The 72,089-nt window shown below is 36.9% G+C and overlaps 4 protein-coding genes across 4 annotated transcripts; all 4 read right to left on the reverse strand.

Annotated features, from left to right (window-relative positions):
* Positions 1 to 42,779: 42,779 nt before the first annotated feature.
* LOC125824233 (uncharacterized) lies at positions 42,780 to 44,063 on the reverse strand. Its single transcript, XM_049503581.1, has 4 exons — positions 43,916 to 44,063; positions 43,226 to 43,765; positions 43,014 to 43,078; positions 42,780 to 42,908 (listed from the first exon to the last, which is right to left on the reverse strand). The coding sequence occupies exons 1-4, from the start codon at positions 44,061 to 44,063 to the stop codon at positions 42,780 to 42,782; spliced, it is 882 nt and encodes a 293-aa protein (XP_049359538.1).
* Positions 44,064 to 49,961: 5,898 nt separating this feature from the next.
* Positions 49,962 to 52,399, reverse strand: LOC125824234 (uncharacterized). The gene is made up of 7 exons (XM_049503582.1): positions 52,300 to 52,399; positions 51,472 to 51,716; positions 51,181 to 51,396; positions 50,989 to 51,081; positions 50,798 to 50,914; positions 50,307 to 50,696; positions 49,962 to 50,027 (listed from the first exon to the last, which is right to left on the reverse strand). Exons 1-7 carry the CDS (start codon positions 52,397 to 52,399, stop codon positions 49,962 to 49,964), a joined length of 1,227 nt encoding a protein of 408 aa, XP_049359539.1.
* A 326-nt stretch (positions 52,400 to 52,725) lies between these two features.
* On the reverse strand, positions 52,726 to 54,638 carry LOC125824236 (uncharacterized). Its single transcript, XM_049503583.1, has 4 exons — positions 54,085 to 54,638; positions 53,706 to 54,008; positions 53,545 to 53,632; positions 52,726 to 53,466 (listed from the first exon to the last, which is right to left on the reverse strand). Exons 1-4 carry the CDS (start codon positions 54,636 to 54,638, stop codon positions 52,726 to 52,728), a joined length of 1,686 nt encoding a protein of 561 aa, XP_049359540.1.
* A 156-nt stretch (positions 54,639 to 54,794) lies between these two features.
* Positions 54,795 to 56,312, reverse strand: LOC125824237 (uncharacterized). The gene has a single exon (XM_049503584.1). The coding sequence runs from the start codon at positions 56,310 to 56,312 to the stop codon at positions 54,795 to 54,797; it is 1,518 nt and encodes a 505-aa protein (XP_049359541.1).
* Between the last annotated feature and the right edge of the window lie 15,777 nt (positions 56,313 to 72,089).

Here is a 72,089-nt window from a genome sequence, read left to right on the forward strand (position 1 = left end):
TAGCCCTAAATCAGTCCAATTTGTGGACTCATCAACACCCCAACTTAAACTTTTGCTTGTCCTCAAGTGAACTTAAGTTCAGCAGTTCAAAAAGGATGTCTCAAACAGTGCTACACAAGACTCGATCATGAAGGTACACAACAAGGCTTAATTTACTCATACCAGGATCAAATGTGTATCCAAATATTCAAGTTGTGACACACCATTACCAAAGATTTTCACGCTCGCAATACTTGCTTCAAATGCAAGTTCAAGCTCAACAAAAGTATTCAAATTTCCTCACACAAAGGATGATTCCATACTCACACATAATGGTTTAATCATTTAAAGTTTCGAAATCAAATACAACGCCGAGTGGTTCGGCGAACTCGACCAGCTCACCAAACTACCCAACGTGCCTGTTTTCACCCTACTTTTCAATCCCAAACCTGCAGCCCCGAAAACAAAATTAAACTATGCACTAGTACAATTAAGATCAGACCCATGATACTCAACCATGCTATACACCACACACGCACAACCCCACAAAATTTAACTCGTTTCGACGTGCAACAAAAGAGATTTCAAAAATCAAGATAAAATGGGCAAGATTTACGAATTAAACTTGGAATTTAAACAATCTAAACCTATTAGAGAGGCCCAACACACATCAATACAATAAGCCCGATTGCATAAGAGTACAAATTTTTCAAAGTAGCCTCGAGATTTGCGAAACCAATATTTTATGCCGATCAAAGTTCTTTGAAATGGTAGGAGGCAATGTAATCCAAATTTGGGCACAAATTGATCAGCTAAAATACTTACAGAATGCGAAAGTATTTAAAGTACTAACTTGGTGCGAATTTGGAAGGGTGAAAAGTAAGGGAAAATGAGGAGTTTGAAATTGAAATCTCTGGCTCTCATAATAAACTGTCCATTTCCCGGCCAATCGGCGACGTTAGTCGGGATCACTTACTTACTCGGCGATGCGCTAATCGATCAATTCCCTCGCCGAGTTTTACAGGACATCTATTTAATTGGGGGTCCAAATGGCAGAAAAGATTGTTGTCGCCGACCGAATCAACATGGCGCCAATTTGCTCCTCAGCTCACCGAGTTTTACAGGCTCCAAACAAAACTTGTTTTGAATGAAACGGCGGAGGAAAAATGGAACGCCAACCTCTTCAGTGATTCACCGACGGGGTCTTTTTGTTCGCCAATCTCATTGTTTCTCAACACTGCTTACATTTCATCCTGCAAAATCAAAACTCTGTTATTTTAATCTTAGAGAAAACAATTAAAACCTTGGGTTGCCTCCCAAGAAGCGCCTTAGTTATAGTCATGGCACGACTTCTCCGCTCAGTAATGATTTGTGAGGAAGAGATGGGACATCACATGACCCATTTGAGTCTCCAATCGCTAGACATATATGAATTGGGAGGCAAATATCTCATTTAGTTGTATGACATACTCTTTTATCTCATTTAACATCTTGTCGTCACCTTCGACTTTACTGAGAATGAGTGAGAGTATCTCATCTATTTGTCCGTCCTCACTTTCATTGGGTTTCATACACTCGTGAGGTGGAACATACCGGTATTTTCTTTTATCCGATGCATCCAATTCCATAATCTTCTTGGTCACTGAATCTAATTGAGTAAAAAGCATGGCCATAGTATGGTCTTTCTTAGCCTCTTTGTTAGTTATTGCCATGTGATCAAGGAGTTGGGTGGCTACTGCAAATGGTAGTTGTGAGAACCCCCAGGAAATATTTGGTTTGCCATTCTTCTATTCTCCGGGCCAAGACTTTTGTAGAAGCAATCCAGCAGCACGCTTTCTGAGATTCCATGAGCTGGGCATTTCAGGAAGAGTGTCTTGAATCTCAAGCACAATTCATGGATGGACTCTCCCTCGACTTGTCTAAAACTCAGGATTTTATCCCTGAGAGACACCATCCTTAATAGAGAGAGATCTAGTAGTTCACCATTGCCACCAGACATAATCTGGATTCCTAACTAAAATAGCAACACCACGAAAAACAAAACTAAAAATTAAGTAAGTAAACTACGACTAACAAGAACAAAAATTTACTTGACTACAAATTTTCAAATAACACCACTCCCCGGCAGAGGCGCCATTTTGATGTTTAAAGACATAATCAACTGACAGTAGTTCGGTTCAAGTGCCACACAATCGCGTGTAGTGATATAACCCAGCCAAGGGTTAGGATCGTTCCCACAGGGTGTGGTTTTGAGAATTAATAGAAAAATAAAATCTAGTTCTAATTTGTCATAGCTAAAAACATTATCGAATAAATTAACAACTAAAAACAACAAAAATATACAAAAACGAGATAGAGAGACAGGATTCTTGGGATGTGTAGGAATACGGGATAGACTAAATTATCGGGTACATGTTTTTGATAGTAAATTGTAGAATATTTGTGACTAGGCTAGACTATAGTAGGGCAAATTCTCTCTCGAGCAACTTACCCCGAATTAACTCGGTTTCTCTCGAACATCGAGTTACCGCATTAAGCACAGCCTCCGCCTTAGCCCATTCACTCTCTCGAGCTGAATGTGTGGGAAAAGGACTAGGGTTCACTCTCTTGAGATGAACCCATGTCGACCCAATACCACCGGCTATCAGTTTAGTAGTCTTAGTTTACGACCTCTCTCTCGAGCAAGCCAAAAACACTAAGATGAAATCGTATTTGCAACTACAATCCCATTAAGTTCATACACAACTACTAAATGGAATCACATTTAAACAACAAATAAACCATCAACAAGCAAGACCCAACATATAATCTAACCCATATTCACAAAATCACACCCCAAGAATTGGGGTTTTAGCTAGACATGTAAAAGAGGTAAAAATCAATACCACTATCAGTTTCCATCAACTGGGTATGAAGAATTAAGTCTTAAAACACGTCAAGAATAAAGAATCTTAGAGACCCACGTCCAATTTCTTGGAGTTGAAACCCTTTGAATCTTCAAGGTCTTAGAACAAAGTCTCCAAAACCCTCTAAAACTAAGACTCTCTCAAAAACTGTAAAAATTTCTAATAATAATAGTGGTATGATGTTAAACTAGGAATTTAAACAAGTATTTATAGTGTTTGAAATTTGTGTTGCAGCGGATCACTCGACATAGTTAGTCGGGATCGCCGATACATTTGGCGATCCATTTTTTGGTCGATTTCATCGCCTTCTTGCTTTATACTTCAGCCTCTTCGCGATTTGAGTCGTTGGGCGATATGGTACTGCTTCACGGAACTACTGGGCGACATGCCGACTACTCCATTTCATCGTTAACTTGATCTTTCCCTTTAGACCTCAGCACACTTGAACAAAAGGCGATCTCTAGGCTGATCGACGACTCGCCAATTGGGCTCGGTGATCCTCAGGCCTTCATTTCTTTGTTCTTTTCAGCCGCTTTGTTCCTTCTTGCCAAGTAGTGTCCATGCTTTGCCTGAAACTCTAAATACCTGAAACTTAAGGGTTTTCATCAAATATTGAGACAAAATATGCATTTGAGGAAACTAATTCTATCAAAATATAGCCCTAAATGAGTCCAATTCGTGGACTCATCATCCACTTAGCCTAAAAATCCACCTTAACATTAAATTTATCCTTAGTTGTCCCCTTTGAGCCTTATCCTTTTTATTGGAAATCACATTACAATCGTTGAACCTTTTTGAAAAGTAACCGTATTTTGAATCCTTTCCCACCTTGAACTTGAGAATTGTGAAAGTTGAGGCTAAAAGCCTAAGTTGGGGGTGTTATGGGAAGATACTAGATGGATCCTTTCCACATGAATGATCGATATAAAAAAAGAGTTTGAGAATGGAGGAAAAGATTCAAAGAAAGAAAAATTTGTGAAAAAAGAAAGAAAGAGTTTGAATAAATAAGTCTTGAATCCTCCAAATGTTGAAAATGGTTACATGTGGGGCATCTAGAATGGAAGAAACGAAAAATAAGAAAATGATGTGAGATGTTCATTGATTTGAAAAATGAAGAAAAGTGGAAAAGTTGATTGAAAAGTTGTTGGATAGTGTTGAAGGATGGTGTATTCACTTGTACTTAAATGATAACCTACATTACAAGCTTAATAAAGTCCTTTGAGATTTCCAACCGAATGAAATTTAGTCAATGTTGTTTGAAAATATGGGGAAGCCTATGGTGTGGCCCTTGGCTACATAAGATGATTCATTTTGAATGTGAGCATTTGTATCGTTGTCCCTTAAAGTGTGAATACTTGCGTGTGTTTTTGTGGGACATTTCTTTCTTGTGAGGGCATCAATGCTAGAATGGATTGGTGAAGTTGATAGATAACAAAAATTGAGTCAAGATAAGTTGTTAGAGAATTAGTAATTGGGAGTCACTTCTTGATGATTCTTGTTGTCACTTGATCATTCTTCAAAATCATTGAGTTTTGAAATTGTGTTTGAACTTGAGGGAGTTTCTGGATTGAAAATAGCTTGTTTGCTTGCTAATTATTATTACCAACCAAATCCATAACCATGATCCTTAGTGAAATTGGAAGAGTGTTGAGCTTAACTTGAGTGTCTCATGTATTTTGGATTTTTGTTTACTTGAGGACAAGCAAAATATTAAGTTGGAGGCGTTGATGAGTGGTGAGTTTGCACTCATTTAGGACTCTTTTCTTATGATTTTGTGGCACTCAAAGTAGATAAAGAGTCTAAATATCCTTTGAATTGTGTTTATTTCTGGGAAGGAAAATAATTCACAAAAGCTAAAAAGAAGAAAAATCTGGCAGAAAACAAGTTCCAGATCTCGCAAACTACTCAACAGCTCACATAAACGACCAGGCGGCGTTCGCTTCTGCGAACTAGTCCAAAAAGGCAGAGGTTTCTTAAGCGAACTTATGTTTGCTTTAGCAAACCTCTTACTGCTTTTGCAAAGACTGCCTTTTCAGACAGGGACATAATGGGAAATTCTCAAGCATTGGACCCAAAATTCAGAAAATAGGGCTAGGGTGGAACAATATTCATCATCAAAGAATTATTAGAGAGAGAATATTGTAGAGAGAAAAACTCATCAAAAAGAAGATTTTACATTGTTCTTTATCTTGGGGTTGAGACATTGAAGGCACATTGCCTCACATTTCATTTGTGGATTTGGAGATTGTGTTCTATTTTTGTAAATCTCTTTTACTTTTTTTCATTTCCTTGTTCTTAATTTCTAGAAATGTGAGTGTAATTGATTGTTTCGAATTAGGGCTTTTGAGCTATAAATAGACAAAACTATTTGGGTATTTAATATATTGCTCCATTGCTTTTGTAATTCCTTGTTTCCATGTTTGATTTCATGAAATAGGTTCAATCTACTTTTGATGTTTGAATTTATGGGTTGAGAGTGCACGCTCAATCCTAGATTCCGATCTTCATGGGTTGCTTGAAAATAGAATCTGTGAAGTGAAGAATTAGATTGATAATTGAATTTTTGCTTTGAATCTTGAATTTGAGATCGAAAGGACAAAGTTTAGGGTTTTATTGTTAAGTGCAAGGCTTGCTCGAAAGAGAGGTCTAAGTTAAGGTATTGATTGTTTTGTTGAATTACATGATTGAGACCGAAAGGAGATGTCATGAAATAGTCCTTTGAGACTGAAAGGATATTAGGATTGACTTAAAATTACTTAGCCTCCTTATTAGTGATTGATTTTGAATTTAACTGCAATGGATCGTTGAGTGTTAATTGAATCTCAAATATTCTCAATTCCTATACATCCCTAGCTTGATATTGTATTTGCCCCTATTAGAAGCGTAGTTAAAAATATTGCTTTCTATTTGATACTATTGTGCTTTGTATGTTTAGATTAAAACTAGTATCAAGTTAGTCTTTATCTTTTCAATCGCCGACAAATTATTCTCTGTGGGATTCGAACCCGACCCTTAGTTGGGTATATTTATTGACGATGACCTTTATCCCTTTTAATTGGTTATAAAGAGGACATTTGAGTGTTATCAAAAGCTATTTATACTTTTAAAAAAAGTAGCATAAATTGTACATTGGGATTAACTTAGCGACGTTAGTAGGGCTTGCCGAATTACACGATGAGTCACCGACTACCACTTCTTCTCGCTTTTCATTCTTTAGTTCAAAACTTCAGGTGCTGAACAACAGTTCGCGAGCCAGATGGGCATTGCCATTCACAATCGGCTAGTCCGTAATTGGCGATTATCATCCATGCTAACCAAATTGTTGTTCATTTTTAGTAGAACTTTTAAAAAGTTTTGGCAAACTAGCAATGTTCACATACAAGATTGGTGAGTCGCTGATATGCTTTGGTATTTTAGCAAAACTCTCCAGCAACTTAGGTGACTTCAGATTACTTCGCCGGCTAAGTTTGCAAGTCGCTGTTCATTTTATCATCTCGCTGACCTACTTTTGGCTTTTGAGTAAATGTCTCAGTCACTTTTAGCGAGGACCAACTATTTTGGCGAGTCGCCAATTGCTCTTGGCGAGCTTCAGCTCCACCATTTCTTTGATTTTTATGTTTTTGGCTTCTTTTTGCACACATTTTTCATTTTCTTGTCCTTAAGACTTCATAGCTAGAAAGCAATACTTTCGCATGAGAAATTGACACAAAAGTGCATTGAGAACACTATTTGGTGAACTAAAAAGCCTTAAATGAGTCCAAAATCTCCGACTCATCAACACCCCAACTTATGCTTTTGTTTGTCCTCAAGTAAATCAAGAAATTAATTAGTTCAATAAAGGAGTCTACAAACAATGCTTTTTGAGAGCCAACATGCAAGTTCTATATATCGATCTAAGTACATGCTCACTCAAGAGGCAAAGTTGTGCTTCAACAAACATATTTAAGTGCCCTCACATCAAGAACGATTTCATGCTCTCACAAAGCACATCAATAATGAATTTTTAGGAATAAAAAATGAACTCTCACACTCTCAAAGAGAAATACATGCATGTTTCAACCCATATGTTTACCCATATTTTCCAACCATCGAATTACTTGGATTTTGCAAGATCTTGAAGGTCTTTCAAAGCTTGTAACAGGGTTGAGAGTAAATGTATGATCATTTTGGTTTAGTGACTTCACCTTCTTTAAGCATTTTTGTTTCTCAACTTCACCTTTTTTTCTTTTCTTTCCTCCTTTGGAACATAAGGACTTATCCTCATTATTTTTACAATACTCTTTTCTTGTTCAGCTCATTGGAATCCGATATATTCAACCAAGCAATGTAGATCCACTATAACAAATATGATATCTAACTACAAAATTATTAGATACGATATAAAATTTGTCACTAACTATTCACTTTTTGTGACAAAAACTACATTTCGTCTTTAAATGCATGAGCAAAATACTTTTAGTGACAAAACATACATTTCGTAGTAGTATTTTGTCGATTAAAGTTTCCCGCCGAAAAATAGTTTGGCACTGTAACGACCTATTCCGATCGTTATAGAAAAGCCAACGGGGAAAAAATTTGGGCTAGAAAACTTTTTTGTAGTAACTTGGAATTTCTCAACCTAGTCTAAATTTGAACGAAATTGGAGTTAGTAAGGTCTAGGGAAATCTGGTAACAATTGGGTGATCTAATTATGAATTTAATCACATGGGTAGATAGCTAAGACGTTTAGGAACTCGTACGACTTTATGGAATTAAATTTGGGTGAGTAGAACTCTCGAAACTGATCTTATCGTGAACGGGTATTTTTTTGAGTGTTATGGATTGAAGGTGTGTTGTGAAATGGGGGTTTGGAATTATTAAATTTGCTTCCTGGTTTCGTGCAAGCTGCTAAGTCGGGATTTTCCCACCAGGGCGGGGCTACTGTAGCGGGGTGGGGACCGCTATGGTGGGACAAACACAACTTAAGTCGAAAATAAACCCCAAAAATGTTTTATTCTTTACTTTTTGACTTTGAGAGCTAGGAGCCAACCCCAAGGGTTTTCTTGACAGTTTTCCACCATTCCTGAGACTAAAGGTAAGGTTTTCACTCCCCGAATCTATTTTTCAATCCGTAGAACGTAAGCTAGTGGGTAATTATCGATGTGGGAGGGTTTTGATATAGAAATTATGGTGGGGAAAGCCCTAATCTTGGTATGGGGATCATGGGTTTGATCTAGGGTTGATAAATTTGATTGTAATCTGGGTAATTGGTCATCATTTATTGATTCTCGTGTTATATTGATTGTTTGTAGACGAAGAACAAGAGGAAAAAAATCCAAAAAGGGAAGAATCAAGTTTCTTAGGGGATTCAAGCTTTGTTCGAGGTAGATGATGGTTGTGATTTCATGTTGTGTGATATATGTTTGTTCTTACTTCATTATGATACATGTATGTATGCGAATGTTGCATTATTGATCAGACTAATCGTAAATGAGGATAGTTGAATAATTGAATGCCATGAATCATGACTTGATTATATGATTATGAGAATGTACTTTGTGATTGTGTCTTGTTGAATGGATCGGGTGTTGCGTTCCGACACACTAATTGAGATCGGTTGCCATGTACCGGCATAAACATTGGAATGGGTGTCATGATCCAACATGCTAATTTGGAATGGGTACCATATACCGGTACACTAACAGTTTGGGTGTGGGTTCCATGAGAGAACCATTGACTTGACGTAACTATATATCTTGAGAATTATGAAATTGTATATGTTCGGTGTGTGCATGTTGTTTTTATGTTGTAATGGCTTATGTATGTTGCACTAAGTGGGATAGCCGCGTGATCCTACCAGTACACTGTGGTTGTATACTGATACTGCACTTGCTTTTTCTTTGTTGAGTATAGGTCATTTTCAGGCGGCTATTGACAGACCTCGCTTAGAAGATCACTGATTAATTGAATTCAAGGGTGAGCCAGTTCTTTTGGGCTACCATGAGTTCTCTTTTCGTCTATATCCACATTTCAGGCTTAGACTAGTACTTAGGAATTCTTATGTTTAATTGGGTTGTACCCATTTTCTTAGACTTGTTAAAGTTTAGATGTTTTGGTAAATTGACTTTCAGGTTATAGGTGTTATTCCGCATTTGTTTTGGTTGTTAGACTTTTGTTTCTAGTTTATGGGAACTCTTTAGTTATTTCATTAGCATTTAAACCTACTTCCGTAACTTTAAATGCCTTAGTTTTTGGTTGAGTTTATTAGTTTGGGTTGTAGTAATAGTTCTCCCACCGGAGGGTTAGTGTGGGTGCCAATCACGATGGTCTGGGTTGTGACAAAGTTGGTATCAGAGTCTAGGTTCGTTGATCTCGATGTACCAAAACGAGTCTAGTAGAGTCTTGTGGAATGATATGGTGACATCTGTACTTTTCTTCGAGAGGCTATAGGACTTTAGGAAATCTCTTTATTTTCTCTTGTCGCCTTCCGTGATATAACTTGATTCCAATTGGTATCTAGCCTCCTTCACTCTTTTGTCCGCAGATGGTTAACACTAGGTTCAACGACGTCAGGCCTGTAGTTCCCGTCAATGCTCCAGCTGAGGAATCTGCAGCAAGAGGTCGAGGTCGAGGCAGGGGCAGAGAAAGAGCTAGGGGTAGAGGCCGAGGAAGGGTGGCACCTACTAGGGATGGATCACCAGTTGAGAGTGCTCCCAGATATGAGGCTCTTCCTGCGCATCATGAAGAGGTAGAAGAAAATATAGAGGTTGAGAATGAGGAGAATATTCAACAAGAGGAAGAGGTGCAGGTTGAGACTACAAGTATTCCTCCCTTAGACCCAGTCTTAGCTCAACAGATTATGTCGTTCTTGAAAGGAGTGGTTGGTCCTGGAGTGTTTCCCTCTGTTTAGACCACTCAAGTTCCCACCAATCCCTCTATTGCTATCATTGTGCCCAAGGTGGGTGGAACTGTAGGTAATAATGCTTTCTTCCATCCTTTGTTGGGTCATGTTATGACTGGTAATGAGCAAGAGATGTTGACTAAGTTCTTGAAATTGAAACCACCCGTGTTCCATGGTTCTGAGAGTGAGGATGCCTATGAGTTCATTCTAGATTGTTATGAGAGGCTTCATAAGTTGGGAATTGTCCATTAGCATGGAGTATAGTTTGTGACTTTTCAGCTTCAAGGTGAGGCTAAGCAGTGGTGGAGAGCTTATGTGGAATGCAAATCTTCAGTTTTACCTACACTTACTTGGACCCAGTTTCATGCTCTGTTCTTAGAGAAGCATGTGCCTCGGACTCTGAGAGATCATAAGAAAAATGAGTTCATGGCTTTGGAGAAAAGTGATATGTCTGTGGTTGCTTATGAGGCCAAGTTTTATGCTTTGTCTAGATATGCTACGCAATTGGTGACTATTGAGGAAGAGAGGATCCGTCTATTTGTTAAGGGGCTAAATTCTGAGTTGCAGGTATTGTTCGTTCATATGACCTCAGCATGAAGAAGCTTCAATGAGGTAACAAATTTTTTGAAGAAAGTGGAGGGGGTGAGGCGAGACGGTCAAGCTAAGACATTGACTAAGAAAGCCAAGAATTCAGGAAACTTTCATGGTTCTTACCCCAGAGGTTCAGAAAGGCCGACTTTTGTAGCCCGACCAATTCAATCTGTTATGCCCGCTTCTACAGGTAATTACTCCGGAACTCTACCTCATAATTTGATTCAGGATCGCCAGGGAGCCGCACCTTTGGTATGCAGCAGGACATCTTTTGATCGTACTTTCTACAATTGTGGAGAACCTGGGCACATGAGGAGAGATTGTCCCCACCCTCGCATGATGGTTGAGGGCGTCCACAAAGTGGGTGAGGAGAACATCAGTGAGGCCGCGGAGGTAGGGGAAATGGTAACACAGGCAGAGGTGCAGTGCAACAAGGCAGGGAAGTCACTCGTCAAGATGACAGGGCTCAACGTTATACCTTTTTGGGCAACACTGAGGCGGAGGCGTCTGATGCAGTGATCAAAGGTACTATTCTTGTCAGTGACCAGATGGCTAATGTGTTATTTGATTCGGGTTCTACTTATTCTTATGTGTCCGTGCGATTTGCCTCAGAATTTGCTATGATTTGTGATATACTTGATGTCCTCATCCGTGTTTCTACCTAGTTGGAGTGTATGTCATAGTCACCCATGTCCTATTTTGTTTATGGGTTTTCAGACTTGAACTGATTTGGTGATTTTGGATATGACTGACTTTGATATAATCTTAGACATGACTTGGTTGCCCCCCTATTATGTGTGCTTAATTGTAATACTAAGTCTGTGACTCTAGCAATTCTAGGAAAGGAAAATTTAGAGTGGGAAGGGGTGTACAAGCCTAAGCAAGCTAAGATCATATCCGTCATTCAGGCTAGGAAACTGGTGGGGGAGGGTTGTTTGGCTTGTTTGGCTCATATTTAGGATGCTGAGGTTGAGTCTCCCTCTATTGAGTCTATTCTTGTGGAGTCAGAATTTAGAGAAGTGTTTCCTACTGATTTGTCTGGTATGCCTCCAGATAGAGATATAGATTTCTGCATTGATTTGGAACCTGATACCCGCCCCATTTATATCCCTCTATATCGCATAGCTTCAACATAATTAAGAGAGCTTAAGGCTCAAATCCAAAAACTTCTTGATAAAGGATTGATTCGTCATATGCTTCCCCGTAGGGTGCACTAGTATTTTTTGTTAAGAAAAAAGATGGATGTGTATATATTATCGGCAATTGAATAGGGTCACCATTCGAAACAAGTATCCACTGCCTCGAATATATGATCTTTTTGACCAATTGCAAGGTGCATCAGTTTTCTCTAAGATTGATCTAAGGTCCGGTTACCATCAGTTAATGATTAGGCCTGAGGATGTGCCCAAGATGACGTTTAGAACCCTCTATGGGCACTACGAGTTCCTAGTTATGTCATTTGGATTGACAAATGCGCCTGTAGATTTTATGAGTTTGATGAATGGTGTGTTCAAACCATTTCTGGATTCATTTGTCATAATCTTTATTGATGATATTTTGGTGTATTCGAAAAGTGAGGAAGAACATGCCAACCATCTTTGTATTGTTCTGGGTGTTCTTGGGGAACAAAAGTTGTATGTGAAATTTTCTTAATGTGAATTTTGGTTGACTTCTATTGCCTTTTTGGGGCATGTAGTTTCAAAAGAAGTGGTAATGGTAGATCCTCAAAAGATTGAAGCGATTAAGAATTGGGTTCAATTTAGCTCTGTGACTGAAGTTAGGAGTTTTGTGGGGCTCGCTAGCTACTATCGTCAATTTGTGAAAAACTTTACTTCTATTGCCACTCACTTGAAGAATTGACCAAAAAGGAGATACCATTTGAATGGACTGAAAAAATGTGAGGAGAGTTTTCAAAGGCTCAAGACTCTCTTGACCATATCACCTATTCTAGCACTATCAGTGGAAGGTAAAGATTTTATTGTTTATTGTGATGTTTCACATTCGGGTTTGGGTGATGTGTTAATGCATGATAAGAATGTCATAGTGGAAGCATCGCGGTAGTTTAAGGTACATGATAGGAATTACCAACACATGATTTAGAGTTGGCAACAATGGTGTTTACTCTTAAGATCTGGTGACATTACCTCTATGGCATCAAGTGTGAGGTATTTACTGATCATCATAGTCTACAACATGTGTTCATCTAAAAGTATCCGAATTTGAGACAGTGAAAATGGATGGAGTTACTTAAGGATTATGATGTGACCATCCAATATCATCCGGGTAAAGCTAATGTAGTGAAAGACGCACTAAGTCGAAAAGCGGTGAGTATGGGTAGTGTCACGACCCAAGCCTAGGGCCTAGACGTGACATGACGAATGAGGAACCCGAAGGAACCCCAAACAAGCCTCTCAAACTTGTCATCACACTTCATCGGTCGCGGAAGTACTTTCAACATTAATTAATGGGAAATAGGGACTAAGGGCAAACCATTTCAAAATGACATCATAGAACAAGAGTCAAACTCATTTACAAAATACTTGTCCAACGCACACCTCTACATACATAGATAGGACGGGGCCATGAAATACTACCGGCTCCCCTCATAGTCAAAATACAATTGCAAGCTAAAGTCTCAAAACATAGGAGTAGGAAACATAACATAGCCCTTGAATCATTGAGGACTCACCAACAACTCGGATAAGCACCGTACTAGCCACGTGAATGGAGAGAAGGATCAAGAGTAGCTGCGGTCCCTACATGGTGACATCATGTAGGCAAAATATGCGTTAGTACTTGGAATGTACTAAGTATGCGGGGTGAAACACAACAATAGACAAGGACACAATCGAAATACAAGAAATAGTTTCATAGGCATTATGAATAACAATATGAGGAGGCATGATCAAAGTCAAGTCAAAACATGTTTAAGTAAATCTATACTAATAGTAGATATCATATGTGTATGCATGATCCAACCAATCTATAACCCCAACTTAAGATGAGGGATGCCGTTCACACCCGGACACCCTGGTGGCAAGGTATAAACCCCTCACATGGTTGATGTTGGTCACACCCCAAGCATCCTAGGTGGTGAGATATAAACCTCTCACATGGTTGATGTTGGTCACACCCCAAGCATCCTAGGTGGTGAGATATAAACCTCTCACATGGTTGTCTGGTTCTTTTCCCCCGGACCGGGCATGGTCATGCAACACTTTATATAGGAAATTCCCATTAGGCTCTAATGCAATCTCACGTATGGAATGAACATATACACAAGCTTAGCTTGCCATCAACACATCTCTGGATTTCCATACATCTCATAACTCAAGCTTTAAAGCATAGATTCATTAATTCTCCATAGTTGGACATTTTGTCAAACACCTTGAAGGCATGTAATGGAATCAAAGAGCATGGAAAATAGGGTAGTAATTATGCAGCCAAACCAGTGAACAACCTACAACAACACATTTTTAACACCCACAATACCACATGAAAATCTCCACATCCATTCCAAATTTAGGTTCAAGTTCTAGAGTCACAACATGCTCAAAACAATCACTTTTCATGTTTAAAATTCAATGTGCAGGAAATTATTACAAGAACAAGACTAATTTATGAATCTTAACTTAAACCATGAATTAGTGAGTAGATTAGAGTCTAGGCACTATGGGTGGAGGGACCCATGAGTTCAACACCACATACCTTGAGTTTTTATGAAGGTCTTGAGAGTCTCTTCAATGGAAGCTTGGAACTTGGAGCAAGAGTCTCTTCAATCTTGAGGAAGGTTTTGGATTAGGGTTCTTGAGAGAACTTGAGAGAAAATGTGTCTAAGTATGGGAGAGGTGTTTTGGGAAATGTTTTAGAGATGGGAATTGAACTAATGGTATATAGGAAATAACATATGCCCTTTGGAAAAATGGTCCAACACTTATAAAAAAAAATGAGGCGGGTGAACAGTAAAAACGCTCACTGGAAATTGCCTTTCCTGCCGGACAGATTTTACGAAAATGGGCATAACTTCTTCGTCCGAACTCCGAATGAGGTGAAACGAAGTGCGTTAGGTAGCTAATTCAAAGGGCTTTCCATGGATATGTTATCGGCCACCCAATAATTTGTGTGCTAGGAGATATGACCCTCCAAAGTAGACCCTCGAAAAAGGCTTCACTTGAAAATTTCGGATTTTGATACGGTTGCTCTAAAATTTGGATTAGACCCATTTCTCACTCAATTTGACCCCCTAAACAAGAATATGAAGTCGGATTTTCAAAACACGAAACAATTTTTTTTATATATAGCTAAACAAGTTTCCGGTAACTTCCGAAACACATTTTTAAGAACTTTTTGGGTCATTTCAATATCTCCCCCTTGGAAACATTCGTCCCCGAATGTGGAAGAGACGTACAAGGCAAGACTTAGTAAGAACATATCAGCCCCAACATGAATGCAAAAAATTTATTTAAACATCACTTCAAGATTTCAAAACTTAGTGTAAAGCATCTATAACTCATCAATTTAAACATATATGCACATTAATGATTCAGGGGCTGAAATGTAAGACTCAATGGAGTACAAAGGACTTGATTTAATACCTTAGGCTTGAGTGGAATTGAATAGATAAGGATAACGTCTTTGCATGTCCGCTTCGGCCTCCCAAGTAGCACTCTCCACTTGTTGATTTCTCCAAAGCACCTTAACGGACGCCACTTCTTTGTTCCTCAACCTTTTAACTTGTCTATCTAAGATCTGAACCGGGACTTCTTCATACGTCAAATTATCTTCTACAACACCCACAACCTCAAGAGGTACAATAGCGTTAGGATCACCAACACATTTCCTCAACATCGATACATGGAATACCGGATGAACTAATTTCATCTCCTTGGGCAACCCCAACTCATAGGCTACTTTACCAACCCTTCTTATTATCTCATAAGGACCGACATACCTAGGACTTAATTTCCCCTTCTTACCAAAACGAACCACACCTTTCATTGGAGAAACTTTCAAATAAACCTAATCACCCACTTTGAATTTAAGATCCCATCTCCTCACATCGGCATAAGACTTTTGACGACTTTGGGCTGTTTTCAACCTCTCCCTAATCATCCTTACCTTCTCAAGAGCATCCATGACCAGATCCGGACCCAACAAGGCCACTTCTCCAACTTCAAACCACCCAACCGGTGACCTACACCGTCTACCATAAAGTGCCTCAAAAGGAGCCATACCGATACTAGAATGATAACTATTGTTGTATGCAAATTCAATCAAAGGAAGATGATCATCCCAACTACCTTTCAACTCCAATACACAAGCTCTAAGCATATCCTCCAAGGTTTGAATTGTTCTTTCGGCTTGGCCATCCGTTTGAGGGTGGAAGGCCGTGCTAAGCTTTCCTTTGTACCAAGACCCCTTTGGAATGACTTCCAAAAGTGAGAAGTGAATTGGGCACCACGATCCGAGATGATAGACAAAGGAATCCCATGCAACCTTACCAATTCATGAATGTACAACTTGGCATACTCTTTAGCCCCGTAAGTAGTTTTAACCGGTAGGAAATGAGCCGACTTTGTCATCCGATCAACCACCACCCAAACCGAATCAAAGCCTCTTCTAGCCTTGGGTAAGCCCACTACAAAATCTATGTTGATTTCTTCCCACTTCCAAGTAGGTATCTCAATGTCTTGAGTTAGGCCACCTGACCTTTGATGTTCGGCCTTGACTTGTTGACAACTATGGCAACCCGAAACAAATTTTGCAATGTCCTTCTTCATACCGCCCCACCAATACACATCCCTCAAGTCTCTATACATCTTTGTTGACCCCGGATGAATAGAATAAAAAGAATTATGAGCCTCATCAAGGATTCTTTCCCTCACACCATCCACACAAGGAACACATAATCTACCTTGGTACCTAAGGGCACCATCTCCCTCTTGGGAGAAAACCTCCACCTTACCACTACTCACCGAAGCCTTTAATTCTACCAAAGAAGGATCAAGATCTTACTTGACTATCACCTCATCAACCAAGGAAGACCTTGAACCATCAACAACAACTACTCATCCACTATCCACCCCTTCTAACCTAACTCCCAATTTGGCCAACCGATGGACCTCCTTAGCCAACTCTTTACTACCTTCCTCTATATGAGCCAAGCTACCCATGGACACTCTACTCAATGCATCCGCCACCACATTAGCTTTCCCCGGATGATAGTAAACACTCATATCATAATCCTTAAGGAATTCTAACCACCTCCTTTGTCTCAAGTTAAGATCATTTTGCGTGAACACATATTGGAGATTCTTATGGTCGGTGAAGATATCAACATGCACCCCATACAAATAATGACGCCAAATCTTTAAAGCAAAAACCACAGCGGCCAATTCAAGATCATGGGTTGGGTAATTTTTTTCATGAACCTTAAGTTGCCTAGAAGCATAGGCTATAACCTTACCACTTTGCATCAACACACAACCCAAACCAACACGGGAAGCATCACAATAAACAACAAAACCTTCTAACCCATCCGGAAGTGACAAAATAGGAGCGGACAAAAGCCTTTCTTTCAAAGTTTGGAAGCTTTCCTCACACTCATCCGACCACACAAATTTAGCCTTCTTTTGAGTCAACTTAGTCATAGGAGAAGCAAGAGAAGAAAACCCTTCCACAAATCTCCTATAATAACCCGCTAAACTCAAGAAACTCCTTATATCCGACGGGGTCAAAGATCTAGGCCAATTCCTAATAACATCGGTCTTCTTAGGATCCACCTTAATACCATCCCCCGACACCACATGGCCTAGGAAAGCAACTTCCTTCAACCAAAACTCACACTTTTCATATTTAGCGTACAACTTCTCTTCCCTCAATCTTTGGAGTATAACCCTCAAGTGACCCTTGTGCTCTTCCTCACCCCGAGAATAGACCAAGATGTCATCTATAAACACCACCACAAAAGAATCAAGGTAGGGTTTGAAAACCCTATTCATCAAATCCATAAAGAGAGTCGGAGCATTAGTCAACCCGAAAGACATCACCACAAACTCATAGTGCCCCTACCTAGTACGAAAGGCCGTCTTGAGAATATCACACTCCCTCACCTTCACTTGATGATACCCTGACCGAAGATCAATCTTAGAGAAGTGACTAGCCACATGCAATTGGTCAAATAAATCGTCAATCCTTGGAAGAGGATACCTATTCTTGACGGTGACCCTATTAAGTTGTCGATAATCAATACACATTCTAAGAGACCCATATTTCTTCTTCACAAACAAAACCGGAGCACCCCAGGGAGAATGACTAGGTCTAATAAACCCCTTCTCTAACAAATCGTTTAATTGCTCTTTCAACTCCGCCGGGGCCATACGGTAAGGGGGGATAGAAATAGGTTGAGTATCGGGAAGGAGGTCTATACCAAGATCTATCTCCCTTTCGGGAGGGACACCGGGAAGGTCTTCTGGGAAGACATCTAGAAACTAATTAACAACCGGAATAGACTCAATAGGAGGGACTTTAGACTCCACATCATTGACTCTCACAATATGGTACAAGCACCCTTTGGAAATCAACCTATGGGCTTTAATGCAAGAAATGAATTTCCCCTTCACCACAACATCCCGGCTCTCCCACTCAAGGACGGGTTCATTAGGAAATCGGAACTTGACTTTACGAGTCCTACAATCAATAGAAGCATAATATGCATGCAACCAATCCATCCCAAGAATAACATCAAAATCCACCATGTTCAACTCAACAAGATCGCAAGGCAACAACTTATTCAATATGCAAACCGGACAATTTCTATACACTTTTCTAGCAACAATAGAGACACCAATGGGAGTAGATACTTCATATGACTCATGCAACAATTCCGACTCGACATGAAATTTTCTAGCAACTAAGGGGGTAACAAAGGAAAGGGTGGCACCCGGATCAATCAAAGTATAAACATCAAGATCAAAGATTTGCAACATACCGGTCACCACATCCGGGGTCTCATTAACACCTTGTTTACCATGCAAAGCATAAAATCGATTGTCCCTTGGGGCACCACTTTGAGAAGCAACTCTACCCAAAGGAGTAGTGTTAGCACTTCGGACCTTGTTGCGGATCTTGGGACACTCAAACCTCTTATGACCCACTTCTCCACATTCAAAGCAAGCACCCGAACCCTTCATGCAAGGACCACCATGCTTCCTCCCACACTTAGGGCATACATCCATAGAACCCATTTCACCTCCCCCTTGAGGTCTAGGAACATTGATAGCAAATCCCCGGTTGACATGAGGGTTTCCTCGGCCTTGATGAAATCTAGCACCCTTAGGGAACTTATTCTCCAATCGGGCCCTCTTGGCCTCGTGCCCCCTTTGTTTCCTCAATTTCTCCTCCTCCATTTGCTCGGCATAAGTCATCAACCGAGACAAATCCATATCTCCAATGAGCATAGCGGACCGACACTCCTCACTAACCAAGTCGGATACACCCATCACAAATTTGTTCATCCTCGACCTAGAGTCGGCCACCAAGTAAGGTGCATACTTGGAGAGTTGGACAAATTTGAGGGCATACTCCCTCACACTCATAGCTCTTTGCTTCAAGTTCATGAACTCCACCAACTTTGCCTCCCTAAGCTCAAGAGGGAAGAACCTATTAAGGAAAGCAAGTTTAAACTCCTCCCACAACACCACATAGTCATTACCTTTCTCACCCTTCCATTGATCAAACCAAATTTGAGCAACCCCCTTGAGTTGGTAGGCCACCAATTCCACCTTCTCACAAGCACCAACATCCATAATGGTCAAGATTTTGCATACCTCATCGATGAACTCTTGCGGGTCCTCATCCACCTTTGAAACATGGAAGACCGGAGGGTTCATCCTTATGAAATCTCTCACCCTTTCCCCCGGGGTGGTAGTTCGAGGAGCTTGGGCTCCTTGTTGCACTTGGTTAGCTACCACTTGTGCAAGCATGGTAAGTGCATCACGGAGCTCACCATTGGTGGGTGGCTCTTCCGGTGATCGGGCCCGTCTTCCTCTCATATTTGGCATGATGATCTAGCAATCCAAAGAACAAGCGTTAGGGAGGAATCACCTTATCGCACTCTAAGCATGACATAGAACATGAAGAAGGGAAACCTTTCCTAAAACATTTTGTAGCCTCCCATTCATAGTCGTGGCGCGCTTCACAACCATGATTAGGACTCTACTCAACGCGGTGTGTTGGACTCCGAGGATTTAACAACATAGTGCTCTGATACCAAGTTTGTCACGACCCAAGCCTAGGGCCTAGACGTGACATGGCGAATGAGGAACCCGAAGGAACCCCAAACAAGCCTCTCAAACTTGTCATCACACTTCATCGGTCGCGGAAGTACTTTCAACATTAATTAACGGGAAATAGGGACTAAGGGCAAACCATTTCAAAATAACATCATAGAACAAGAGTCAAACTCATTTACAAAATACTTGTCCAACGCACACCTCTACATACATAGATAGGACGGGACCATGACATACTACCGGCTCCCCTCATAGTCAAAATACAATTGCAAGCTAAAGTCTCAAAACATAGGAGTAGGAAACATAACATAGCCCTCGAATCATTGAGGACTCACCAACAACTCGGATAAGCACCGTACTTGCCACGTGAATGGAGAGAAGGTTCAAGAGTAGCTCCGGTCCCTACATGGTGACATCATGTAGGCAAAATATGTGTTAGTACTTGGAATGTACTAAGTATGCGGGGTGAAACACAACAATAGACAAGGACACAATCGAAATACAAGAAATAGTTTCATAGGCATTATGAATAACAATATGAGAATGCATGATCAAAGTCAAGTCAAAACATGTTTAAGTAAATCTATACTAATAGTAGATATCATATGTGTATGCATGATCCAACCAATCTATAACCCCAACTTAAGATGAGGGATGCCGTTCACACCCGGACACCCTGGTGGCAAGGTATAAACCCCTCACATGGTTGATGTTGGTCACACCCCAAGCATCCTAGGTGGTGAGATATAAACCTCTCACATGGTTGATGTTGGTCACACCCCAAGCATCCTAGGTGGTGAGATATAAACCTCTCACATGGTTGTCTGGTTCTTTTCCCCCGGACCGGGCATGGTCATGCAACACTTTATATAGGAAATTCCCATTAGGCTCTAATGCAATCTCACGTATGGAATGAACATATACACAAGCTTAGCTTGCCATCAACACATCTCTGGATTTCCATACAGAGTTCAACACCACATACCTTGAGTTTTTATGAAGGTCTTGAGAGTCTCTTCAATGGAAGCTTGGAACTTGGAGCAAGAGTCTCTTCAATCTTGAGGAAGGTTTTGGATTAGGGTTCTTGAGAGAAAATGTGTCTAAGTATGAGAGAGGTGTTTTGGGAAATGTTTTAGAGATGAGAATTGAACTAATGGTATATAGGAAATAACATATGCCCTTTGGAAATATGGTCCAACACTTAGAAAAAAAAATGAGGCGGGTGAACAGTAAAAACGCTCACTGGAAATTGCCTTTCATGCCAGACAGATTTTACGAAAATGGGCATAACTTCTTCGTCCGAACTCCGAATGAGGTGAAACGAAGGGCGTTAGGTAGCTAACTCGAAGGGCTTTCCATGGATATGTTATTAGCCACCCAATAATTTGTGTGCTAGGAGATATGACCCTCCAAAGTAGACCCTCAAAAAGGCTTCATTTGGAAATTTTGGATTTTGATACGGTTGCTCTAAAATTTGGGTTAGACCCATTTCTCACTCAATTTGACCCCCTAAACAAGAATATGAAGTCGGATTTTCAAAAAACGAAACAGATTTTTTAATATATAGCTAAACAAGTTTCCGGTAACTTCCGAAGCACATTTTTAAGAACTTTTTGGGTCATTTCAGGTAGTTTGGCTTAGTTGAGTGTAACTAAGTGACCTTTGGCTAAGGAAATTGAAATGACCCAAAAGGTTCTTAAAAATATGCTTCGGAAGTTACCGGAAACTTGTTTAGCTATATCAAAAAAAATTCGTTTCGTTTTTCGAAAATCCGACTTCATATTCTTGTTTAGGGGGTCAAATTGAGTGGGAAATGAGTCTAACCCAAATTTTAGAGCAACCGTATCAAAATCCGAAATTTCCAAGTGAAGCCTTTTTCGAGGGTCTACTTTGGAGGGTCATACTCCTAGCACACAAATAATTGGGTGTCCCATAACATATCCATGGAAAGCCCTTGGAGTAGCTACCTAACGAACTTCGTTTCACCTCATTCGGAGTTCGGACGAAGAAGTTATGCCCATTTTCGTAAAATTTGTCCGACAAGAAATGCAATTTCCAGTGAGCGTTTTTACTGTTCACCCCCCTCATTTTTTTTTCTATGAGTTGGAACATTTTTCCAAAGGGCATATGTTATTTCCTATATACCATTAGTTCAATTCTCATCTCTAAAACATTTCCCAAAACACCTCTCCCATACTTAGACACATTTTCTCTCAAGTTCTCTCAAGAACCCTAATCCAAAACCTTCCTCAAGATTGAAGAGACTCTAACTCCAAGTTCCAAGCTTCCATTGAAGACACTCTCAAAACCTTCATAAGAACTCAAGGTATGTGGTGTTGAACTCATGGGTCCTTCCACCCATAGTGCCTAGACTCTATTCTACTCACTAATTCATGGTTTAAGTTAAGATTCAAAAATTAGTCTTGTTCTTGTAATAATTTCCTGCACATTGAATTTTAAACATGAAAAGTGATTGTTTTGAGCATGTTGTGACTCTAGAACTCGAATCTAAATTTGGAATGGATGTGGAGATTTTCATGTGGTATTGTGGGTGTTAAAAGGTGTTGTTGTAGGTTGTTCACTGGTTTGGCTGCATAATTACTACCCTATTTTCCATGCTCTTTGATTCCATTACATGCCTTCAAGGTGTTTGACAAAATGTCCAACTATGGAGAATTGATGAATTGATGCTTTAAAGCTTGAGTTATGAGATGTATGACAATCCAGAGATGTGTTGATGACAAACTAAGCTTGTGTATATGTTCATCCCATACGTGAGATTGCATTAGAGCCTAATGGAAATTTCCTATAAAAAGTGTTGCATGACCATGTCCGGTCCGGGGGAAAAGAACCGGACAACCATGTGAGAGGTTTATATCTCACCACCTAGGATGCTTGGGGTGTGACCAACATCAACCAAGTGAGAGGTTTATATCTCACCACCTAGGATGCTTGGGTTGTGACCAACATCAACCATGTGAGGGGTTTATACCTTGCCACCAGGGTGTCCGGGTGTGAACGACATCCCCCATCCTAAGTTGGGGTTATAGATTGGTTGGATCATGCATACACATATGATATCTACTATTAGTATAGATTTACTTAAACATGTTTTGACTTGACTTTGATCATGCATCCTCATATTGTTATTCATAATGCCTATGAAACTATTTATTGTATTTCGATTGTGTCCTTGTCTATTGTTGTGTTGCACCCCTCATACTTAGTACATTCCAAGTACTAACGCATATTTTGCCTACATGATGTCACCATGTAGGGACCGGAGCTACTCTTGATCCTTCTCTCCATTCACGTGGCTAGTACGGTGCTTATCCGAGTTTGTTGGTGAGTCTTCAATGATTCGAGGGCTATGTTATGTTTCCTACTCCTATGTTTTGATACTTTAGCTTGCAATTGTATTTTGACTATGAGGGGAGCCGGTAGTATGTCATGGCCCCCGTCCTATTTATGTATGTAGAGGTGTGCGTTGGACAAGTATTTTGTAAATGAGCTTGACTCTTGTTCTATGATGTTATTTTGAAATGGTTTGCCCTTAGTCCCTATTTCCCGTTAATTAATGTTGAAAGTACTTCCGTGACCGATGAAGTGTGATGACAAGTTTGAGAGGCTTGTTTGGGGTTCCTTCGGGTTCCTCATTCGCCATGTCACGTCTAGGCCCTAGGCTTGGGTCGTGACAGAAATCCAGACCTTGGAGTCTAAATTCATGTAGTTGGGAATCTCAGAAAAAAGGTGGGGTGTTAGCCAGCATTGAGGTTAGGGCCACGTTCATTGAGTAGATCAAGGACAAACAGTTTGAGGATGAAAATTTGAATGAGCTTAGAAAGAACACTGTGATTGGTAAGGCACAAGAGACCACTCTTGATGCGAAAGGTGTGCTCAGTTTTAAAGGAAGGATTTGTGTTCCTCGAGTTGCTGACTTGATCCAGAAATTGTTGACATAATCCCATGGTTCGCGATATTCCATTCATCCGGGTGAGACCAAAATGTACTGAGATTTGAAATTTATTGGTGGCCAGGCATGGAGAAAGATATAGCGGAATTTGTGGCTAAGTGTCAAAATTACTAAGAAGTAAAATATGAGCACCAAAGGCCAACATGTTTGCTTCAGCGAATGCCAATTCCGAAATGGAAGTGGGAAATGATAGCCATAGATTTTGTGGTTGGTCTTCCCAAGAATTTGGGGAAGTTTGATTCTATTTGGGTAGTGGTGGACAGATTGACTAAGTCACCTATTTTATTCCGATTAGAATAGATTATAATTCTCAACAATTGGCTAAGGTTTATGTGAAAAAGAGAGTGAAGTTGCATGGGGTTCCCCTCTCGATCATCTCAGACCGTGGTACGCAGTTTACCTCCAAGTTTTGGAGGAAGTTACATGATGAATTGGGCACACAACTTACTTTTAGTACAACTTTCCATCCACAGACGGACGGACAATCAGATAGGACTATTCAAGTGTTAGAAGACATGTTGAGAGCATGTGTGATTGACTTTGGAGGACATTAAGATAAGTTCTTACCCTTGTGTGAGTTCTCCTATAATAATAGTTATCACTCTAGCATATATATGGTACCGTTTGAGGCACTTTATGGGAGGGGATGTAGATCACCCATAGGATGGTTTGATGCTGGAGATACGAAACCTTTGGGGGTTGATTTAGTAAAGGATGCTCAAGATAAGGTGAAGAGTATTCTAGCTAAGCTTTTAGCAGCCTAGAGTAGACAGAAGAAGTATGCATACCATAAGGTAAGAGACATGGCATTTCAAACTGGTAAGAATATTCTTCTAAAAGTATCACCAATGAAAAGGGTGATGAGATTTGGCAAGAAAGGCAAGCTTACCCGTCGATACATTGCTCCCTTTGAGGTTCTTAAATGTGTAGGGCCAGTGGCTTATAGATTGGCCTTACCTCGTATCCTCTCGGGAGTTCATCCGATATTTCATGTGTCTATGTTGAAGAGATATCATGGTGATAGGGATTACATCATAAAATGGGACTTAGTTGTGTTAGACAAGGACCTTCAGTATGAGGAGGAACCAATTGCAATTCTTGATCTTGATGTCCGGAAGCTAAGGACCAAGGAGAATAAGTACGTGAAAGTGCAATGGAAACATCGTCCAATTGAGGAAGCAACTTGGGAAACTCAGAAGGACATGCGAGACAAGTATCCACAGTTGTTCGTCGATTCAGGTACTACTTCACTCCTTCTCTAGTCTATTTTTTTTCTCCCTAATTTGTCACTCGGGGATGAGTGATGGGTAAATTGATATCTATTGTAACGACCTGTTCCCGTCGTTATAGAAAATCCAACGGGGAAAATTTTTGGGTCGGAACACCTTTTTGTAGTAACTTGGAATTTCCCTACCTAGTCCAGATTTGGAAGAAATCGGAGTCAGTAAGGTCTAGGGAAATCTATTAACAATTGGTTGATCTAATTATGAATTTTATCACATGGGTAGATGGCTAAGACGTCCAGGAACCCCTACGACTTTACGGAATTGAATTCAGGCGAGTAGAACTCCCAAAACTAATCTTAGCGTGAACAGGTATTTTCTTACTATCATGGGTTGAAGGTGTGTTGTGAAATGGGGGTTTGTAACTATTAAATTTGCTCACTGGTTCTATGCAAGCTGCTAAGGCGGGATTATCCCGCCAGGGCGGGGTCATTGTAGCGGGGTGAGGACCATTGTGGCGGGACAGACGCGACTTAAGTCGGAAATAAACCTCAAAAATATTTTATTCTGCACTTTTCAACTTTGAGAGCTAGGAGACAACCCTAGTTGTTTTCTTGAAAGTTTTCCACCATTCTTGAGGCTAAAGGTAAGTTTTTCACTCCCCGAATCCATTTTTTGATCCGTAGAACGTAAACTAGTGAGTAATTATATATGGGGGAGGGTTTTGATATGGAAATTATTGTGGGAAAAGCCCTGATCTGGGTATGGGGATCATGGGTTTGATCTAGGGTTGATAGAGTAGATTGTAATCCGGGTAATTAAACACCGTTTATTGATTCCCATGTTATATTGATTGTTTGTAGACCAAGAACAAGCGAAAAGGAACCGAAAAGGGAAGAATCAAGTTTCTTAGGGGATTGAAGCTTTGTTTGAGATAGGTAATGGTTGTGATTTTATGTTGTGTGATATATGTTTGTTCTTTCTTCATTATGATGCATGTATGTATGCGAATGTTGCATTATTGATCACACTAATCGCAAATGAGGATAGTTGAATAATTGAATGCCATGAATCATGACTTGATTGTATGATTATGAGAATGTACTTTGTGATTGTAATTGTGATTGTGGCTTGTTGAATGGATCGAGTGTTGCGTTCCAATACACTAATCTGGATCGGTTGCCACGTACTGGCATAAACATTGGAATGGGTGTCACGATCTGACACGCTAATTTGGAACAGGTACCACGTACCAATACACTAACAGTTTGGGTGTGGGTTCCATGAGAGGACCATTGACTTGACGTAATTGTATATCTTGAGAATTGTGAAATTGTATATGTTCGGTGTATGCATGTTATTATTATGTTGTAATTGCTTATGTATGTTGCGCTTAGTGAGATATCTGCGTGATCCTACCAGTACATTGTGGTTGTATACTGATACTGCACTTGGTCTTTCTTTGTTGGGTATAGGGCATCTTCAGGCGACTATTGATAGACCTCGCTTAGAAGATCAATGATCAATCTAATTAAAGGGTGAGCCAATTCTTTCGGGCTGCCATGAGTTCTCTTTTCGTCTATGTCCACATTTCAGGCTTAGACTAATACCTAGGAATTCTTATGTTTTATTGGGTTGTACCCATTTCTTAGACTTGTTGAACTTTAGATGTTTTGGTACATTGAATTTCAGGTTCTAGTTGTTATTCCGCATTTGTTTTGGTTGTTAGACTTTTGTTTGGAGTTTATCCCTATTTCTTTCCTTAGCATTAAAACCTGCTTCTGTAACTTTAAATGCCTTAGTTTTTTGTTGAGTTTATTAGTTTGGGTTGTAGTAATGGTTCTCCCACCGGAGGGCTAGTGTGGGTGTCAATCACGATGGTCTGGGTCCTGACAGGCTCCATTTATTAAGTATTATTAATGATGAATTTTAAGCTATCGGTGACACATTGTTTTGTCTCTAATAATGCATCTAATTTATGACAAATTATTATTTGTCTTAGATAAGTTCTAATTTTGGATATGAAGAAATTTTGTCACTAAAATTAAGTTATGTAATAGTGACAAATTAGAGTTCGTAGTTAAATGTTGTATGTTTTAGCCACAAATTTTTATATTTAACTGTGACATTAGTTTTTGTCACTAATAATATAATTAATTAGTGACGAACAATTTCTTGTCTCTAATCAACCTATGACTTAGTGACAACATAGTTTTGTCACAAAATATGCAATATTTAAATAGCGGCGATTTATAGTTTGTAGCTAAATAATTCAACTATTTTCTAAACCTTTTTAAAGCTATATATATTATATTTTTTTATTTAATGGTTTTATTGTAGAGAGTATTGCATAGATACAAATGTTAGAAAAGCAGATATGCAAGATTAGGTAAAATTAAAAGTTGACAACCTTCACCAAAAGAGATAAGTACAAAGTAGTGAAGATAAAATAAATAATTGTTTGAGATGACTTAGGCTTTATGTATTTTAATAAGATTAGGATGTTTGAAACTAAATACATATCTGAATTTTAATGTGTATTTAGATCTAAATGTATGAATTTAAATATACCTCTAAATATTAAGATGTTTTAAAATTTGAATACTAAATAATTGAGATTGTTTTTAACATATATATATATATATATATATATGTAAAATCTGTCTTTATTTTAGAAAAAGTAAATGAATAAATTTAATAAAATATGAAATTGATCTAATATTATATCAACAAAGTAAATATACACACACGTATGAATATATATGGTGGTTAGTGGTGATGATGGTTAGTTGTAGACCATTTATATTTTTCAATTGAATGGTCAAGTTTCTTGAATGTCAAATGGATTGAAATAACTATTTATAAATATAAAAAATTGTAACGACCGATTTTCGTCGTTATAGAAAAGCCAATGCGGACAAATTTTGGGCCGGAAAACTTTTTCATAGTAACTTGGGATTTCTCAACCTAGTCCAAATTTGGACGAAATCGAAGTCATTAAGGTGTAGGGAAATCTGGTAACAATCGGATGATCTAATTATGAAATTGATCACATGAGTAGATAGATAAGCCGTTGAGGAACCCGTACGACTTTACGTACTTGAATTTGGGTTAGTAGAACTCCCAAAATCGATCTTAACGTGAACGGGTAGTTTCTGAGTGTCGTTGGTTAAAGGCGTGTTGTGAAATGTGGACTTTGGAATTCTTTAAATAGCTCATTGTTTCGTGCAAGCTACTTTGGCGGTAATTTTAGTCGCCAGGGCGGGGCCGCTGTAGCGGGGTGACTACCGTTGTGGCAGGTCAGACGCGACTTAAAGTCGTAAATAAACCCCAAAAATGTTTATTCTGCAATTTTTGAATTTGAGAGCTAAGGAATGAAACCAGGTCTTTTCTTGACGGTTTTCCACCATTCTTGAGGCTAAAGGTAAAATTTTAACTCCATGAATCTGTTTTTCGATCCGTAGAACGTAATCTAATGAGTAATTATCGATGGGGGAGGGTTTTGATCTAAAATCTATGGGGAGGGTTTTGATCTAGAATTTATAGTGGAAACAACCTTAAATTGGGTAGTGATTGTTTATTGATTCCCGTATTATATTGATTGTTTGTAGACCAAGAACAAGCGGATCGAATCTGGAAGAGGTAGAATCAAGTTTCTTAGGGTTTAAAGCTTATTTCGAGGTTGGTGATGATTGTGATTCTATGATTGTGTGATGTATGTTTGTTCTTGCTTCATTATGATACATGTATGTATGCGAATGTTGCATTATTGATCACATTAATCGTCAATGACGATATATAAATGATAAATACCATGAATCATGACTTTATTGTATGATTATGAGAATGTACTTTGTGATTATGATTGTGGCTTGTTGAAAGGATCGGGTGTTGCATTTCGACACACTAACTTGGATCAGTTTCCACGTTCTGGCATATTTATGGGATCGGTTGCCACGTTTCGATATAATTATGGGATCGGTTGCCACGTTCCAGCATAAATATTGGATCGGGTAACACGTTCCGGTATGCTAACTGTTTGGGTTTGAGTTCCATGAGAGGACCAATGACTTTTCATATTTGTGTATCTTGAGAAATACAAAACTATATATTGTTCGTAAATGTTGATAATCTTGTATATGTCGATATTATGCATATGATTATATTAATGTATTGACTTATGTATGTTGCACTTAGTGGGATAGCCATGTGATCCTACCAGTACACTGTGGTTGTGTGCTGATACTGCACTTGCTCTTTCTTTGTTGAGTACAGGGCATCTTTAAGTGGCTATTGACAGAACTCGTTTAGAAGATCAGTGTTCGTCGATCGAATTCAAGGGTGAGCTAGTTCTTCCAGGTTGCCATGAGTTCTCCTTTCGTCTATGTCCACATTTCAGAATTAGACTTTTCTAGTTAGTTATTAGTTCATTAGTTTGGGGTTGTATCCCTTCTTGTTTAGACTTGTTGAACTTAGATGTTTTGGTACATTGACTTTCAGGTTCTAGGTATATTTTCTGCATTGCTAGTTGTTAGATCTTTTGGAAGTTTATGGAAACTTCAGTCTTGAGCTATTTAACTTGCTTCCGTAACTTAAATGCTTAAGTTTTTGGTTAAGTTGCTTGGTTTGGGTTGTTGTAGTGGTTCTCCCACTGGATGGTTAGTGTGGGTGCCAATCACGACATTCTGGGTCGTGACTAAATTGGTATCAGAGCCTAGGTTCGTTGATCTCGATGTACCAAAATGAGTTTAGTAGAGTCTTGCGGAACGGTTCAAGGACGACTTTATTTTTCTTCGAGAGGCTATAGGACTTTAAAAAATCTCTCTGTTTCTCTTTTCTCCTTTCATGCTATAACTTGATTCCAATTGGTATTTGTCGATTCAAATTGGTATCTAACCTCATTCACTATTCTGTCTGGAGATGGGTAGTACTAAATTCAACGGCGTCAAGCCCGTAGCTCCCATCAATGCTCCAGCTGAGGAATCTACAGGGAGAGGTCGCAGTCGAGGTAGGGGTAGATGAAGAGCTAGGGGTAGAGGTCGAGGAAGAGTGGCGCCTACTAGAGATGGCGTTTCGATCAAAATTTCTCCCCAAAATTAGAACCCTCATGCGTATCATGAAGAGATAGAAGATGATATTGAGGTTGAGGAGGTGGGACAAGAGTAAGAGGTGCAGGCTGAGACTACCGGTGTTCCTCCCATAAACCAAGTGTTAGCTCAATAGATCATGTCATTCTTGAATGGGTTGGTTGGTCCTGGAGTGCTTCCTTCTATTCACGCAACTCAAGCTCCCGCTAATTCCCTTGTTGCTAGCATTGTGCCCAAGGCGGGAGGGACGGGAGGTAATGATGCTTTCTTCCATCCTTTGTTGGGTTCTGTTATGACTGGTAATGAGCATGAAATGTTGACTAAGTTTTTGAAGCTAAAGCCTCTTGTGTTTCTTGGTTCTGAGAATGAGGATGCTTATGAGTTTATCTTAGATTGCTATGAGAGGCTTCATAAGTTGGGAATTATCCATCAGTATGTGGTTGAGTTCGTGACTTTTCAGCTTCAAGGTGAGGCTAAGCAATGATGGACAACTTATATGGAATGTAGATCTTCAGCTTTACCCCCACTCTCTTGGACCCAGTTTCATGCTCTGTTTTTAGAGAAATATATGCCTAGAACTTTGAGAGATCGCAAGAAGGATGAGTTCATTGCTTTGGAGCAAAGTGGTATGTCTCTGGCTGCTTGTGAGGCCAAGTTCCATGCATTGTCTAGATATGCTACTCAATTGGTGACCACTGAGGAGGAGAGGATCTGTTTATTTATTAGGGGACTAAATTCTGAGTTGCAGGTATTATTTGTTCATATGACCTCTACAATGAGGAGTTTTAATGAGGTAACAAACTTTGTGAAGAAAGTGGAGGGGGTAAGGCGAGACGGCCAGGCTAAGGCATTGATAAAAAGGGCCAAGAACTCGGGTAACTTTCAAGGTTCTTACTCTAGGGGGTCCGGAAGGCCAATGCTTGCATCCAAGCAAATTCAGTCTGTTATGCCCGCCTCTACATGTAATTACTTGGGAACTCCACCTCATAATGTGATTCAGGATAGCCAGGAAGTCGCACCTTCGGCAGGCATCATGTCATGTTTTGATCGTACATGTTACAACTGTGGCGAACTTGGGCATATGAGGAGAGATTGTCCCCACCCGCATATGATGGAGTCCGCGCAGCAGCGGACTAAAACAGTGGTACCCACGGTAAATGATAATAATGGTCGAGGGAGTCCAAGGGTCGGCGAGGAGGTAATCATCAAGGCTGCAGAGGTAGAGGAAATGGTAACACAGGCAGGGGTAACGTGCAACCAGGGAAGTCGCTCGATATGATGATATGGCTCAGTTTTATGCCTTTTCGGGCAAGAATGAGGCAGAAGCGTCTGACACAGTGATCATAGGTACTATTATTGTTTGTGACCAGATGGATAATGTGCTATTTGATCTGGCATCCACTTATTCTTATGTATCCGTGCGATTTGCCTCAAAAATTGCTATGATTTGTGATATACTTGATTCCCCTATCCATGTTTATACCTAGTTGGAGAGTCAGTCATAGTCACCAATGTCTATCGTGCTTGTCCTATTTTGTTTATGGGTTTTCATACTTGGGCTAATTTGTTGATTTTGGATATGACTGACTTTGATATTATCTTAGGCATGACTTTGTTGTCCTCCTATTATGATGTGTTAAATTGTAATACTAAGTCTGTACCTCTAGAAATTCCGGGAAGGGAAAAGTTAGAGTGGGAAGGGGTGTACAAGCCTAAGCAAGCTAAGATCATATCTTTTATTCGGGCTAGGAAACTGGTAGGGCGGAGTTGTTTGGCTTATTTGGCTCATACTAGGGATGTTGAGGTTGAGACTCCATCTATTGAGTCTATTCATGTGGTGTCAGAATTTAGGAAAGTGTTTCCTAATGACTTGCCTGGTATGCCTCCGGATAGGGATATAGACTTTTGCATTGATTTAGAACCTGGTACTCGTCCCATTTCTATCTCTCTATATCGCATGGCTCCAGCAAAATTAATAGAGCTTAAGGCTTAAATCCAAGAGCTTCTTGCTAAGGGATTTATTCGTCCTAGTGCGTCCCGATGGGATGCTACAGTTTTGTTTGTTGAGAAAAAAATGGTAGTATGAGAATGTGTATAGATTACCGGCAATTGAATAGGGTCACTATTCGAAAAGTACCATTTGCCTCAAATAGATGATCTTTTTTACCAATTGCAAGGTGCATCGGTTTTCTCCAAGATTGATCTAAGGTCTGACTACCATCAGTTAAAAATTAGGCTGGAGGATGTGCCCAAGACGGCGTTTAGAACCCGCTATGGGCAGTATGAGTTCCTAGTTATGTCTTTTGGTTTGACTAATGCGCCTGCAATTTTCATGAGTTTGATGAATGGGGTGTTCAAGCCATTTATTGATTCATTCGTCTTAGTCTTTATTGATGATATTTTGGTCTATTCGAAAAGTGAGGAAGAGTGTGCCGACCATCTTTGTATTGTTCTAGGTGTTCTTGGGAAACAAAGGTTGTATGCTAAATTTTCTAAGTGTGAATTTTGGTTGCTTCGGTTGCATTTTTGGGGCATGTAGTTTCAAAAGAAGGGGTAATGGTAGATCCCCAAAAGATTGAGGTGGTTAAGAAGTGGGTTCGGCCTAGCTTTGTGACGAAACTTAGGAGTTTTGTGGGGCTCGCTAGCTATCATCGTCTATTTGTGAAGAACTTTGCTTATATTGCCACTCACTTGACTAATTTGACCATAAAGGAGATACCATTTGAATGAACTGAAAAATGTGAGGAGAGCTTCCAAAAGCTCAAGACTCTTTTGACCACCGCACCCATTCTAGCATTACCGGTGGAAGGTAAGGATTTATAGTTTATTGTAATGCTTCACATTCTGGTTTGGGTGATGTGTTGGTGCAAGATAAGAATGTTATAGCTTATGCATCGCATCAATTGAAGGTGCATGAGAGGAATTATCCAACACATGATTTAGAGTTGGCAGCGGTAGTGTTTGCTCTTAAGACCTGGCGGCATTATCTTTATGGTGTTAAGTGTGAAGTGTTTACTGATCATCGTAGTTTGCAGCATGTGTTCACTCAAAAGGATTTGAATTTGATACATCAAAGGTGGATGGAGTTACTCAAAGATTATGATGTCACCATTCAATACCATCTGGGTAAGGCTAATGTAGTAGCAGACGCTTTGAGTCAAAAAACGGTAAGTATGTGTAGTTTAGCTTGCTTAAGTGTAACCAAGCGACCTTTAGCTAAGGAAATCCAAACCTTGGAGTCTAAATTCATGCAGTTGGGCATCTCTGAAAGAGGTAGGGTGTTAGCTAGCATTGAGGTTAGGGTCACGCTCATTGAGGAGATCAAGGCCAAACAGTTTGATGATGAGAATTTGAATGAACTTAAGAAAAAAACTGTGATTGGTAAGGCACAAGAGACCACTCTTGATGAGGAGGGTGTGCTCAATTTTAAAGGGAGAGTCTGTGTTCCTAGAGTTGAAGACTTGATTCAAAAATTGTTGGCGAAATCTCATGGTTCGCGATGTTCTATTCATCCGGGTGTAATGAAGATGTACTGAGACTTGAAGTAAATTTATTGGTGGTCGGTCATGAAGAGGGATATAACGAAGTTTGTGGCTAAGTGTAAAAATTGCCAACATCAAAGGCCTGCAGGTTTGCTTCAAAGAATGCCAATTCCAGAATGGAACTGGGAAAGAATAGCCATGGATTTTGTGGTTGGTCTTCCCAAGACTTTGGGAAAGTTTGATTCTATTTGGGCAATGGTTGATAGATTGACTAAGTCAGCCCATTTTATTCCGGTAAGAATAGATTATAATGCTGAACAATTGGCTAAAGTTTATGTGAAAGAGATAGTGAGGTTGCATGGGGTGCCCCTTTCCATCATCTCAGACCGTGGTACCTAATTCACATTCAAGTTTTGGAGGAAGTTACATGATGAATTGGGCACACAACTCACTTTTAGTATAGCCTTTCATCCACAGACGGACGGGCAGTCAGAGAGGACTATTCAAGTGTTAGAAGACATGTTGAGGGCAAGTGTGATTGGTTTTGGAGGGCAATGGGATAAATTCATACCTTTGTGTGATTTCTCTTATAATAATAGTTATCACTCCAGCATTAATATGACACAATTTGAGGCACTTTATGGGAGGGGATGTAGATCACCCATATGATGGTTCGAGGCTGGAGATGTGAAACCTTTGGGGGTTGATTTAGTGAAGGATGCTCAAGATAAGGTAAGAAGTATTCAAGCTAAGCTCTTTGCCGCCCAAAGTAGACAGAAGAAGTATGCGGATCATAAGGTAAGAGACATGACATTTCAAACTGGTGAGAATGTTCTTCTTGAGGTATCACCCATGAAAGGGGTGATGATATTTGGCAAGAAAGGTAAGCTAAGTCCGTGATACATCGGTCCCTTTGAGGTTCTTGAATGTGTAGGATCGATAGCGTATAGATTGGCTTTACCTCCTAACCTATCGGGAGTTCATCCGATATTTCATGTGTCCATGTTGAAGAGATATCATGGTGATGGGGATTATATCAATCAGTGATACTCAATTGTGTTAGACAAAGACCTCCAATATGAGGAGGAACCGATTGCAATTCTTGATTGTGATGTGCGTAAGATGAGGACCAAGGAGATCAAATCCGTGAAAGTTCAATGGAAGCATCGTCCAGTTGAGGAAGCTACTTGGGAAATCGAGAGGGACATGCGAGACAAGTATCCCCAATTGTTCGTCGATTCAGGTACTACTTCATTCTTTCCTTAGCCTATTTTCCTAAGTTTGTCACTCGGGGACGAGTGATGGGTATATTGGTATCTTTTGTAATGTCCGATTTCCGTCGTTATAGAAAAGCCAAAAGGGAAAGATTTTGGGCCGGAAAACTTTTTCGTAGTAACTTGGGATTTCCCAACCTAGTCCAGATTTGGACGAAATCGGAGTCATTAAGATGTAGGGAAATCTGGTAACAATTGGGTGATCTAATTATGAATTTGATCACATTAGTAGATAAATAAGTCGTTAAGAAACCCGTACGACTTTAAGAAATTGAATTCAGGTGAGTAGAACTCCCGGGATCGATTTTAGCGTGAACGGGTAGTTCCTGAGTGGTGTTGGTTAAAGGCGTGTTGTGAAATAGGGGTTTTCGAATTCCCCAAATAGCTCAATGTTTCGTGCAAACAGTTTTGGGGGTGATTTTGGTCGCAAGGGCAGGGCCGTTGTAATGGGGTGAGGACCGTTGTGGCAGGCCAGACGCAACTTAAAGTCGTAAATATACCCCAAAAACATTTTATTCTGCAATTTTCAAATTTGAGTGCTAAGGAACGAACCCAGGTCTTTTCTTAACGGCTTTCCATTATTTTTTAGGCTAAATGTAAGATTTTAACTCTCCGAATCTATTTTTTGATCCGTAGAACGTAATCTAATGAGTAATTATCGATGGAGGAGGGTTTTGATCTAGAACCTATGGTGGAAACAACCCTAAATTGGGAGATTGGGATCATGGATTTGATATAGGGTTCATAGAATTGTTAGTAATCCAAGTAATTAGTGATTGTTTATTGATTCCCGTATTATATTGATTGTTTGTAGACCAAGAACAAGCGAAACGAATCCGAAAAGGGAAGAATCAAGTTTCTTACGGTTTCAAGCTTGTTTCGAGGTAGGTGATGTTTGTGATTCTATGATTGTGTGATGTATGTTTGTTCTTGCTTCATTATGATACATGTATGTATGTGAATGTTGCATTATTGATCACATTAATCGTAAATGAGGATATATGAATGATAAATGCCATCAATCATGACTTGATTGTATGATTATGAGAATATAGTTTGTGATTGTGATTGTGGCTTGTTGAAAGGACCGGATGTTGCATTCCGACACACTAACTTGGATCGGTTGCCACATCCTGGCATAATTATGGGATCGGTTACCTTTTCGGCATAAACATTGGATCGGGTATCATGTTTCGGTATGCTAACTGTTTGGGTTTGGGTTCCATGAGAGGACCAATGACTTGTCATATTTGTGTATCTTGAGAAATGCAAAACTGTATATTGTTCGTAAATGTTGATAATCTTGTATATGTCGATATTATGCATGTGATTATATTGATGTATTGACTTATGTATGTTGCACTTAGTGGGATAGCCGCGTGATCCTGCCAGTACACTGTGGTTGTGTACTGATACTGCACTTGCTCTTTCTTTGTTGAGTACAGGGCATCTTCAAGTGGCTATTGACAGAACTCGTTTAGAAGATCAGTGATCGTCGATCGAATTCAAGGGTGAGCCAGTTCTACTAGGCTGCCATGAGTTCTCCTTTCGTCTATGTCCACATTTCAGACTTAGACTTTTCTAGTTAGTTATTAGTTCATTAGTTTGGGGTTGTATCCCTTCTTGTTTAGACTTGTTGAACTTTAGATGGTTTGGTACATTGACTTTCAGGTTCTAGGTGTATTTTCTGCATTGCTAGTTGTTAGATCTTTTGGAAGTTTATAGAAACTTCAGTCTTTAGCTATTTAACTTGCTTCTGTAACTTAAATACTTTAGTTTTTAGTTTAGTTGCTTGTGGGTTGTAGTAGTGGTTCTCCCACCAGAGGGTTAGTGTGGGTGACAATCACGACGGTCTGGGTCGTAACAAAAATATTGTTTAAAATTATTTTGGTGCTATTTTGTCATTTCATTTAGTGAAATACACTAATATATTAGGGATAAGGGTCTGAAAAATACCCCAATTTTGGTCGGATTTGTTGTTGCGATACTAAACTTTCATGAGGACCTATTACCTCCCTAGACTATTTAATACCGTATTTTTTACCCCTAAACTATTTAATAGTGTATCTTAAAGGTATATATGTGCCCACGTGGACACATTACTATTTATAATTTTGCATTATTATATATATATATATATATATATATATATATATATATTTATTCTGTCCAACTTTTTTTCATATTTATCTTCTCTTCTTTTTTAATTTTAATTTTTTAACTCCTTTTTTTAGTTTCTTTAAAAAAGAATGTCTTTTTCTTTTTTTAATAACTATAATTTTGTTATGAAACTATATAAAATAATGAGAAGAAAGTAGGGAGAAGAGAGAAGCCTTCTTATTCTTCTTGAATGATATTTAGGGATTAATAGATCTGATTTACAATGAAGGAAAACCCCTTTATTTATAGGGGAAACCTAACTTGGTCCCAAGTAGGATTCCTAACCATACCCTAAAAGGACTCCACATAATAGACATTCACTATAATACAAATATGTTTATAACACTAGAATGTCGGTAGATTATGTGCCTCGTTAAAATCTTACTAGATAAAACCCAGTGATAAAAAAATCTAGTGAAGGAAAAAGAGTACACATATCTAATAATACGCATTATGTATGCCTCATTAAAAACCTTACAAGAAAAACCCAATGGGACAAAACTTTGTGAGGTAAAAAGTGTACATCACGTATTAACTCCCCCTAATGAAAACATCAATCCAGAGACTTGAATCTTAGTTTTCCAAGCTTGTGCACCATCTTCTTGAAAGTTGTAGTTGGTAGAGACTTGGTGAATAAATCAACTATAGTATTACCTGAACAAACTTGTTGCATTTTGATATCACCATTCTTGGGAGCTCATGAGTGTAGAAAAGCTTTGACGAAATATGCTTCCTTCTATCTCCTTTTATGAATCATACCTTTAAGATCAAATACTTCTGCAAGTTCCTTTCTTCAACTTCTTTAAGCAAATAATCTATTGCCTTTGAAAATTCTTCAAGAGTTTCAATTCAAGTCATCAACTTGCATAACAATACAAATGATTCTTGATTGCTTTAATCTATATATGAGGATTATAAACAATTTTTTCAAAAACTTGTACATACTTTAGATTTTGAATCCCTCAGGATTTTTCACATTGATTTTGTCACGTGATTGACAACATTCAATATTAAATGTATGACATCTTCTAGTATCTAGACTACAAGTCAAATAAGCTTTAAGCTTACCAAGATGCATCATTCCACTTTTCACTTGATAATTATTTCTACACCAACATACTTTAATAGATGAAGAATTTGTATCATCATAATCTTTTACAATATTGTGCGCTACTGTATCAAAGACATCGTCAATGATATATCATTTTGTATCGATTCACAATACAACATAAATTATTGAGATCTCATCACTTCATCATTTTCAGGTACGTACCCCTCTCATGAGGTTTCATGAAGTGTTATGTCCTAAGCTCTTCAAGAGCGCATTGTCTCCTTATTATGATCATTTTGATTCTTTGTTCCTCCCCCTCTTTCAAGGATTATTTTACTTAGATTCGATTAGTCTATCATGCTTCATGCATCTCGTAGACTCTATCCTTTAGAAATATTCAATAGGAGCATTTACAACTCTTATGTTGCTTCTTAGCTCCCCTTATGTTAGACAAACTAACATATATCTCAATCTATTTTGGAGAATCCATCTTTGTGCATCATAGTATATTCACTAATCATATTCTGCACATCAAAATTATCAGATGAAAAATATTTGATCCCTAACCATAAATCAATTAAGAGAAAAATTGATCATAATTTATTAGTCTGATGCATACAACTACTTTAGTATGTAATACATTATATTTCAGACCATGAAACTTTGTTCTCATAAGCAATGATTGACTATTTATCTGAGGCATTAAATGTCACATCATCTTGGATATTTATCAATATTATCAAGATAATTGTCTTGATTACATATTATGAAAGTTGTGTTCTTAACTCAACTATCTTGCACAAGCAACTTTGCGAATGTCAAACTACAGGTTGACAACAAACGCACATGTGATTATCTTATAAATGCATCTCTTTATCATATCACACGATAGGTGAACGGGACCATATTCACTTTTTATAATTTTCAAAATTTAGGGATTTAGTCCCAACATTAGTTGATCCAATACACTTATCATGAGAACAAGCAACATAAAGAATTCTTGAAGAATCTTCTAGTTCTTCAATGTATGTCTATTACTTAGTATGCACATCTTTGGGATGACCAAATTATTCATGCCAACTAATAAAATTATTAGTACTTGTAAACTCCAAGTTTACTATGCCATGTGTCTTTTGCTTTAGTAAATTTCTAATTTACTATTATATGAGTAAATTTCAATTTTATTACTCTAAGAGTAATTTTTAGATTTATTTCTTCTCAGTTATTCTACCCCTTCTAAAGGTGAGTCGTGATCCCATCACTGATCGGTCTAATCTGATTATTAGAAAACTGTGGACGTAATTATATTATTTGTGCCAACATTTTTGCAAACATCAAGTTGCAAGATAACAATAGGCATACATGAGACCATCTAGAAGAAACATCTATTAGGACCATTAAGTATCTAAACAATCCACTAGGTGGATGAACAGGTCCACAAATATCCTCATGTATACGTTCCTAGAAGGCAGGGGACTCAAACTCAACTTTCGTTTATGATGGTCTCACAATTAACTTGCCTTGCTAACAATCAGTACAAGAAAATTCACCATTTAAAAGATTTTTTAGGTTCTTCAATGGATGTACATTTTAATTTTCCATAATTCGTCTAAACATTATAGACTAATGATGTCCAAGACAATCATGTCAAATTAAGAAAGTATTGGAATTTGTAAACTTCTTATTTACTATAGAATGTGCCTCAATTGCACTAATTCTTGTCCAATACAATACCATGATAAATTTCTTATGATCTAATCAAATTCAAGGAAAACAGTAATGGAGAAAACTGAAAAATAGCTTGAAGAAAGGAAAAACAAGTAGGAGAATAAGGGAATCATGAGAATCTACATTCTACCAAATGTTCTGATTGAAGACTGAAAAGATGATTCTTCACACTATACATGTGTGACTTTATAGGCTTACAATCAATTCTAACAAACTCACGTGCCTAGTCCATGACTCTAACTGACTAACTTACTGATTTTTAACCAACTCGATTAGCATTAATTTGGGCAGCTTGTTTGTAGCTCAATACTCCCCCTCAAGGTGGAGGGTGGAAGACATCTAACACACCCAACTTGGACATTAGCTCATCATGTTGTCCTGCTCCAAGTCCTTTGGTTAAGAGGTCAGCCATTTGCAACCTAGAACAGAGATATTATGGAGCAATAAAACCAGATTTCACCCTCTCTCAAATGAAGTGACAATCAATTTCAATGTGTTTCGTCCTTTCATGAAAAATGGGATTTGCTGCTATCTGAATGGCAGCCTTGCTATCGGAAAATACTTTTATGAGCATGGTAATAGATACACTCAGCTTTTTCAACAGACCAGCTAACCAGATTAATTCTGCAAGTACAACAATCATACTTCAATATTCAGCTTCAGCTGAACTCCTACTTACTGTTTGTTGCTTCTTCGATTCCCAAGAGATTAGAGAGTCCCTAAGCTTGACCACATAACCAGTAACAGAGCTCCTGGTATTTGGAGAAGAGGCCGAGTCTGAATCACAATATCCAGTTAATTTCGTGACATTTCCTCTTTTCAACAATACACCAAGACCGGGTGATTTCTTCACATATCTTATGATTCTAAGAGTTGCTTCCCAGTGTGATACCTTTGGTTGTTGCATGAATTGACTCAACACCTGCACACCAAAGCAAATGTCAGGCCTTGTAATTGTCAAATAGAGCAGCTTTGCCAACCAATTTTTGGTATGCCGTAATGTCATTAAATTTTGGATCATCAGTCGCACCAGTTTGTTTGTCATAATCCAAGCTAGTAAACTTGTGATTGAATTCCAATGGGGTGCTGGCAGGCTTAGCACCACTAAGAGCAGCATCTGAAATGAGTTGTAAAGCATATTTTCTTTGATTTAGTAAGATTCCTTCCCTAGATTTGAGAACTTCAATTCCAAGAAAGTATCTTAAATCTCCTAAATCTTTCATTTTGAAATGTTGATGTAGTGTCAACTTTGCTTCCTTGATCAGATCCCCACTGTTTCCAGTAATAAGAAGATCATCAACATAAACTAAGATAACAACAACATGAGCCCCTTGTCTTTTGGTAAATAAAGAATGGTCATGCATGCTTTGAGAATAGCCAGAATGTAAGAGAGCATCTGTAAGTTTGATGTTCCACTGTCTAGATGCCTGTTTAAGGCCATAAAGTGACTTCTCCAATTTACAAACCTTGTTCTCCCCCTGTCGATGGAATCTCCGAGGGAGTTCCATATAGACATCTTCATGTAAATCTCCTTGTAGGAAAGCATTATTGATACCCATTTGGAAAAGACTCCACCCATAAAAAGCAGCAACACTAATCAAGGTCCTTACTGTTACCATTTTAGCCACAGGTGAGAAGGTTTCATGATAATCAAGTCTCTCTCTTTGTGTGTAACCTTGGCCACTAGCCTAGCTTTGAATCTGTCTATTTCACCATTGGCTTTATACTTTACTTTGTACACCCACTTGGACCCTATAACTTTCTCTCCCTTAGGCAGATCCACAATAGTCCAAGTATTGTTATCTTCTAAAGCTAAAATTTCCTGCTGCATTGCTGTCATCCATCTCACATCCTGTGATGCTTCCGTAAAAAATTGAGGTTCAGTGATACTGGAGAAAGCACTGAGATAACTTTGATATTTACAAGGCAGATGGGCATAACTAACATGATTAGTGATGGAATAAGGATTGAACTTAGAGGGAACAACATAGTCCTTAGTCCAAATAGGAGGTTTAGAAGATCTGGTAGTCCTCCTTTGACCTGAGACTTGAGGATGAAGTGGATTACTATGAAGAGTATCTTCAACTAGTTCAAGCTCCTCACTTTGATCCACATGAATGTCGGAGTTGAGTCTTGGGCCAGCCACATCTGTGGACTCATGATTAAGAACTACACTATCAGAAGTGGAATTTTCACCTCCAGATGACATCACAGAATCATCACAATGCTCCATATCCTTCTTGACAATATCTGCATCATTAACAAATGGTGAAAGTAATGGTAAATGAGCATTTTCTGTCTGAATTCCCTTGAAAGGGAAGATATGTTCTTTGAAGGTCACATCCCTACTAATAAAAATAGCCTTGGTTTCCCAATCTAACAGTTTATATCCCTTTTGTGTGGAGGAGTAGCCTAACAACACACCTTGTTTAGCTCTTGCTTAAAACTTATCTCCCTTTGGTAAAACATTTGCAAAGCATAGACATCCAAACACCTTAAGATGCTCAATGAAAGGAGGCTTCCCATGTAATAGTTCAAAAGGTGATTTTCCATTCAAAACAGGTGTAGGCAGCCGATTAATTAAATACACAGATGTTTTCACACATTCACCCCAGAACCTTCCCGGAATGCCTGATTGCAGCTTCAATGCTCTCCCCATTTCTAATATATGTCTGTGTTTCCTTTCAGCTACACCATTTTGTTGAGGTGTATAAGGACAACTACTTTTGTGAATAATGCCAGAATTAAGCAACAACTCATTCACTTGCCTGTTAAAAAACTTTGTTCCATTGTCTGATCTCAAAATCTTTATTCCAGTGCCAAATTGATTACAAACCATAGAAATGAAATTTTTCAAGACAACTACAACATCTCTCTTGGATTGTAAAAGAGTGATCCAAGTTAATCTACTATAGTCATCAACAACAGTTACAAAGTAATGTTTGCCATCATATGTGGACTGCTTGTGAGGACCCCAAACATCTAAGTGCACAAGATCAAACATGTTATGTGATTGTGAACTACTAAGGGGAAATTTCAACCTGCATTGTTTAGCTAAAGGACATATCATACAGTCTTGTTGAGTACCTATACCAACTTTATTCTTCAAATAAGGAATGTGGTTCATGGATCCCACAGAGGCATGTCTTAGTCTAGTGCCATAGTGTGTGATCAACGTTGTCTCCCACTACTGCTCCAATGACAGGTTCAGTGTGCTTCTTTAGTATATAGAGTCCTTCTGTCTCTCTACCAATCCCAATCACCTTCCCATTTGAAAGGTCCTGCACCACACATAGGTCAGGATAAAAGGAAACAAAACAGTTGAGATCTTTGGTAAGCTTAGACACTGATAACAGATTAAACTTAAAATCTGGAACATATAGTACATTCTTCAAACAGAAACCTCCTAAAATTATAGCATCTCTTGTGTGTTTTACTTGAGTTCTGCTCCCTGTTGGAGTTTGAACTTTATCACAATTAAGATCAGACACTTTCTTCATTTCTCACAAGACTTTTGCACTATGTGTTATATGATGGGAAGAACCTGAGTCCACAATCCATTCTACAACTTCATAACTACTTTGGACAAAAATCATACCTGCCGCATCAGTTCTGCAGCTTCCTGTTGGTGCTGGTGGCAACATGCTCAATAATTGATCACACTGTCCTCTGGTGAAGAATGCTCCATGTGATGTTGATGATCCTGAGTTGTTACCTGTCTCCATTGTGGAATTGTTGGCATAAGGTGTAGATCCTTCATGATGTGCCTTCCTCTTGCTTTTGAAGTCTGCAGGAAATCCAATAATTCTATAGCAAGTATCCTTCATATGTCCTTTGTATCCACAGTGCTCACAAACCATTCCTGCTCTTCTCGTTTGAAAACTTGATTGATTTTGGAGATTGAGTTCATTTGGAGGCATGTGGTTTTGTTGTCCAGTTGCACCTGAGAAGCGTTGATTTGGAGGAAATTGAGAATTCCTTCCAGCAAGCATAGTCATCGATTCCTGTCCTCCTTCAGTCACTCCTAGTTTCCTTTGGCTTTCCTCTTGTATTGTTGTAGCATACGCTTGATTCACACTTGGAACAGATGAACTAAGCAATATGTTGCTTCGCACTTGAGCAAAGCTCTCGTTTAATCCTACCAGAAATTGTAGTAATCGTTATTGTTTCACGTGTTCCATGTGAGGTCTAGACTCCACACAATCACATGACGGATTTGGGACCATTACATCCAGTTCGTCCCATAGATCTCACATTTTGGAGTAGTAAACATTTACTGAATCTGTACCTTGAGTTAACATGCCGATTTCTTTCCACAAATAGAAAATCCTGGTTAAATTCGACTTGTCAAATCGTTCCTTGAAATCTTCCCAGATCCTCTTCGAGCTTGCAGCATAGACAATGCTCGTCATCAATTTAGGTGTGCTCAGAGACATTTTTGGTGATACCACATCCACGACTAAAGGTCGCGATCTTTTCCACGCCTAGCATGGTGGCTTACACCTTATTCCCTTTAGAGAATGAATCTATATTTTTAGCATTTATCAAAAGTTCTCATTCTTCATGAATGGAACACAAACATGTGAGCATATCAAATTATGATAGCTTTAGTACCTCATTCCATATTCATGTGCATTATTCAATCACTTGTCTTCTTTCAGACATATTATGCACTGCTACCACATTCACTTTCGGGGATGGAGCGATTTCAATGGGATAGGTTTCATGATTATTTTTAAACGAAAGCACATTGTTTGATTTAATAGTCAACATATCATCAATATGGTGCATTAGGACTTAAACCTAATGTCTTATCCATGTAAAGACATTTTAGGCCATAAATCGATGGAATTTAAACCCAACATCTTATCATCATGGTGCATCAAGACTTGAACCTGATGTCTTACCCTCTTGGTGCGATTAGACATGAATCTATTGTCTTATCCTTTTGGTGCGATTAGACATGAATCTATCGTCTTATCCTCTTTGTGCGATTGGGCATGAATCCATCGTCTTACCCACAATGAGGCTCAACCTCAAGCCTTCAAAACAATTGTAATTTTATCACTTTTAATGATCATTAATATGATCGTACATTATAATTACACACAAAATTGAGATTGTTGATTTATTATAATCAACATTAGTAGTTAATAGATATAGCTTAATAGATCACATACCTTCTGCCCAAATATCTGCAAATAATCACTGATTTGTCATTGATATAGCTTAACCAATTAGCTAAATATCTCACGATATCACCACAAGTCCAGAGCTACAGAAAAAGAATAACATTAAATATTCATAAACAATATTTCAGCAAGATAAATTAAGTAAGAATAACAAAAGGATTATTAGGCCCAATAATATCCAAACACTGGAGCAGTAATCTTAATGATTGATATGCCCTTCTCTTTTTCCTTGGTAAGGCGTGCGTGGGTTTAGTTCACGTGCACATCTTTCGCTCTTTCTTTAGATGGCAGAGTCTCGTGCTGATAACGTGTTATGAAACTATATAAAATAATGAGAAGAAAATAGGGAGAAGAGAGAAGACTTCTTATTCTTCTTGAATGATATTTAGGGATTCATAGATCTGATTTACAATGAAGAAAAACCCATTTATTTATAGGTGAAACCTAACTTGGTCCCCAAGTAGGATTCCTAACCATACCCCAAAGAACTCCACATAATAGACATTCACTTTAATACAAATATGTTTATAACAAATTATAATTTTTCACGTGACATTTTAAGACTAAAAGATTAAAAAAATATTTTGATTCTTTAGTTTAAGCTTACAAGATTCAAAAGTACTATTATTCTCTCTCTTAAATTTCATGTCAAGTCAAAAATTAGATAATTTTTATTTTCTTAAATTTTTGTATCAAGTCAAAATCATTATTTTTTAAAATTTTATGTAAAAAATCAGATAAAAGTATTTACTATTATCAGAGAAAAAATAAAATAGAGGGAGCATTCTTTTCCAAATTTGTAGAAAAGATAGCGGCATCCACTCCTCGCCTTTCTTTCTCTTTCTCCACAAATCACTCTTTTAGTTATTATCCACCTCCATCTCTTATCTCTCTACATTACCTCTCTCTTCCACTATCTCTGTCTTATTTTGTTGAATTTAGTGTTTTATTATTTGACACATATTCTTAAAGAAAATGAATAAGCAACTCTTTCTCACTTTTAATTGAATATAAATATGCAGTGCTCTCTCACTTTTTGCTATTTCTCTCTATGAATCTCCAATGACCTTTTTAGGACTATTTCAATTAATAAATTTTATCTCCCCCTGTCCGGTTTTCTTGTTTAGAAAGTAGTATGCTAATTTCAACTAGAATTATTTATATCTACCTTATGAATTAATTTCTTGTTAGAGATTTTTCAATAAATATGATTTTTTTTTTCAACTGCGCCATATATTTAGTACTTTTCTTTATCTTAATTCTTGATTTTTATTTTTTTTTGTTTGCAGACAAAGCTTAAGTAGGTCAGTCTCTTGAGAAAAGGAAGGAAGCATAATTTTACCATGTAATTTGGGTAAGTATCTACCTTGTTTATTTTTCATTCTTATATCATTTTTACTATAAATTTTGATAATATATATCATGTTTAAATCATTATACCAGTTGGTACATATCAAATTACTTTTTTTTTTCTTTTTATACAGGTACATGCAAGAAAAAATTGAATCAAGAGTAAAGTTATTAAATAAGTGGCCTACATGAGTATATGAGGAACAATATTTTGTCTTTTTATTTTTAAAATTTACGACTAATATTCATTTATTTCATCAACATATAATATAAGAAACTTGTAATGAGATATTATTTCAATACTATTTTAGTTCTAAATTATATGATTACGGGTGACACTTTTTGTTATTATCTTAGATGTTTTATTATGTTATGTCAAGTTTATATTATTATATGATTCATGCTAAATTTACAGAATAAACTCGACACTGGTCAAGAAGTCAATTTAATAAATTCTCTTGCTACTTATTACAATTGAGAGTTTTCTTTGTAAAACATTTACGTATATGAATTGTCTTATCTTGTAAAATATGAGAAATTTGTTCCCATTAATAAATTATTGAATTGACGAGAAAATAGTGAAATTTACTATTTACAAATTTGACCATCATCAAATGTTTGTTGTTTTAGTTGTTTTTAATAGTATGATTATGGATGAATTTTATTATTATTTAACATGTGTTATTATTTATTTTTTAATTTATGCAACTCTAATTTTAAAAAAATAATACTAATATTAAATAAATAAATGTCATCAAATATTTGTGAATTAGTGACAATTTTTTTATCATCAATGACTAAATTAAACTTATTAAGACAAATATTTTTATCAAAAAATAAAAATATTGTCATAAATTGACTACATTTAATGAAAAACTGTATTTGTCCCCGCACCCTTTGTTTTTATTGAATACGAATTAATTTTTTATTTTGTGACAATTGTAATTGTCACTAATCATGATAAAAATTTTGTCACAATTATATCATGTCAGTAAAAGCAATACTTTTAGTGACAAGATGATAGGTTTAACTACAAAACTGTTAACCTTTTTATAGGGATAAATTTGTTTCTAATTTATATATTTTAGGACGAATTTTTTTGTATATAAAAAGTAGTCATTGGTGATGAAATTATATTTTTTCAACTACAAATTACATATAACTTTAGAGACAATTGGTGTCATCACTAATTGAAACTAAATAATTAGTGACGATGTAGTTTTGTCGGTGATAATAACTTTTTAAGTGACAAAACATACTATTATTAACTACACAAAAATTATAGTTTTTATGACAAATAAATATGTCTCAAATGTTTACGCATATAGAGACAATTTTTCTTTTTTGTAGTTAATATAATACTTTTAGCGACGAAGCACTAAATCGCCTTTGTATACTTTTAGCGACGCACATCTAGTGACGACTGATTGACGAAATTTTTTTCGTCACACAAGATTTTTAGTGACGAAATATAATTTTTAAATGACGGAATTATTTGTCCCTGATAATTGAATTTGTTGTAGTGATAACCAAAACATCAATTGATGACACAACTTTTTCACTTTTTTATTAATATATGTAGGGCTTCCATCATTTTTTTACAAAGATACAAGGATGAATCTCCCAATTTTTCTACTTGGTTTCTTTCCTCTTACCTTACAACACTCCAACCTTAGACTTTTGACCTAAATTGACTATTCATACAAACTAATGCTTCAAGAGGGTTTTTGAGTGAGAAAGGAATACCAATTTTAAGGCTAAGAAGTTCAAAAAGTTTTCAAAGAAACATATTAAGCTCAAATAGTGCCAAAATGGATTCACACTATCACATGATAGTCACGATGAAGGTATAATAATTTGGCTCACTCCCAAAATTGTTGCCTAAGATCGTCTATCACATTTATCAAAGTCAAACAATTGGACCGACAAGGAAAATTCTAGATATCCTCACGCATGCCTTTCAAGTACACCTCACCACACTACAAGAAACAGTGTTTATTGTGGCGCAAAATGTCGCCACAAAAGGTCATAAAGTCGCCACTAATGATATATAGTAGCGACTACTTCCCCGTTGGTAGTACTTCCATAACTAAAGGTTTTTTGTGACGACAAATGAAAGTCTCTACTATAAAAGAGTATTTGTGGCGACATAAAGCGTCACAATATGTAAATAACTATGCCACCAAAACCAAAGTTACAATACACATATTTGGCCTAGTCGCCACTAAATAATGATTTTTAGTGGCAACTTTGCTGCCACAAAACCCTATAATGATCTGTGGCGAGTTAATGTCGCCACTAAATAACGATTTTTAGTGGCAACTTTGCTGCCACAAAAACCTATAATGATCTGCGCCGAGTTGATGTCGCCTCTAAATAAAGGTATTTAGTAGCGACTCCTCCCGCTACAGAAATATATTAACTATCAGTGGAAACCCTTTTTCCATTGCAAAAGCCTACTTTTAATAGCAACATAAGTCGCCACAAAAACTACTATAACATTTGCTGCAACATTTATTTCCTTACTAAATATTTACCACTGATGAACAATAATAACAATAAAAAACTATAAATCAAATTCTCTAAATTTAATATATAGCTATTATGAACATCTAAAGTATTTCACAAAATGAAACTATTATAAATACAAAAAATTCAACTACATAATAGTACTTCCATTAGTGTTGTATTCATATTATACATACATGTGATCAAAATAAAAAAAATATTTCAATTGTATATGCATATACATATGGTCAAAAAGCAAAAACTTCCATTGCAGGCCTTCAAACTTCTTTTAGATTGACCCCATTGTTTAAGAAACTTGTCCCTGTAATTAGAAAAAACACAATCACTTTCTAATTCAAATAATAGAAGAGGTGATATAGATAACATAGGAAAAGATAAATGTCTTATTTGCATATTTCATTCTCCCAGAATTTCCAGTAACATCGAAAGACAGGTTCCCAAGTCTAATGCATCTAATGAAAAAATTGAACAACCTCAAGTAAAGCCTCTCTATCCTCCCAAAAAGGAACAGATTGTTGAACCTGTTCCTTATACATTATTACAGACTTATGCTGATCGTCTTAGATATAATCAGGCTAAGAATGATTTCCCTATATCCCTGACTATTGCTTTTACTGTAAACATCAAGGTCATTTAGATCATGATTGTACGATAAAACAAAGAGATGAAGACCATAAAAAAAAGAAAGGAAATAGAAAATGGAAAAGGCAAAAACAAAAAAGAATTTGACACTATTCCTCAGCAGTCACAGGTACAGAAAGAGCCAGGTCAAAATGAGGCTAATAAGAATAGATAGCAAAAGGATCTGAACACAAGAGGAAAGCAGCAGGAGGATCACTGGCAAACACAAAGAAAAAAGAACACTAACCAGCAGCAAGCACCAATGAGTCTCACCAAGCAAGCTGATCAACAACATACTTCACAAGCACGTGTAATCTCTATTCCTACACACAATCCATATACTGATCTAGATGTGCAGAAACACACACAAAGTGTGCAGGAACTAACCAAGGGCAAGGGAAACACAAATGCTGGCAGCACTCAAGCTGTCACAAAAATGAGTCGGCAGCAACAGGAACAAGAAGAAAAGAAAATGAATGTGGCAAAGCAATCTGGAAAGAAGATTACTGCAACTCCACCACAGGTTGATCCTCAAGTTCCAGTAAATAAAAAAGGCAATCAAACAAAGGCATTAGCAAACAATAGTTCACTGCTTGCAACAGGACAACAATAGTTCACTGCTTGCAATAGGACAACAATAGTTCACTGCTTGCAACACGACAACAATAGTCCACAGGTGCATAAACAATAGTTCACTGCTTGCAACAACTGGAATCAATTCACGTTTCTCAAAATAACAAGACAACAAGTAAATTTAGTTTAACTACGATATAGTATGAAAAGGCATTAGCAAACAAAGAAAACATTCCTGTATTTTCAAACTTCCACCAGAAGATTAACTCGTATTTATGTCAATAATTTCATCAAACTCTTTGTATACGTTATTCAAAATCAGATTTAAAGAAACAAGCCAATAACTATAATAAGTAAGAAATAAGAACTTTCAAAGAAATAAATTGAATTGTTAAGAAGAAAAAGATAAAGTACTTGTTGCACCCTAGTCATGATAGCGGCCAATTGTTCTTGGAACATTTTGTCAACTTCACCTTTCATGTGTTCACGCTCCTCTTCCAATTTTTTTTGCAGATCTTCTTCCATACTCCTTTTTAAATCTGCCGCCATGTGTTCACGTTCTTCTTGTAGCTTTCGTTCCATATCAACTTGCATCTCTTGACGCATACTTTCCATTGCTGAAGAAACACTAGCCTCTATGTCTGCCTGTTGTATTTGAGCTTTTTTAGGAGGCTTTTTCCCATATCCTTTTCCACGAACATAGCCTGATCTCTCACCGAGAACTGAGGATAAAATCGCATCCCTAGTCATGGGAGTTTCGATCTCTTCTGATTCTTGTTGAACAACAAGTTGTTTGAGCTGGCTCTATAATAATATGTACCAGTTACATCAAAACATAATGGACATATTGAAACTAACATGTAGTAAGTCAGTAAGATAGTAAGGCAATGATTTTAGAAAATTACATGAATCTGTTGGGATTGTGGATCCAACCATACACGTTCTCCGCTAGCACTTTTACGTGTGTGTTGGATCTCCCAGACTTTATCTGGTGAGTCTAATTCTCCTGATATTGGATCTCTCTGCAATATAATTCAATAAGGAAAACACACAAGAACACGTATATGTAGTAATAGGAGAAAAAATGTATTTTCACCGTAGATTCCTCTACTTCTGCAAATGATCTTGTACCACAAGAATGCTTAGTTATTTGTTTTTCTCTATTGTTTTTGTTTCTTTCACTGATAACCTGCAATATAACAAAATATATTTATTCAAAGAGAAAACTAGCATTTGACCACACTAGGTATTTTCTAAATTCAATAGCTCTTGTTATTAATTAAATTACCTTGAATTTCTCACTGCCAAAATACTTAACTAGGTATTTCCAGTCCTCCAACTCAACATCCTCAGGACGATTAGACAATCTGTCTTCATCCGTACTATAGGCACAATAGTGATTATGTAATCGAGCTTTCCAAGCTCTAAAGAGTCTTTGCATAGTGCTTATCACAAAGCCTTGTAACTTATGTGCTCGCAGCCCACCAGAAACTTCAAATTTGTCCTGAACAAATTGTAACATTAAATTTGATAATTCAAGTAATATAAAATAAATACAACTTTGAAAGTGATTTATTACCTTGACCTTATACCACATTGTTTCTCCATGTTTTGAAACAATATTCTGCCAATTTCCATCTTGAAATGAGATACTGTTCCTCATGATCAAGCCTGCGTAATTAACAATATCTCTAGCCCTAGAACCCACAGCTCTATCAATATCATCTGGAATGATTACTTTGATCTTTCCTCCACACTTAGTTTTAATATCAACAGTTTTAGATTTATATTTCCCTCTTCCTCTCTTTCGATTGATGCGAGATACTGCAAAGAATAAATTATCATTAAAAGAAACGTATTAGTGAATATTCATTCTACTGCTTGATAATGTATACTAGTTTTCATAGTTACTTCACCAGTGAGCCCAAATTGTTGTCATAAAGGGTTTTTAGTCTTTAGAAATTTTGTTACAAAGTTAACACAGCAAACAACACTCAATCGTTATATAGATAAGAACAATTAACAAAACTAATATACACTCGTATTTCTGCATCTAATATACTTGCAAAAAGAATAAGTATCACAGGAGAACCAAAATCAACATCAAGCAGTCAACTGTGTTGAACCAACTGCACTCATCATGTGCTGAAGTTGCTTGATACTAAGCAATTGAGTCTATCTACTAGGGAGGTACGTGAACTAACCAGCACCAATTTAACCTCTAGGGAGGGACAAATACTTTCTTCTAGATTTCTTGATTATTGTGTCCCTGGAGATGTTCTTTGGAGAGGATCACTTGATATTTGTTCCACATGTAGACGTCCTTGACTTGGGTTAGGTGTATGTGTTGTCTCCAATGATACTTCATCAACTCTTATTTGTTGTATTGGTGGCTGAGATGTAGTACCAAAACATTCACGTTCTCGAAAATTTCCACGTCCACCTCCTGCACCATCTCTTCCACTATTACCTTTACCTCGTCCACGTCCTCGACCAGTTCCTTTCATTTCCTGGAACATTAGTTATAAAAAGAGAAGTATCAGAAGTAGAAATTAAAGCTTATTATATCTACCTGCCAAGGAAAATATCGATTCATAAAGCAGAGTATTATATTAAACAAGTAAAAAATGTGGGACACTTTACTAACAAGTACTATTGTTTCATTGATGGAAATGTAAATCATTGATTCTACTTAAAACGCTGATTGTATTTACAAAGTTAAAGCTACAAATGTCATGAATTAATTTCATGTCAGCCCAATAAGAACAAAATATAGAGAACTTATCAAAACAAGAGTTAAACATCTATTTCAGTAGTCTTTGTTTCTCAATCATCAAAAGTATTCATCACTGTCTTCACCATCATCATCATCTAGTAACTCTTCTTCGGTTTCTTCACTCCCAGATACATCTGTCTGATTGTCATTAATGAAATTATCTTCCTCATTTTCTTGATCATTGGTATGCAAAACAGTTTGTGGTTCAACATCATCCCTGTATAAAGACACATGAATATCAGGTTCATGGTCATTGGGACACAAAATATTACATTCCACTTCCTCTTGTTGATAAGCTTCTTCATTCATTACTGTTTCTTCAACTTCAGTCATATTAAAAAGATCTCGAGGATTTGTCTTTACAACAACGAGCCAATCTTTGTCAACCATGTCTTTCAAATAGAAGACTTGTTCACACTGAGATGCCAACACAAATGGCTCATTTGTATTTAAGGCACAATGAGTATTCACACTTGTAAAACCATATTTGTCAATCTTATATCCTCTTCCTAGGCGAGCCACATCCCACCAGTGACACTTGAATAGATGAACTTTTCTATTTCCAACGTAGCATAACTCGTAAATGTCCTCTAATACACCATAATACTCCTTATTAGAGTCTGAATCATCTCCTCTCACAAGAACTCCACTGTTCTGTGTTTTTCTCACAAGCTCTTTTGTGTGGAACCTAAATCCATTCACCATAAATATTGAATATCGATGCACCAAAGGTTCTGGACCTACAGCTAAGCTTATGAGCTCATCAGTTGCGCGTCCTTGTGAAGCTAGTACAAATATCTACAAAAAAAAATAAGAATTGTTCATACTTAGATGTCAACAATAATAGTTAATTAAGTGTTGTTTGTAAATTCTTACACGTGCACGAAACCAATCAATAAAATCATTATTCAGTATCCCATGAGGTCTTGTTGAACCTTGTATTTCAATCTCTCTCATGTATTCCCTACATTTTGTGTTAGTTAAGGTTAATTAAAATATCTTGATGTGAAATTAAATCTGAATAATAAGAAACTTACTCTATGAAAGGTGAAACCTCTTCACAATTTTGAAGAATATACAAAACTGCTTGGTTGAATTCATCATGGGGTAGTTTCTTTCCATCAGAACATCCCTTTGTTTGCCCACTTTTTTTAAAGATAGACATCTCACCATTTGATTCAAATCCATCATCATTTCTTGCTGGTTTATTGAACTTAGTTGAGATACTCTTAAAATAGTGTGAGAAAAATGTAATGCCTTCATTTGCATCATGACCTTCAACAATTGCACCTTCTGGATGACCAGGATTGCGAATATATGATTTAAGTGTTCGCAAATACCTATAAATAGATTTCCAATTTATAAAATATGATATTTAAAACATATTGTCATCGAAATTACAGAATGAGATGTTACCTCTCAATCGAGTACATATCCCGATATTGAACTGGTCCACCAAGTTTTGCCTCTCTGGCCAAGTGTATTGGCAAATGAATCATGACATCAAAAAATGCTGGAGGAAAAACCATTTGAAGTTTACACAATATGATTGGAATTTCAGCCTCAAGGATATCAAGATCTTCAATTGTCAAGCACTTAGAGTATAGATTCTTGAAAAATTTGCCTAAGGCTATAATTGGTTCACATACTTCCTTAGGCAGTAAACCACGTATAGCAACTGGTAAAATGTCTTGCAATAATACATGATGATCATGAGACTTCAATCTATGTATCTTTTTCTCAAGTACATTAACACACCTTGAAATATTTGATGAAAAGGCATCTGGAACCTTCAAATTAGCTAAGAAATCACATAGCTTGAACTTCTCATCAGGGGACAATGCATAGCATGCTACCGGTAACAAAATTTTATCTCCATCCTCAATTGGATGCAACCCTTGCCTAATACCAAGGTCCACCAAATCATATCTACTTTTCAATGTGTCTTTTGTCTTTCCAACAATACTCATCACAGTTGATAAAATGTTGTCAGACACATTTCTTTCTATGTGCATCACATCTAGGTTATGTCTTAACCTAAGACTCTTCCAGTAAGGCAAATGAAAAAAGATACTTTTCTTCCTCTAGTTATAAGCATTGGCAGAAACATTACGCTTTCTCTTTTGTCATTTACCAAAACTCACATTGCCCAAATTTTGTAACTGTATAAGTGCTTCATCACCTGTTAAAGGGCTAGGTGCGACACCTATTTCCACTTTCCCATCAAATAACACCCTATTTCTACGCCATGGATGATTTGTGGGAAGGAAGCGACGATGACCCATATAACACAACTTGTTACGTAAGGAAATCGATTGTGTGTCTTTATGGCAACAAGGAAATGCAAGCTTTCCTTTGGTTGACCATCCAGAAAGGTCCCCATATGCAGGAAAGTCATTAATCATCCACATGAGAGCCACACGCATAAGAAAATTATATTTTGAGTGTGCATCATAAGTCTCCACCCCATCCCATAATTCTTTCAACTCTTCAATCATTGGTTGTAAGTATACATCAATATCATTGCCAGGAGACTTAGGGCCTGGAATAAGAAGTGTCATCATGAAATATGAACTCTTCATGCAATCCCATGGTGGCAGATTATATGTAACTAGAATGACAGGCCAAATGCTATGATTGGTACTCATATTTCCATAAGGTTGGAATCCGTCGCTTGCTAAACCTAATCGGACATTTCTTAATTCATCTGAAAAAGTAGGATGATGCTCATTGAAAGATTTCCATTCTATTGAGTCAGACGGATGTCGCATGACACCATCATCAATATTGTCTTCCTTGTGCCACCTCATTTTCTTTGATGTCTCTTTTGCCATGTATAGTCTTTGAAGCCTTGGTTTGATAGGAAAATGTCGCAATACCTTATGAGCTACTTTCTTGCCTTTGTGTTCCTGTGACTTCCATCTAGACTTACCACACTTGGGACATGATTGAGCATTGGCATAATCGCGCCAATATAAAATACAATCATTCTGACATGCATCTATTTTGGTATACCCCAAGCCTAGGTCACGAAGAACTTTCTTTGCTTCATAGAAAGAGGTAGGCACAAATGACCCATTGGGAAGAACTTCTTTAAAGAAGATTAATAACTCATCCATCGATTTGTTGCTCCAATGATTAAGACACTTCAAGTGAAGTAATTTAACAATAAAAGACAACTTTGAGACTTTTGTGCAACCAGGATAAAGTTCTGTCTGAGCATCTTTTAATAGTTTGTAGAACTTTGTTGCATGGATATTTGGCTCTTCATTACCCTCTGAAGAATTCGTATTATTCTCCACATTTGTATATCCACAAGCATCGTGAATCATTCCAGTAATGTCATCATCTTCAGTGCTATCATCCTCTACTTCATCTCTATGTGTGACATTAGAATTTTCAACTCTAGCTAACACTTCTCCATGCAAGTCCCACACTTTATAAGAATCCCAGAAGCCCTTTTTTAATAAGTCTCCTCTTACATCATTTTTTAGCTTGAACACTGTATTCATACACCCTTTACAAGGACATCGAATCATAGTGTTCACCCCGGGTTGACTAAATGTCCAATTAAGAAAACCTTCCACTCCATCTCTATACCTTTGATCAACTCTATTCCTAATATTTAACCAACTTTTATCCATTCCTACTTTTAAGAAAAAAACAATTAATTAATTAATTCAATTGAGGACCTATCTGGGAATCTGTTAGACTCTTACTGCACAAAAATGAAGATCCAAAAGAATAAACAACAATTCAAATTACCAATTTATGTTAAAAAAAAGCTTATTTTCAGTGAAATATATCTATAAAAAATCATGAATTGCGTACAAGCATTATATTTCCAGTAATGGTGATATGTCATAATTTAGTGTAAAAGAAAATTGCTAGATCATGTGTGGCAGAGAAATCTGGATAAATAAAGTAAAAAATATCAATAATGAGGCTATGACTAGAATTGAAAATTAAATGAGTAGTGATCTTGCTATGGCGTACCTAATGTTGAAAATCAAAGAACACACAAATATCAAAGTTTGCTAGAAAGATGTAGACCACAATCCGGCCAAGATTGATCGGAAAATGACCTGAAAAACTAGCAAAACAAAAAAGGAACATAAGTTGTAAGGATATTAAAAGAAATTAAGTAGTTAAAAGTAACAATACAACATAAATATCAAGAATTTGAATCTAAACGAGGTCTAGTGGATTTAGGAGAGTGAAAAACATCATTTACGATGTCCCCAAGCTACTCTCCACTAAATGTACATAATTCCACAAGAAATCTCCAAGGAAATCTCTCTCCAACTTCCACAATAAAAAAATGAAATAAAGAAGAACACACTAGTGACTTGATTGTTGTTATTGTCGCTATGACAAAGTAGAAAATGGGTCACCAATGCGAGAATAAATGTGTTGACTGACTCTGTAGGCGAGGTAATAACTTCTTAGCTATTGTCACTAGTGTGTATGTAAAGAATGAGCAAAGTCAAAGAGAGCTCATGGCAAACTTTACAGACTATAGGTGCTTCTATACAAGTACCATGAATTCTTAGTAGAGACTTTAAAAATGTCATGTATGTCAATGAAAGGATTGGTCATCCTATAACAGTTCTTGAGGTGCAGGGGTTCAAGGAAATGCTAAAGCAGTTACAATTCACTCTTCTGAAGGCACTTGGATTTTTTTTCACTTGGAGCAATAAATAACACTACTAAGAATTCATGGTCACCAATGCGAGGATAAAAAAGTTACGAATAGTACTCCTGATGTTCAATCTTATGGATCTGTTTATCTGGTAACTTAAGATTGCAAAAGGGTAGGTTTAATTTAGCAGAGAGTACAGTTATGTGTCATGAATCTATGTGTTCGGTGAATGCAAACAAATATCATAAGCAAAAAAGTATTTCCATTTGTTGCAAGAAACATGTTCTTTTTTCATCATCACACGCTGGTCTAGTAATAGGTTCTGAATTCACCCATGATTTTAGAGTTTTGAATTTGAATAGCGTCAACATCAACATCTTGTTTGACGAATTTCAGGAAAATCAGACATACTCATAATGCTTTTTTTTTTACTGCAGCTATATCATAATCAACATGTTCACTGCAAACTACTCTTAAATTTCAACCAAATATTGTCCAAATGCCTGCATGATATTTTAAGTAAGCTGTAATATAGATTTACAGTGAATTTTAGAAGCCATACAACAAATGAACACTCACATTTATAACAAAAAAATTCCTAATACTCTCATGTAAGAGAAGATAGATTCCCCTCAATTCTGAAACAGAGAAGCCCCTTGGCCCTAGCAATTTGTTTTACACATATACAATCTAGTATTACAGACTTTGGATCCATAGGCAAGGTTGTAGTTGCGACCACGACTTCACAGGGTCGAGGCTTGGTGACCTGGTCACCTTCGCATGTGCAACCACTTTTTTGTAGGATCGAGCCTTGGTTCCGCAAGAGCAGCTGCACCAGCAGGTGTTGCACCAGCAGGTGTTGCACTAGCTCTTGTGATTCAAATTCCAAGTTTCAATCGGACCTTCGAAAATAATGCGGGGTCCCACCAACGTAAACCAAATATGTTACCCAATTAGAAACAAAATTCTGGATTTAATGTAACTTACAAAACTTTCAGTGGAGGTCGTCTCGACAAAAATAGGTCTCACACCCAAGGCTCCATTTTAACTATAAGTAAGAATATATCTTGAAATGAATTTGAAAGCCTTGAGACCCAAACAAAGGTAATTCTAGAAAAAACTCAACATTCCAGAACTAACAAAACCATTAGAACTTCATTTCAAGGCCATTTAGTAAAGTTACATACAAGCAGATTTAGCCGGCCATGGACTCATACTCTTAAGTCATTTGTGTCTATATTTCACTTTAGTTAATCTAATCTAGTAAGATCAAGAGTTCAACATACTGAGTTGTCCAAACACGAGGATGTACGATGGTTTTCTTTATGGTAGAGCCATTTATTAACCAACAAGAACTCCAATTAAGGAAAATATTATCGTTCAGCTGAAAAAATAAGACTTCAACAGCTTCAGTAAACCAAATCACCAACAAGCTTTTATGTCTGGGAAAAGATTACAAACTCTTGAAACTTTTTAGAAGGTTTCAAACAAATTAACATATATATACAGAAATCGAGTTCTATTGAAATAATAACAACACACTTAGAACTACAATTTTCTTTTAAAACAACAATTTTTGTACAATTTTCGACATCAATATGAACATGCAGTTACTTTACAATATCTACATATCTAGAATTTCAAAAAAAAATCTTCAATAAACCCAGAGAAAGAGATAGCTCAAAAACAATAGTGAAGATTCAGAATCGACAAAATATGAAAAATAAATAGAGAGTTAACATGAGTGGCACCTTACAAGCCTTTGAACAACTTCAAAACTTCGAAAACATCAAAATCTTGTAGTGATAATCAAACTTCGAACCTTTCTTCTTAAAACCTTCCAGCAACTTCTGATTTCTGTAGATTTTCGAGATCCTTTTGCCTTAAAACTTCAAAACACTTGAATCTGCTACAGATTTATAAATGGGTTAAAGAAATAGAAGTAAGATTAGGGGGGGAAAATACCATCTGAAAGAAATTTGAGCACTTAATACCTAAATAGAGTTCACATTTTGTGAAATGAGAAGCGATTTAACAGATTTGAAAGTGACAATTTGAAGAATCCCTAAGAAAAGTTGAGTTGATTGAGAGAAATGAAGCGGAAATTTGAGAAGAGGAGTGTTTGGAGAGAAAAGTTATGTGAGTCATTTTTTATCAGATATTTTCATTTGTTTTCTTTTAACTTTTTATGTTTAATTAATGAATTGACTTATTAGGAGCGGTCATGTCGCCACAAAATTCATTTAGATGCGACAAATTAGATGTAGCCACTGAAGAATTTGGAGCCAAAATTTTGGTATTTGCGGGAACAAATAATTGAGAATTAGCAACGACTATTAGCGGCAAGTTAACATAACTCGCCACTAAATGTTTATCTACTGCGACGCCTTCATATGTCGCCACTGAATAGATAACTTTTGTAGCAACAAATAGGCTCGCCGCTAAATATTGCCACAATAAATCCTGTTTCTTGTAGTGCCACACATGGCACACTCAAACACATTTTTCTGGGCATAACCCTACAAATTCAAGCTTGTGTGCAAAGTCATTGCAAGTCTCATAATTGATACTCACCTAGTCACAACAAGAAGCTAAATGTTCATTCAAGAATCAAGCAATTCGAATTTCCTCATTGAATCTACACTAACATACTTCTCATCAAAAGCACTATTCAAGTTATCGATATTGATCATGATCGACACTCGAATGTTCAAGATAAGAATGCAAGTTTTTCAATCATTAAACTACAACTAGCTTTTGGGGTAAATGAGAAAGAGAGATACAAATCCCAACCAACTAATATTATGCTAATAAATCAAAATAAGAAGTTACTACTACATCAACATCAAAATTAATACAATCCAAACAAAAATAAAAATAAAAAGTCTCAAAATAACAAAATACAACCAAAAAGATCAAAGTACCCTCACCCCACCAAAAAGAAAGAAACAATGCCCTCAATGCGAATAAAAATAACCTAACAGAAAACTAAATATATGAGAAGAATCCCCTTGCCAGGCTAGGCCTGGGGAGAACTCTGGCTCAGTGGGCCAACCTCAACCTGGGCATCAATGCCCGATGCATTAGTAGGAGAGGTAGAGTCTGAAGGATGGGTCCCACTGTAATGACCCATTTGGTCGTTTTGAGTACTATAGCTTCTTATTTCATAAAAGACTCTTTCAATAAATTCTAAATGGGTATTTTAAACTATTCATAACTACAATTATAAAATTAATGGGGTAGTTTTAATAATTAATTATTTTGTTGATAGTTAATGGGCCAAGTCTAAAATTTGTTTAATGTCTTATACCACTTGACCCATGTTTATTAAAAGAAATAAATAGGGTTTGTCATTTTTCTTGTGCGTAATTAAAAAAGAAAAGAGGGAACCGAGAAGAGTAGTCCTGCCGCATATCAAAGATAAACACGACAGTTAAATAATTTATGTGATTTCTCTGCATCTTGTTTACAGAGATTTCATTCTTAAATTGTGAATGACATTTAATATCATATTATATATATATATATATATATATATATTGGGTGATAGAGGAAATTATTATAGTTAGTGGGGAAAGATCAACTTACTGCTAGTTGATTTTTAAGGCTAAAAATTGGAACAAGTTTGATAGGCAATAATGAAGCAACGATTGCTCTATAAGTTAGTGGTCAACTAATTGGTCTTAGATTGAATGGGCATATAGGTTAATGCTTCAGTTGTTCCGTAGCAAACAAAGGGTTTCACTAACAGGGAATTTCAACTCTTAATTACTTTAATTTTATTATCAGATTATAATTTATTATTTGATATTTTGAGATATGTAATTAAATATTAGGTGTATTGTGTTACTTGCATACCTTTAAAGTTATGATAATTGGAGAAATTGAGACTTGCTCGTAGGCTTGAATTTTCGAAAATTGATTATAGATTTGGGTGACTTTTTGGGTCTAGGATAGACATATAGTAATATAGGTGTCTATAGACTCGTTTATTTATTAATTATGCATACTTGATAAATTGGAAACATTCAGAGACATTGAAGAAAGGAAAAACATTGGAGAATTAGCTTGCTTGACTTCGGTTCTTCGGTGGAGGTAGGTTATGGTTTATTCTATGTGATAAATAGACTCTTAATAGTGATTGATATGTATTGAGTGATATGCCACAAAAGAATGTTCCTTGCTTCCAGCTATTGTGAAGTTCTCTATGTACTTGATTGTGTAGTTGTGTGGCTTGGTTGTGGGGTTTATGATTGGTCTGAAATCCTGAGACCATGAGATTTATAATTTAAAACCCTCTCTATCGAAGTGATCCTTGAATAAAGAAGGCTTGATGAAATATTGTTAATGAAGTGAAAAATGGTGATAATAATTAGTAAATTAATGGTATTATTGGATTGGAGTGTCATGTTTTGACACGGTATTATTGGATCGGGGTGTCACGTTTCGACATGGTATTATTGGATCGGGTGTCACGTTCCGACATGATATTATTGGATCGGGTGTCACGTTCCGACACGATAACGTTAAAGGAAAACATATTGAATTAACTTAATATACTCAATCTCAAAGAACCCATTTTCCAAATGAGCGTGGTGTGGAGGCATGAGTCCCCGTGTGTGTATGATATTGTGATTGATTACGTACTTGATTCTATGTTGTTGTCACTTGCTCATGTTGTTCGTTGCTTTCCACCTGCTAAGTGTTATAGTTGATTTCATGTTATTAATTTATGCATATTAGTTTCTATTTTGAGTCGGCCGATGATGTCTACTCAGTACATGTTGCCCTGTACTGAGCGCTACTTGTGTTTTTCTTTGTTTTCTTTCTATGGAGTGCAGCGCGTGTACCAGCGACTTTGGCTTGCCCTCGGCTCTAGCCAGTCTCCAGCACATCAGGTTCAAGGGTGAGCTATTCATTTGAGCTCGTGTTGGATTCTCTCGATCATGACATGATGTCCTTAGTTTTTGGACGCAAATTAGTTTATTCATTTATATTGGTGTCTTTGATACTCTTAGAAGTATTTGGAGATTAGATGTCCTTGATGTGATGACTTTCAGGTTTTTGGGAAATGATATTTAATAAGATTTTGAGCTTCCGCATTATGCTTGTATTTTGTAAGTTGGGGTTAAATTTGTTGGTTCGCCCACTTAGGAGGTTAAGTGTGGGTGCCACTCATGACTCGTTTTAGGTCGTGACACCCACTCAGACGAATGGAAGAAGTCTGATGAAGAGAGTTCTCTGTAGCAACTTGTTAGAAAACATCATCAAAATTTGCCAAATCCTCATAAGTGTCCTCATCATGCTGCTCAGTGCCAACAAGCTCTTCCTCATCAGTCTCCTGAGTAGAATCCTCATCAACCACCCCGAGCACAACCTCAACCGGAGGTATAGTCTCACTGATAGTCGAGGCCAAAAGAGGCTTGGTTGCCGAAATATCAGGTAGGGGTACCTCGTCCCAAAGCATAGATATATCCGTGGACTTAAGCTCATCTATGATAACGTTCAAATATACTTCTTGAAAGAAAATATAAACGGTCGTATGCAATATACTTACCCAACAATGAGTCGGGGTCGATCCCATAGAGAATATGAAAGAACTATGTCAATAGAAAATATTTAACTTGGTAGTCGTTATTTAAAAAAGGGAGGTGAGATTTAAATTGAAAAAAAATGATTAAAAAAAATAGATTGGAACTAAGTGACGAGAGGGATTTGCTCGGATGGTAAGCACCCCTCACTTCCAATCCGAAGGTTGCGAGTTCGAGTCACGAAGGGAGCAAAGGGGTGGGAGCTCCCTAGGGAGGGTTATAAAAAAAAAGATTGGAACTAAGTTCCCATGATTTCATAACATAGCAAAAATATTGTACTAGTGATCTATTTCATTGTTAGGATGCATGATCGGTAAGTTAGGTATCTCCTAAGTGCTTGGTCATCCAAATAGAGAATTTCACCACGCAACTTGGTCGGTCTACATGTGTGTGATTTACTAACTCTTACCCTTGACCCTAAATTAGCCCTCACATTATGAGGTTAGGCTATGAGATAACGAATTGTCACACTAAATCTCCGTTGTTTGATCGTTTTTTCCATTCGTTACTTCCTTGGTTGGGCAAGTATGAATAAGGTGGGTTCTAACATAGGCCTCCGTTAAAAATCGAAGAGATTTACAATACATGCATAAAAAAATATTTAAAATCACTTTTTACATTAACTTACTTGAATGATTCATTATGGTTCCACAACCCTAGTTATAAAATTTAGCTACACATTATCTAAAAAACACAATCAAAATTTATTAAAATAAATCTGTTTGTTTTAATCATGAAAACTTAAGAACAATAGCTAAAAATATCTTTAAATTATCACAAATACAAATAAATAATAAAGGAGAATAAAGAATAAACCAAAGTTCTCCAGCCTTCACGGCGGCTCTTCCAACGTTCTCAAGCTATAAGCTCTAAGTTGTATGATGTGTATTGTTGTTGGTTGGTTATCGAAGAATTATTTTTATTGGATATTTATATATATTTAAATCTTAAATAAAATAACTAAATCTAAAACAAATTAGGTAATCTAAAAGAATTTTGATTCTGTGTAACCGCTACCTTTTGGAAAAGCATTGCCACCTCAACAATTCTGCATGTGTCTTCTGCCATGTGGCACTGTGCTAATTCGTTGCCTTGTTTTCAATTTGTTGAATATGTATATGATAAGAATATTATATTATATTTGATTCATTAAGCTGCCTGATTGATTTCCTTATATGATTTCTTGATTTAAATTCATTTGTGCTCCAAAATTCCTCATCTTCACACCACTTTAATCCTACAAATAAAATACACAACATAAAAATAATTCATAAAATTTGTACTCAAAAAATAATGAAAATGTTAAATATGAGACAAATAATAATTAAATATATATATTTTTGATCTCACGTCAGTCCACATCCTTCCTCAAACTATCAAGATCACCCTTCAAGGCTGTCACATCCGTAGAAGCACCCTCAACTCTCTCATACTTCTCAACCCGAGTAGTAAAGGTGTCTAATCTCAATCCATAGTCAATCAACAAAGTGTGTTGTCCCATTATCTCAACCCAAAGACAGGAAAGGACAACCTTAATGGTTGCTGAGATCATAGTAGGGATATCTCTCTTAAGATGAGAGGCTTTCACATCCGCCAAATGGGCAAGGTTGCCTGAGTCAATGGAGGTCGGGATGTAGAGGGGGGGGGGGGGAATAGATGTGGAAGATGTAGGAGTACTAGACGTCTTCATAGCAGGTGGGCAAAGTGGAGTGTCAACCTCCAAAGTGCTCTAGTCAACAACCGGAGTAGTATCAACTGATGCCGGCTTCCTCCTACCCGCATCATCTCTCAAGTACTATACCTCTATACATCATATATCACTAGAGGAGGTTGGGGTGACCTCAACATCAGTCTCATTGATAAATGGGACCCTAACCAACTAAAACAAGTTTGTGATCAAAACTGAAAAAGGTAATGAGGTTTGCTGCTACGTTTCCCTCAAAAGAATCTTTAGGACTATGATAGAACAAAAATTTAACCTCTCCCTAGAGATGATGCATCCCAATAAAACAACCTTAGGATGTCAAAGGATAGATTCATCCAATTGTTCTGGAAGATTAGGCAAGCTGGATCATGATCACCGATCCATTTGGCGCATCACCGAATCATCTTTTGCTCGCCAAGTTGGCTTGGTACATGGGCTATTTCGTTGGAATATCTGGCGAGCTGGAGGCTCACTTGGCGAGTCGCTGAGTGGCTTTTTCGAGCTCCAACTTCTCTTTTCTTCAGTTTTTCCACTTTTTCGCTCTTTTTTGCATCGTAATGTCCTTGCCTTGTTCTTAAACCTTCATTGCTGCATATAAACACATTAACATCAATTATGAGCACAAAATAGACATTGAGGACACTAATTCATTGAATAATGAGTTGAAATTCCCGACTCATCAACGATATTCATAACCTTCTTCTCGATCTCAACTCATTCCTCAATCCATGGAGGTGTACCATCAGTTAAGAGTGCGGCAAAACACCCTTCAAACTATCCAAATACTGTAGCATTCTATCCAAAAACTCGTTGTAATGTACCCAGTCACATATAATGGCTTCATTGATTTCCATAACCCCACATCTAACATTTTTCCCTAAACCTCAACAGATGAGTATGACTCATACACGACGCCATTTCTCTTCTTAGACAGTAAACGAGCATAAGCCTTATAAAACTCATGTATCCAAGTAGAAAGTATGGTTCTCATGCCCGAATGAATCTCTTAAAACCATGAAAAATGATAGTATCTCATATAGCTAGATATCTATCATTTACCCCATCAGTAGACATGCGCTTTTCTTCCAAAATAGTGCACAGTCTTGCAACTTTCAAACGATTCATAGCTGAAGGAGCAACTATTGGGACTACCCGAGGCACAACATTGGCTAACAGATCATGGATAGCCTTGGAGCGCAATTCATTATGCCTGATTTTGGTAGCTCGGACTAGCACTGGAGTAGTAGAACCTTCGAACCCCTCCTCAAATTCATCATCCTTATACCATGAATAATTCAAAGGGTCGGCATCAGAGTTAGAGGTAGTCGTCTTTTCATCAACTAGTTGCCTCTTGAAGTGTCTTTGGGAGTTGCAACAAACTTTTTTTAAAAAGATTTTTTCACTCACACACTTAGATTTTTTGTGAGTGGGTTGGACCTAGTAACTTGGCTCAGAAATGGAGATACCATTTGTCCTTCTTCGGGGTGGAATTCCCTCAGAGAAGCTCTTCTAGTCATTGAAACCTTTGAACGAGCCACACCTTCCTTACACAACATAACCCACATAGATCGGGTGAAAGTTTAGTGAAAAACAAGCAACCAGGTAACACAAAAATAAAACTACCATGAGGCTCGCCAACTAAGTCAGCGAATCGCCAATTAGTTCTGGTGACCTCAAGTGGGCCCGCTAAATGCAACTGAGGTAACTGGTTGAAATTTTAGGCAACAATGGCGAGAAACAAAATGAGTGGACCAAAGTCATTGAATGGGCTAAAAGAGCTTGCTAAAATCGATTGGAGCTACTGGCAACTATTCAAAATAAAAGGGCAAGCAAGCAAAAAACTCAACGAGTCGCCGAAGACGTTTGGTGAACCAAAGTAGCTTGCCGAAAATATCGGGGGAAACTAACAAGATTTCATTACACACAATGTGAGCTACACTTCACACGACGATATGCCAAGTCACCTTAGGAAGCTCGAATGAACTCGTCGAACATGGAACTATCAGCCCTCCATCCCAACTTTCAAAATTCAACTCGAAATGTTAACAATGATCAATTTTAACACAATTGGAACCAAATTTAAGCTGCCCATAACAACAAATAACCTTGGGTACTCAAGCTTCCCCTCAATTTAATCATGAAACAATAAAATGACGATCTTTCATTAAGAATGACGTCAGTGGCGGAGCCAGAAATTTTTCGAAGGGTGTCCAAGATTTGCACAAGCTAAATATTTTTTTTGAACAAGTGAGTTCTAAAAATTTTAAAATTAATCTACGTATTATTATTAGTTAGTTTTTTTTACCAAAAATGTACTCAAAATTTAAAATCAAACACCAAAATATTAAATTTTAATGTTCATGTATGATTCAATATGAAGTGAATGGACATATGAAAATATAAAAGAAAGAGAGGAGAAATTTCTACTTAGAATAAAATTCTTTTATTAGTTTTTTTTTTAATGAAAATTATATATGGAGCCTTTTCACTTTATAATTTTTTTCTCTTAAGGTTAGCTTATTGATTTTAAATTTTGATAAAAGAAAGTCAAAGCCAAATTGAATAAAAATTGCATACTCTTCTAAAAAGTGAAAAAAAAACCTTGCTGTCGAGATTCGAATATGTGAGGCAAGCTAGAGCTTTCAAAGCGCCTGAAACCACTGCGCTATAGCACCTTGTTGGGTTAAGGGTGTCCAAAATATGTTATTTAATCAATTTCATGTATTGTTTTACTAGTATATACAATATTATTTTATGACGAAGGGTTGCAACAATGTAACTCTGCCCTTGAATGACGTCATTCAATCTATCATTGGCCAAATCAGGACCGGGTTACTCAGAATTCACCCACACAATAATCATGCAACACCTACAGTTAAGCATCAATCAATCTTAATAAAATATAACCGACACCCATATGATCAAACCTACATGCATAATTGTGAAATCTAAGAATGTTGTGCCTGCAATTAATCAACACAAGAGAAATCATTATTCATTTAAGCACTAAGCAACACAGATTCAATCTCAAGATCACTAATACACATTTTCATATGAAATTAAGCTAAGACTGGCAATTAGACTGAATCAGAAGAACAAGACCAATTTTACCAGTACCGGAACTGAAACCCCTAAATAAGAGGAATTACCAAAACAGGTTTACCAGAACTTTTTTGAAGTTCCGTCCCCGGTCCTATAGATACCGGTTTGGAACCGGTTCGGACCGGTATCGAATCCGGGACAAACGATTTTAGTAATTTTTTAAAATAAATTATTAATTATTCTTTATATTATTATATAATATCAGAGCCTAGGAACTTTCATGGTAAATATGAGATTGATGTGAAGTATTTCGGCATAGATATATTCTCTTGATCATGGATCTAGGAGATACTAGTACTAAAAGTACTCGATTGAAAGAGGTTGATATTCCTCAAAACCTTGATTTGTTAAACAAATAGACTATTCCGAAAGTTGATATAAAAATCATTTATGATTATGGTTGGTTTGATAAGATCTCTAATAAACAGCTAATTAAAACTACTGAACAATCTCTAGCGTTAAATTCGTTAGAACAGACTATTTGTTTGTTGAATAAACGCGATATTGATGTTTATAAAAATCAATACAAGTTCTTGCATATTGGCATGGTTCAAATTGCTTTTAAACCCCTAACTCTTAAAGGGTTACCTGAAACTTTCTTAGCTGCTCTTCGCGATGCAAGAAATTTGAATTTTAGACAATCTTTGATGGGTTCGATCGAATCTACGGTGGCCTATGGTCCAGTTTATTTTAATACCCAGCCAAATTTGCAGTTATCTTTGACTGATTCTAATATATTAGATGTTTTAACTTTAAATGTTAAAATGCATGGTTATAACTATGCACCTGGTTCTGAATTAATTAGCTTATCTTGTAGAATTTATTTCAAATTACTTGCTACTTTGAATCCTAGATGTAAATTATATGATACATCTGATCAAACTATTCTAGTAGAAATTAATTTTGTTAAATCCAAGGTCACTACTAGAAGACCTATAAAATGGGAAGAAATTAATTTTCCTACTACTTGGACTTTAGATTCTGTTATACCTCCAGAACAGATTATTGTTGCTGTCACTAATTCTGAATATTCTCATATAACTCAAAATGCTGATGGAAAAATTTGTATTCAGTTTGATGAAAAGAGTGTTCCTTATAATAGACATTCATTTTCTGATAAAAGATCGCTTGCTATACAACATATTTCTCCAATTGAGTCATTATATGATCCTGCTCAGAATCGTGCTGCCTCTTTACATACTGTATCTTTTGTTATATCTACAGATAAAACTAAAATTAAAATTAATCCTCCATTAAATATTGTTCAAACCAATGATAAATCATCTGATATTTCTGATAAGGATATTCCTTCTGCATCCGAAATGGATTTCAATCTTAATGATACTTAATGATGAATATACACCAAATCGATTTTAGTCCAGGTTCACTGGCAAAAAAGTATATTCAAAATGAATTTGCAAGTGATAAATAGAGCCAGTTTAATACTTGATTTTTTGACATTTATAGCACGTAGGATTTGCATAATATTTCGCAAGAATGTTATGGGACTTGTGGTTTGCATAATCATATTATGTTTTCCATACCTTGGTTTATAACCATTTATTTACCGTTATTCATCAAAGTTCTTGAACGGTCTTATAAAGATGAATCATGTAATATTATTAAAGTTGTCTATCCGCCTCAGGCACCATTTATACTTCCTAATAATACATGTATTACTTTCACTGCTTTCCAAAAGTTCATTGAAAATGATGTGGCTACAATAAGTATTAACGAGATTAATAATCTCATTTCTCAAAATAACTATTTATGTGAAAGTTTTAGAACATATTAGTTCTCTCGATAAAAAATTGGATGATCTGACAATATTAATTAGTCAGATTAAAAATGATTTAAAACCTTCTGAACAGGCTTCTACATCAAAACAACCTGATGTACCTATTCAGAGACCTCATGAGTTTCAGGATTTTATATGAGTACTGAAGCAAAAGCTACTGTAATTAATGCTAAGGCTGCTAATGAAGGTATTGATAACCTAGGATTTGCCTTGGTAAAAATAGAGAAGACGCAGTTTATACCCTGATCTTAACTATTCTCGAACATTTTAATGGTAGATTTACCAATCAATATGAGACTGTTCGTTCCCTGCTTAATGGTCTTCGATGTAGACATTTAGGAGAATTCCGATGGTATAAAGATACTTATCTAAGTCGGGTAATGGAACTACCAGAGAATGGTCTTGAGCACTGGAAAGCCAAGTTTATAGATGGCTTACCTCCATTGTTTGCAGAAAGAGTTAAGAAAACTCTACGAAATTCGCAAGGTGTTATTCCTTATAGCACTTATACCTATGGTAAGCTTATAGGAGCTTGTACTCAAGAAGGTATTAATTTGTGCAATGAATTAAAGCTCTCTAGGCAGCTAAAAATTGATAAGCTTAGAGAAAGATCTCAGTTAGGAGATTTTTGAGTTCAGTTTGGGCTACTAGATGCAGGAAAACAACCCAAACATATAGATTCTAGAGACTCTAATCCCGAAAAACCTTATAGGAAGAAAAGGTCTAGACGTAGATCTAGAAAAGAACGGGAAGAGCGAAGAACTCATCGTAAATCTAATAGATTTACCAAGAATAGATCTAGACGAGAACTCACAAAGATTAAATTTTATAAATGTGACGAATTTGGGCATATAGCACCAAATTGCAGGCTTGAAAAGCTTGAAACTCTAGAGTTAGAGGAAGACATGCACGATAAGATCTATAGTTTCTTGTACACCTCTGGTTCTGAGTCCGATTATGATAATGACGATTATTCTGAATCAGGTTCTGAAACTGATAAACCCAAAACATCTGGTAATACTTAGTCAGCAACTATAGATGCTTGTAAATGTAGAGGTGATATTTGCTCTTGTGAACATGATAAATTATATAAATTACAATCTCAATTTGAAGATATGAATATTAATTTTATCACTTCCGATAATGTGATAGAGCTACTAAAAGAAGTTACTAATTAACACGTTGCGTGAAAAGATTATTCAGCTTGCTGCTAATAATAAAGCTAGCTCATCTAATGTTGTTGAAAAATCAAAAAATGAGTTTGAATATTCTACTCCTTATTCTTTATCTGAAGTCAATAATAGACTTTCTAAACAACATGTTATTAGAGATACTTCTTTTGATGACCTAAAAGGAGAAATTGAACAGTTAAAACAAGAAATCAAATCTCTTAAACAAAATTAGATTATTTGTGATCACCGCCTTACTCAGATTGAGTCTGCTAACAACAAGGGTAAAAATGTTGTTGAAGAAAATACTCAACAAAATCTATTAATATTGATCCTAAACAAAATATGTTTTTAGGAATGATGCAGATTGTTACAGCTCATAAATGATATATTAAGTGTACCATATTAATTGATAATACTTTCTCTATAACTGATATTGCTATGATAGATAGTGGAGTTGATATCAGTTGTATTCAGGAAGGTCTTGTGCCTACTAAGTATTTTGAGAAAACCACTCATATGGTAAGATCAGTTTCAGGACATGCTTTAGATATAAAGTATAAATTTCCTAATACACGTATTTTCCAAAATAAAGTTTGCGTTCCGCACTTCTTTTTTTTGACTAAGAATCAGTTATACCCTCCGATTATACTTGGCACCCCTTTTATAAATGCTCTCTATCCTTTCACCAGTATAAATGCTAAAAGATTTTCTGCTACTTATAAAGACCAAGACATTAGTTATTCTTTTATCACTGATCCTATTTCTCGTGATATTAATGCTCTAATTAATATGAAACAAAAGCATGCAGATTCCTTACAACTTGAATTACTTAGCATGAATATATTTGATACTTTGAGATCAACCAAAGTACAAGAAAAGATTAAATTACTATCTGAACAGATAGACATTGATATTTGTGCTGATTATCCTAGTGCTTTTTGGAATCGAAAAAAGCATATTGCTACTCTTCCATATGAAGATACTTTCTCTGAAGATGATATTCCTACAAAATCACGTCATTGTCAAATGAATGCGGAATTGGTTGAATTCTGCAAGAAAGAAATTGATAGTTTATTACAAAAGGGTTTGGTGAAACCTTCAAAATCTCCTTGGTCATGCACTGCATTTTATGTCAATAATGCAACTGAAAAGGAACGTGGAGTTCCCAGGTTGGTAATAAATTATAAGTCGTTAAATAAATATTGAAATGGATTAGGTATCCTATTCCAAACAAAAAGGATTTGCTTTCAAGATTATACGACGCCAATATATTTTCTAAATTTGATTTAAAATCAAGTTATTGGTAGATTCAAATATTTAAAGAGCACTCTTATAGAAATGCCTTTAATGTTCTGTTTGGACAATACGACTGGAATGTTATGCAATTTGGTTTGAAAATCGCTCCTTCTGA

The sequence above is a fragment of the Solanum verrucosum genome, unplaced genomic scaffold, assembly GCF_900185275.1.
Source record: "Solanum verrucosum unplaced genomic scaffold, falcon-dt-bn FXZP01000291.1, whole genome shotgun sequence".
Classification (NCBI taxonomy): domain Eukaryota; kingdom Viridiplantae; phylum Streptophyta; class Magnoliopsida; order Solanales; family Solanaceae; genus Solanum; species Solanum verrucosum.

Bases quoted from the DNA above. Each gene is read 5' to 3' on its own strand.
- LOC125824233 (XM_049503581.1), bottom strand. From the start codon at position 44,063: ATGTCTCTGAGCACACCTAAATTGATGACGAGCATTGTCTATGCTGCA. The intron at 43,079-43,225 runs GTATGATTTTTG...AAACTCCAACAG, and splicing joins CTGCAGAACTGATGCGGCAG to GGAGCAGAACTCAAGTAAAA. The intron at 42,909-43,013 runs GTACTATATGTT...TGTGTGGTGCAG, and splicing joins GAGGTTTCTGTTTGAAGAAT to GACCTTTCAAATGGGAAGGT.
- LOC125824234 (XM_049503582.1), bottom strand. From the start codon at position 52,399: ATGAAAGGAACTGGTCGAGGACGTGGACGAGGTAAAGGTAATAGTGGA. The intron at 51,717-52,299 runs GTACTACATCTC...TATTCTTTGCAG, and splicing joins TCGAGAACGTGAATGTTTTG to TATCTCGCATCAATCGAAAG. The intron at 51,082-51,180 runs GTAATTTAATTA...GTTATATTGCAG, and splicing joins TTGGCAGTGAGAAATTCAAG to GTTATCAGTGAAAGAAACAA.
- LOC125824236 (XM_049503583.1), bottom strand. From the start codon at position 54,638: ATGAGTATTGTTGGAAAGACAAAAGACACATTGAAAAGTAGATATGAT. The intron at 53,633-53,705 runs GTAAGTTTCTTA...CACAAAATGTAG, and splicing joins GAGGTTTCACCTTTCATAGA to GGAATACATGAGAGAGATTG. The intron at 53,467-53,544 runs GTAAGAATTTAC...TTTTTTTTGTAG, and splicing joins TTGATTGGTTTCGTGCACGT to ATATTTGTACTAGCTTCACA.
- LOC125824237 (XM_049503584.1), bottom strand. From the start codon at position 56,312: ATGGATAAAAGTTGGTTAAATATTAGGAATAGAGTTGATCAAAGGTAT.